The sequence below is a fragment of the Quercus robur genome, chromosome 2, assembly GCF_932294415.1.
Source record: "Quercus robur chromosome 2, dhQueRobu3.1, whole genome shotgun sequence".
Lineage (NCBI taxonomy): Eukaryota > Viridiplantae > Streptophyta > Magnoliopsida > Fagales > Fagaceae > Quercus > Quercus robur.
The window spans coordinates 96,025,560-96,082,209 of record NC_065535.1 but is presented as its reverse complement, the minus strand read 5'-3'; the positions used below and the strand labels follow the sequence as shown (position 1 = coordinate 96,082,209).

The 56,650-nt window shown below is 35.8% G+C and overlaps 3 protein-coding genes, 2 long non-coding RNA genes and 1 pseudogene across 5 annotated transcripts; 5 read left to right on the top strand and 1 right to left on the bottom strand.

Moving 5' to 3' along the window:
* The first annotated feature begins 3,210 nt into the window (after positions 1-3,210).
* Positions 3,211-8,574, top strand: LOC126716048 (cytochrome c). The gene is made up of 3 exons (XM_050416952.1): positions 3,211-3,565; positions 4,817-4,950; positions 8,202-8,574. Exons 1-3 carry the CDS (start codon positions 3,454-3,456, stop codon positions 8,292-8,294), a joined length of 339 nt encoding a protein of 112 aa, XP_050272909.1. The 5' UTR covers positions 3,211-3,453; the 3' UTR covers positions 8,295-8,574.
* Positions 8,575-14,183: 5,609 nt separating this feature from the next.
* LOC126707613 (uncharacterized) lies at positions 14,184-14,769 on the bottom strand. The gene is made up of 2 exons (XR_007648995.1): positions 14,669-14,769; positions 14,184-14,534 (listed from the first exon to the last, which is right to left on the bottom strand). It is a non-coding gene; the product is annotated as an uncharacterized LOC126707613 (long non-coding RNA).
* A 349-nt stretch (positions 14,770-15,118) lies between these two features.
* Positions 15,119-21,541, top strand: LOC126707612 (uncharacterized). The gene is made up of 2 exons (XR_007648994.1): positions 15,119-15,215; positions 21,191-21,541. It is a non-coding gene; the product is annotated as an uncharacterized LOC126707612 (long non-coding RNA).
* Positions 21,542-27,378: 5,837 nt separating this feature from the next.
* LOC126716046 (G-type lectin S-receptor-like serine/threonine-protein kinase At2g19130) lies at positions 27,379-29,189 on the top strand. The gene has a single exon (XM_050416951.1). The coding sequence runs from the start codon at positions 27,659-27,661 to the stop codon at positions 28,898-28,900; it is 1,242 nt and encodes a 413-aa protein (XP_050272908.1). The 5' UTR covers positions 27,379-27,658; the 3' UTR covers positions 28,901-29,189.
* A 7,459-nt stretch (positions 29,190-36,648) lies between these two features.
* LOC126716045 (G-type lectin S-receptor-like serine/threonine-protein kinase At2g19130) lies at positions 36,649-39,202 on the top strand (annotated as a pseudogene).
* Positions 36,651-37,610, top strand: LOC126706011 (S-locus-specific glycoprotein S14-like). Its single transcript, XM_050405272.1, has 3 exons — positions 36,651-36,896; positions 37,035-37,255; positions 37,409-37,610. Exons 1-3 carry the CDS (start codon positions 36,651-36,653, stop codon positions 37,608-37,610), a joined length of 669 nt encoding a protein of 222 aa, XP_050261229.1.
* Positions 39,203-56,650: the final 17,448 nt, after the last annotated feature.

Genomic DNA, 56,650 nt, shown 5'->3' with positions numbered 1-56,650 from the left:
TATTTTTACCAATAATTACCGGTTGGCAAGATGTGTATCGGAATATATGGATAATTAATTATTCCCTCTTTATGCGTTTTCATCTTTAATAATTTGTACTTGAAATGGTAATGTGCTTGGCAATGGCAAATTGAATGGACTAGTTGATATCAATATAAGTGCATTTGTATTTGAGAAATAAGTACCATGTACAATTTAATCTTCTAACGTTCTCCATTTTTTCAATTATCAAATTCAATTTTTTTTTCTTTCACAAAATATTAGAAAGTTAAATTCAAATATTTTAAGAGAAAACTCATATGGTTATTGTGGGGTCCGATAATCGACGGGCCAGGCCCGTTTGCTGATGAAGGGTCCAAAGGCCCAAGCCTAAAAATGTCATGGCCAGAGTTCAAGAGTAGTATGGCCCAATTAGCCCGGAGAAGCAGCCGAGGACAGTGCAGTCCTCGGCTGACCCAAGAAAAAGGGGGAGAAAGGTAAAGGGGCGTGCACGAAGGGGAAACCTAAAATATCTAAGAAAGGCTTCCTTTGCCACCATCCTCATGCATATCTCTGCGCCTAACAGAGCCTTATCCATTAACTTTACCAACAACTCTCAATGACTTAGGTCTGAGACTGATGGGACAAGTATCAGTCTTGAAAGGGTCGACCCTACACGTGGACGAAGGAAATTGAACGCATGCGAGTATAAAAGAAAAAATATGTAACCTAAGAAGGGGGCTCCTCCAGTCCCACTGGAAGGAGAAAGGGCTTCAGAGGCAAATATATTGGAACCATGCATAAATATCTTAAAAAAAACCACAGCCGGGTAAACATGACTTAGCCCTTCGATCCCACTCTCTACAAATGATATTGTATGGGCCCATTTACGTGCGAACCCAACTCAACTGCGGTTTAACGCAAATCGTGAGCCTACAGTTATTATCTCTATTTTTTTAAGTAGAAAACTTATACAATTATAACAACTATTGCATAGGTTTATCTATAAAAAAAAATTATTAAAAAAAAAAAACAATTGGATAGAATAACTCCCATCCATCTTCCATGATTCAATCCACAACACACACACAAAACCGACCCTTTTTTTTTCTCAAATTCAAAGTTAAAAAAAAAAAAAAAAAAAAAAAGAACAATTTTGTGGAGAAACAAAACTACATGTTTAAAACTCTAAGCAAATAAAAAAATGACTTCTTAAAAAGTAGCACACTATTAAAAAGAATTATTTGTTTATAAACCAATGGAATTATGACAAAAGCTAAGAACAATAGAAGACACATTCCGTCCAAAATAAAACTGACTTTTGAAAATTTGGCACTCATTAGCAAAATCGTAATTACAACAAGTAACTATCTGATGTAAGCAGCAAAACGTAGTATTCTTAATAGGATTGCTTCCACGCCCTTTTGGTATGCTTTAAGATTATTTCTGGAAAAAAGAAGAACATGCATATATGGTAACTGGTATGTAAACGCCATAATAAACTTCTCATGTCCCTTTTCGAAAATGGCAGTTTACGCGTATATGATTATGGAGGCACTTAGGGATTCTAAGTCTTTTATTAGGGTTCTAACAAAAATGTTTTGATTCAGGATAATTGCTGATAGACCTTGATGCACTAGCTATCATCATCTATTGACACCCTACACCCGCTAACAATCTCAAATTCAATTTCCATCCCAGTGGGACTAGTTCCTTTTGATTTGAGGCCTTCCAAAAGGATTGATGAAATACCTTGGGATTTGCATGCTTCACCTTTTTCAGTTTCCTTGATATGAAGGTTGCCAAGAGGTGGGTAATGACTCTGGGAAGCCATCCTATTAGTAATATTAATGAGACTAATGCATCTTCATAACTGCCCCCTCATAAACTCCCACCCTTGCAATTTTTATTTTATTTTATTTTTATTACCTTTCTTGGAATTAAGTTGAATTCTTTTCTTCTACTTACACTTGGAAAAATCTAGCTAACCAAAATATTTTTGTTGAGTTAAGGATTTTTTTTATGGTTAGATTTTTTGTTTTCAATGATATATATAACTAATGAGTACTTTTAGGGGCATAGTGATACCAATAACAATACACATAAACATAAACAAAATAACAACAACAATAAAAATCAACATAACATAAAAACTAATAATTGCTCTAAACTTCCAATTTTTGGCTGGTGTATCTTAGATTGTTGAATTAAAATCTTAATTTGAGTTAAGAAAAAGATTAAAACTAATCATGATAATGATGCTTAGTGATTTTGATTGTGTTTTTAGCAATACTCATAAGTCTCCATTGAAATGGTAATTGTTACTCATTGTCTCATTCTCCTAATTAAGTTGTCACCAAAATCACAAGTGAACACTTCTCTCCTTAGTCCTCACACAAATACACGAGTAGAGACAAGCTATAATGCTCCTACCTATATGTCCTAACTATTACATATTTTCTTTTAGATAATTCAGTTGTTATTATAAGTTGGGGATTTAAACCTTAGTTGTTCTTATAGAAGAGAAAGGCAAAAGCACTAAACTAAAAGACTTTTGGCATATTATACACACCTTTTATATGTTACCTTCTTTTTTTTTTTTTTTTTTTACTAAGTAAATATACTCTTGGTAAGTAAGAAAGTATATTCCTTTTTATTAAATTTGTTTATTACTATTTCTCCTATAGTTCGGTTTATAAGATTTGTGAAACAAATATATTACTTTCCCGTTTAGATAGAGAAATATATTAGTATTCCTACTACAATTTGAAATAATTATTCGTAAACTAATTAGTATTTTGAATTTTATATTAGTATTTAAGCCTTAGAAACGAATCTTATAAACAAATGAATTTGAGAGTATTTTGGACATGTAACTTGAAGATTCCAAATAGAAGAAGCTCTTTAAATAATAGTGTATGTATGTCTATATGTATATTTATAACTATTGAACTTTTGATTTTGTGATATTGAAAGTATGAGATGAAAAAGTGAATAATATTTCGAACTTTTGATTTTGTATATAACTAAAATGAAGTCCTTTTAACATAAAACCAGAATGTACTAACACTAGATTGACCACTTACTTCATATAATATTAAATTATTAATATATATATACATAATATAAAATAAATAAATATATATATGGGTGGAATGCGGTGCAGTTTTCTTATCATATAACTACATTACGCACCGCATAATGTGGCACTGTACGATTATTTCATTTTGCGGATGGTTTTGGTCGGTTTGGATGCGGTTTGATTAATACCTCTGCTCTGAGTGTGCTTGTGGACGAGTGGGGGACTGTGTAATTAAACGAGAAAACGAAGGGTAGATACGTCAAATGGGAATCCAAAACTCCATAGTAGTTGGAGCTCAGAGACCTGCTTAAATCAGCTTATTGAAAATTAGAAACTAAAAACCCTAGTAACCCTTTTGTATCAGAGAGCAATCAAAATCTGAGAACAAAAAAATGGCGAGCTTCGCAGAAGCACCACCGGGAAATCCCAAGGCCGGCGAGAAAATCTTCAAGACCAAGTGCGCTCAATGCCACACCGTCGACAAAGGCGCTGGTCACAAACAAGGTCCCTCTCTTTCTCTCTCTCTTAGCATTTCTGAGTGTTTGCTCTGTGAGATCTAAGTTTGAGTTTCTCTCTGATTTGACCTTATGATTCTGCAACTTTTTTTTATGGAATTTCTGTATGTGTGTGTGTGTGTGTGTGTAAATTTTATCTGAATTTAGTTTTTATGTTAACCTTTTTCGCTCAATCCTTTCTCTTTGGCATCGATTTTTATTGGGTATGTCATATATATATGAATGTGTGGAGAATTCTATGATATTCACACTTTTTCACTGTGCATTCAATAGTTAACATGTTAAAAGTTATATATATGGTTAACATAGAATAGATTAACGGTTAAAATTGGCTAGGAATGGTACATACAAAATAAAAGTATGCTATATATATGTATGTTTATGTTTTGTTGAGAGTTTCCGAAATCTGGTGAATGTGTATGTGTGTGTACAATATCTTGAGAACTTGATGTCATTTGTTATATTACTGTTAAAAATTATTCCTGAAGTGTTGGGTTTTGTGGGGTTACCTTTGTTTGTTTGCTGAGAAAGAAAGGATTTTTTTTTTTTTAAAGAACAAATTTTTGGGTCATTGACTAGTAGTGGTTTAGAAACCGTTGATTTCTTATAGTATATACATAATGGGATAGAATAGTTTTTTAGTGAAGTGACTAGGGGGCATAATTTGAACTGTCAAGAATAACAAATTTTATGGATTCATTCGTGGAAACACCAAATTGTGATGAAGTAATGGAAATCCATTATAAAATGTTCCAATTGTGATGCAAAGTTTTGGTTGATGATTTGGGTGGAATTTATGCCGTGGAAGTATATATTGTATTGCTGTCTATGCAAGGGAATTGTTGGATTTTCAGAATATCATTGGATTGGTAAGTTATGCACGCACCCACTAGATTTTCAGCCCATGACCTTATGCTCCAACCATTCTTGTGGGAGGAGGAAATGCCATTTGAGACAGATCTCATTGGTTTCTTTGTGTATTGCCCTATTCTAATTTTCTAAGGCTGTTATGTGTTTCAGCCAATGACCTCACGCTCCAAACTTTATTGTGGGAGGAGGAAATGGCATTCTAGTCAGAGCTCATTGGTTTCTTTGGCAATTGTCATTTGGTCTCATGAATACTTTGATATTTCATTGCAATGTGCCTATAATTTTGTACATGAAAGTGATATGTAGCTACAGTGCAAATTCTCTTGTTCTTCGTTTCAAGACAATAATCATTTGAGCAATACTTGTGCAGGACCTAATCTAAATGGTCTTTTTGGAAGGCAGTCTGGCACAACTCCTGGGTACTCCTATTCTACTGCAAATAAGAATATGGCTGTGAATTGGGGAGAGAATACGTTGTATGACTACTTGCTTAACCCAAAGAAGGTATGTATGATTCAAGTTTTCCATTGATTGCATTGCTTGAAAAATGTTTTTAATAAAAGAACATATGCTATATACTTGTCACACTTGATTCTGCTATTTGGTCATGGCTCAAAATGGTGTTGCATATAAAGTGCATGGTGTGTCTTGCTATTATGTCAGCAATTGCATTGCTGTATTTCATACAGTGTTTTAAGTATTTAGTAGAGTTTAACTGTTTCACAATATTCTTATCCCAATAAGTAATGGTTATACTTCATGAGTTCAAGTGGGTTTAACATGGGGGTGGTGCACATCCTCTGTTAATGTGAAACGTATATATTTCTGAATAAGATCTATTTTATGTGGTTTGACAGTTTAATATTATGAAATTTAGAGCAGTGTTTGGATAGTACTTTCATAATTATGTTTTCAGGAGGTAATGCATTATTGTAGTGTATTAACCCCTAACATTTTTGTTTCTACCTTTTGGTGATAAACTTCTACTGGAAATTGGGGTCTCCAGGGATTTTATTGCTCATGAATTGTTGCTGATTTGATTATGTTTGATATGTGAACTAAAATTGATGAAATGGCTTGCTATTATGTCTTATGAGGAGTGTTTTGTGGGAGGGAAATGCTATAACTTTTGGGAGAATTTGATTCTTAATGATGAGAGTAAGGTCTTTATTTCTGAGATCTCTATTATATGAGATAAGGGTTTTCAAGGTTTCTGTGCTTTATCTACTTCAATTTTTAGATCTTTGTATTTTGAATCTCAGCTTTATTTTTATGTTTCTTTTTCACAGTTTTTTTTGTGTATCTTTTCGGTGCTAGGGTCTTTTTTTATAAAGTAATAGAACTTTTTATCTCCAAAAACAAGAAAATTCATTACACTTGGGAGTGTACAAGATGGTCCTGTAAATTAGTATAATGAGAAATTCATACAATCTATGAAAAAAATAATGTATTTTGAAGAGAAAGAACTATAAATGCATGCATTTAATCATACATGATACAACTATCAAGAGAGAGAGAGTTAAGATCCCTTCCAAGTAGTCCCCACAAGTTACAATGGAACATGATGTAGGGAAATAATGATGGGTTATTGATTATTTATTGAGCACGTAAGTGATTTGAGTTGATTAGAGTAACATACAGGTGGATAAGCACCTCTGCAAGAACACATAGTCCCAAGAGAAGCTATCAAGCTTATTTCATTTACCAAAATCAACTAACTGTTTTACAAGTACAAGGCTCTATGTTAGAGATTAAGTCTTTTTACACACTCTCCTTGATTGGAGTGTGGTCTTTTGTCATTTTTCTTGTTATTCCCTTCCTGTTTTACTTGATCGTTGTAATCTTGGTTATTGATTTATGCCCCCATAGTACATTCCCAATGTACTCAGGTTGGCTGTTTTTCGTTTTTTAATAAAATTTTTGTTACTTATCAAAAAAAAAAAAAGAAGTACAAGGCTATTTATACAACTGATTGATACTAACAGCTAAGATCATTTAGAGATATGGCTAAATCTGATTGGTTAATCAGTAAATCCATTAACTGAGTACAGGTGGAATAACAGCCTTAAGCCTGCTGTTTGGACACAGGTCTAACGGAATCTGGAATCTCTAACCAAATGTCACAGCAGAAAACTCCAGCTCTCATATTCTCTCCAGTTGCTTCTACCTGACTTGGAAATGCATTAGGAACTTAGATATCCATCTAATCTCAATCCTAGCTGGCTGCTGGAAATGTTTGACTACACTAGGATAGAATACTGCACTGCTGACATGGCTGTCTCAGCTGCTACAGCTTGTAATGGCTGTTGGTTAGCTGCTGCTACCCTGTACCAAAGTTGCAATGAGAAATAGTTGTTTGATGTTCCTGCATCAGACTCCCCTTCTTAAGAAACACTTGGCCTCAAGTGTTCTTGGCTACCCTAGGATCATGATAGGCTGACAGATGCTGCACATTGAAGGTATTTGACATTGCCATGTGTGCAGATAAGTCTACTTCATAAGCATTGGGGCTGATCCTCTTCATGATTTTGCACCCAATCTTCCTAGGTCTGAGATTGGAGTACTGCCCTTCTGGCCTCCTTTCTTTAGAAATGAACACCCATACTAGGTCACCAACATCAAAGACAACCTGCTTCCTGTGCCAAAGAGGAGGAATACATTCAAGAACCTGTGTACGTTTGATTTGTGAAAGAAGTAGATGCTAATATAGAGGAGGAAGGAGGTGAAGTTAGAGTTTTAAGAGGGTGCTTAGGGTTCTTATCAATCAATAGCTTTCAAGATTGTGTTCTTTGTGATGGGAAGACCATGAATGTTTGTCATCTCTTACTTCTCAGTGGAAGACCATGTCAACATGATAGGCAAAAACCATCCATTGTAGAAGGTGTAGCGCACACATTATGTATAAGATGGTGCAGCCCTACTGTTTGCTATCAAAGAGGGAAAAGTAAACCCCAAGGCAACAGTCAAGATGAAGGTTGGTTCAGCTGTGTGGGACTTCACTGTGCAGAAGCAGCAGCCTTTGGTGTGCTGACAAAGAAGCAAACTCATTATACAAGGCAACTGTATCATCCTAGAAGGCTAGAACTTCATACAAATCTTGTAGCAACCTAGAGCACTTGAGGTCAAATACTTCTTAACAGGGAGAGCCCTGATGCAGGGCATTTCAAGTAGTTGCATTTGTAACCAGTTAGTTAGTTAGTTAGAGATTACTTAAGCGTTGTCCAATAGGATCTAGACACTTGTCAAGCATCTACAAGGCTGCCAATGCCAAACAACTAGTTTAAGTACCAGATTGTAATTACGTTGTGATCAGTTTTTGAATACATTTACACAGATTAGCCTAGTGCTATTTTCAAGAGATGGATTTCTCTTAAGAAGGTTTTGTCACACCTTATTCCTTGTTCTAAGCAACTCTCAATTCCCTTAATCAATTCTAAGCCTAAACAGCAGCCCCTTAAAATCCCCGCATCAGAACAGCAATCCAAATATTATGACTATTGTGTCAACCGAACTTGCCTTTCAAACAGCTTATAATCTATCTGTCATCACACACTGTACTCTGAATAAAGAGAACACTAGGATCACAACTTTTCAGCCACCAGACAATGCAGAAGTAGATGATTAACTGTGTTACTGTGTACTAGGGTTATACCCTTTTTATTCTCTTTTGAATGAATCTTTATTAGTTATTCAAAAAAAAGAATATATAAATGAAAAATGAGTACTTGACCACTTATGAAATTTTCTTTGTGCAGTACATTCCTGGAACGAAGATGGTTTTCCCTGGTTTGAAGAAGCCACAAGATCGTGCAGACCTCATTTCTTATCTGAAGGAATCGACTGCATGATCCTTTTAGTTAGGTTAGACTAATATTTTGTCAGAAGTTGAAGAGTTTGGTTGATGGAGCGAATTTGAAAAATTTTCATTGAAATAGTAGAAAACAGTATCTATTTTAAATAAAACCATCAGGGGTTTAGTGTATTTCTCTTGGAGAATAGGCTAAAACTCGAACAATTTTGTGCAAGACCCTTCTCGTATGGCATTTCACCAAATATGGATGCATTTTTTTTGGGGGGGCTCTGATATATATACTGCTGTTTGGCATTCTATGATAATCTTTGAAATCATTTCTTTTGGCTTCCTTAGTGTTTTTTTTTTTTTTTTTTTCCTTTTTTTTTTTAGCTTGAAAGGTTCTATTTGGATTGCAAGATGGATGAGGTGCAATTTTTCAACCCCAAAGAATAGGAACTATTAGCTGGGGACCGGGACCATGCTGTGAAGGTCGTTAGTTTGAATATCTCCTTTCCCCTGCCCTTAGGTTATAAATTCATTTATAATAATAATAGTAATAAAAAAAGAGGGAAATATGTGTTCTTAAACCTTTTTTTTTTTCGATGAACATGCTTACTTTGATCCTGCTTTAGCACATTTTTATATGAGTATTAAGTTTGGTGGGGCTTTCTCCACACTTGAATTTTGCTGGGCAATATGTGCCGCTTGCTATATACCAATATGATAGATAAGTTTACCCCAAAAAAAAAAAAAAAATGATAGATGATAAGCTTGTGTGCAGTTTTCTCTCTCTAATAACTAATAACTAAGCAATTCACTAGACCCTTATATAAATAAAAAAAGAAAAAAAGAAAAGAAAAAATGGTAAATTCTATTAACATATCTTGAGGTTTGAGTTAATGCTAACCAGGTTCAAAACTTTTCAAAACTAATCAATTTGGTTCCTAAAACCAATTTAGTCCTTAAAGAGTTTGTTATTTTTTCTCAACTATTTTAGAGACCAAATTGGCTTTAAGGACCAAATTGGTTAGTTTTGAAAAGTCTAAGATCTGGTTGGTATTAACCCAAACCTCAGGTGTGAATGAAATCTACCCAAAAAAGAAGAAGAAGAAATAATTAACTAGACAAGGGGTGCTACTAGGTACTCCAGGTGTATATAAGAAAATAAATAAACCACTCCAATGTATATAAGAAAATAAATAAATAAATAAACAATAATGAAGAGAATTTTCACTAATCACACAACAAAGAAAAGAACAAGAAGGAATTAATGAAAGTTCAAACAATCCAAGATCCCTAGAATTCATGAAAAGAACAACACGAATTTTTTTGCTACCAATCGAATATGAATCTCTTCTGCAAAATTTGACAAAATAGAATTGATGGACTTGCCCTGGTGCAAGTCCGCCATATATCCTTTTGTTTAAAAAGTCTCGAGAATATCTTTTATGGGCTTTTTGAGTTATAACCTCTAAGGCCCATCACTCTAGCTTTGTAGTGATCAAATTCACATGGCCTGTGATTGGTTAATTTAGGTCCAAATAAGTAGCTTGATTATTTTAATGGACTGACCAGTGAGTGCTAGTCTTCAGTCTTTATTTTAGTCACAAGTTCGAGAAAACTGGAGCCTGAGTAAGCCCAACCAATCAGAACAAAACTTTAAAAAGACATAGAAGAGAACTTGATCATTTCTTTTTGCTTCCATTAGTGTTTTTTTAATGCTTGAAAGGTACTATTTGGAATCATGGATTGCTGATTAATAAGGTGTGCTGTCTGCAACAATTGCAAGATGGATGAGATGCAATTTATCAATCCCAAGGAATAGAACTATTGGCTGGGAACCATGCCTCCTGAAGTGAAGGTCACTAGTTTGAAATTGAATATTTCCTTTCCCCTTCCCTTAGTGTTAAAACTTAAAACTCATTTATAAATAATAATTAAAAACAAAAGAATAGAATTGCAATATAGTCATGATTAACCTAGTTAAGACAACTTGATTTCACATTCTATGTATTCTCATCACATTTGTTGAATTTATTTTACGCAATTACACTTTGGTAAAGTCCTCTTTGAGGCATTCCTACTTCCTAGACACATAGCCCTTAAACACGAAGTCAGATAACATTCTTGAGACTAAAGTGAGATGTAAAACCATATGGGCTTGTACTTACCAAGACTCGAATCCTACAAAACCCTTGGCTTCAAGGAGAAACCCTAGGTTAGAGGAGGAAAACTTTAATATAAAAATTATACTTAACATATTAATCTGTTGTTATTACATATTCATTTGCATTAAAGCTTCTAAATTAAGTGAGAATTTACAAAATAATTCACAAAGGAAAGGGGGATAGAAGATAGATAATGATAAGAATGAACACATAGGCATAAAAGATTAGGAGTTGTTGTACCTTTATGAAATATTTTCATTTTTAATATTCTTGTTTTCAACAGCCTGGAAAGAAAGTGAACACAAAGAGATCCTAATTTTCACTATAGAATAGACATAAATATAAATATATAGGAGAATGTTAATTATTATTAGGGTAAATTCTAGAAACCTACCTGAGGTTTGAGGAAATACCGACTAGGTCCATGAGATTTCAAAATTGACCACTTTAGTCCCTAAAGACAAATTTGTCCCTAATCACCGTTAGCCTCTGTTAACTTCTCTCTTCTCTCTCTTCACGGTAGCCTCTGTTAGCTCATCTTTCTCTCTCTCTCTCTCTCTCTCTCTCTCTCTCTCTCTCTCTCTCTCTCTCTCTCCCTCTGAAAATGCAAACTGAGCAAAGACAAACCCAAATCCAAAACACCCAGCAAACCCTCACTTTTTTTTGTTGAGAGCGGAGGCCCTTCAATGTCCAATGCCTCCATTTCCTTACCCTCTCAAGCCTCACCACATATCAACCCCTCTCTCTCTCTCCCTCCCTAAATAAAAATTGATCCAGAAAAAAAAAAAAAAAAAAACCAGAGCAAGAGAAAGAGAGAAAAAAAATGAAGCAGAGTTCACCTGAGGCGGTCTCATCGTCATCCTCTGCACCCGTCCAATCATCGTCATCCTCTGCCATAACCACCACCTCAGCCAACCACAACCACCACCTCAGCAACAAAACCCAAATCCAAAAAAACCCAACAAACCCACCATAGCACCACCATATCTTAACCCACAATGACCATTGGCCACAAAACTCAGCCAAATCCACAGCAACAAACCCAAATCCTTCAACAAAACTTAAATCCAAAAAACTTGTAGTAAACCCACCACTCCATCGGAACCCACAACCACCCCCACTGCAAATCAAACTCAGCCCACAAATCCATTACTTGAGACCACAACAACAAACCAAAACCATAAACCACCGTAGACCCACGCTCTGTGTGACCATCGCCAACCATCGCCAACCATTGCCTTCAAGAACGTCGCTACGGCGTTAGGCTTGGTGGAGAGTGGTGTGGAGGACCTAACTTGGCTGAACAAATTTGGAAAATTTGTGAAGGGATGGCGGATAAGAGAGGAGAGGTTAAACGAGAGAAACAGAGAAACAAAGGGATGAGGGGGAGAAAGAAAAATAAGTAACAGAAGTTTAACTCCGTTAGGATAAAATTGTCCTTATGGACTATAGTGGACAATTTTGAAATCTCATGGACCTGGTTGGTATTTCCTTAAACCTCAAGGTAGGTTTCTGGAATTTACCCTTATTATTATTATTTTTTTAAATCCATGTTTCAGTTTAAGAATTATACTATTTCTCTCTCCAAAGACTATGTATTTCTAGTTTCTACTACCTTTTTATTTATTTATTTTCTTACATTATTAATAATAAAAAATGGCAAACATTTTTTATGAAAGTATTTTAGACCTACAAGTTTAAGCTGAGAATCATGCTCTAATTAAAATTTGGGACATGGCTCTTACCTACCAATCACCTCTTTCAAACGGAAAAAGCTAGTGGGCCATTGGGTACAACCTTCTTGTAAATAAAAAAATAAATTTAAGAAAGAAAGTTAATGAGTCCCTGTAATATTTGAATCACATTGGCTTGAATCTTGAAGCTATATTGCCACAGAGAGAGAGAGAGAGAGAGAGAGAGAGAGAGAGATATAATCCAATATTTGTTGTACCACAATGGAAAAAACAAAATCTTTGCAATCAATCGAATTCTCTCTCTCTCTCTCTCTCTCTCTCTCTCTCTCTCTCTCTCTCTCTCTCTCTCTCTCTCTCTCTCTTTGCAGAATTTGATAAAATAGAATTGATGGACTTGCTTTGGTGGAAAGTCCCAATCAATCAAGAATATCTTTTAGGGGCTTATTCAGTTCTAACCTCTAAATGTGAAATGAGCAAGTTCATGTGGTTCATGATGTTGGGTCACAATTCCTCATCATCCAACTCTTCCAATGTCTACTAAACTACTCTAGAAGCTATAAATTCCACCACTGCGAACCCACAACATAGTACTCCATTTTGTTTTTTTGTTTGGTAAATAATTTCTTCTCTGTTTATTAACAATGACCGAGTCATGGGTCTTTGTATAGCCATCAATGAGTGCATATGGCATGTCTTGATGATATGATCACTCATTGTTTGTTGGTTGTCCACATTGTGCGTCAAGCCTTGATGATATGAACAAAAGGGAGAGCTTGTCAATATCAATTGATAGAAAGGGTAAAAGTCAAAAGTGATAATTGCACTTGAGTCTTGAATTTCCTGATGATATGGACAGAAGAGTAGAACAAAATAAATGGCTATAAAATTAGAAAAGGGTAAAAGTAAAGGTATTCATGAAGCCCACTTTATTCTCTAGTAAGCCATATATTTCCTAGGCATATCATTATTATGTGCAGTTAAAGAATATTATATAATATAAAATAAAATAAAAAGGAACATTGGAAATTTGATATGCAGAAGAACCAATTTGACTGAGTAAACGAATTAAATTTAGAGTTACAGTTCACAACTAGTTTTACACCCAATTTTAGAATTTGTTGAGATTGCAAATGGTAAATATTTTATGCTTACTACTATCTTGTGCAACCTATCATTTTTCATCGATTACACACAATTGTACAAGTTAGCCAAAACTTTGACAGCATTAATCCATCATTCTCAATAATTCAACATCGGGATAGTGAACGCTCAGACTATGTAAAATGACATGCGTATAACCCATCATTCTTAATCATGATGTTGCAACTGATAAAATGAGTCTAATATTTTTGTGTTCGATGTCAATCCCTATTTAGCATCCACTTTAGCATTTAACACCTTAAAAACTTATTTTATCTATTTTAATACACAATTTCACAACACACTTTGCATCAATATTCTTATTTTTTTCCATTAGCCAAACACTATTCATTATTTTATTAATTTCTTTATCTCTTCCTCTCTCTTTCTCTTTGCCACGAAACTCAACAAAAGAGATAAAATAATATTTTTTTTAAGCCTTCTTGCTAGGACTGATATTGGATCGAGTCGGGTCGGGTTTACTGTGACCCGAAACCCGACCCGATAGAAATCGGGTTTAACTGCCTTAAACCCAACCCGACTCGACCCGAAAAATCGGGTTTGTAATCAGGTCAGTTTTCCGGGTCTCGGGTCGGGTCTTGGGTTGGACACTTTTTTTTTAATAAAATTTTTTTTTTAAAAATGGAGGACTGATGCAATTGGAACTGTTAAAATTATACCAGGCCTGACAGAACTCCAAGGTAATAATTATAAGCCCAATTTTCCATACCAAAATCAAATAAGCCCAAAGAATAATTTTACTATCTAAGCCCAAAGAACCAAAACCTGCATATCTACAATTGGGCAACGGAAATTTCAAGGAATATTGGTAGATACAATTCAAGCATAGAGAGTCTGCAGGTTTAGAAACTTGCAGCCAAAACTCTCAACACATACACATCCTTATTCAACCAATATCTCCTAATAACTAGTACAGAAACCTGCTATCAACATTGCTGCTCCCATCAAAATAACCATCTGGGCTCCCAATGTTTTGATCAAAACAAGGATATAATTAAAAGAGAAAAGATTGAAGATTCACCTATTCAAGTCTGTGGCAGTAGCAGAATTGCCAGACATATTAAGATGAACTCTTAGGGAAAAAACAAAAAAACAGAAAAGAATATCTTGAAGTAAACCAAATAACACAAAAAGGGCCAACCCACAAACACAAACAAAGAAGAAATTTTTAGACATCTCCAGATCATTGAACATCAGAATTACAAGCTAAAGTTATTACAAAAGAGCTTCCATTTCCAAACTCCAAGTGAAAGTTGCTCCAATATTTTCCACCTACAGCACCAAGGGAGAAAAATCAATAATAAACAAGTCATTTAACAGAAGTCAAATTTCTAAGATATACTCATATCCCATTCAACATAACTAAGATCAAAACAACCAACCAGATCAAGAAAAACAATACTCACTAACAAGATCAGTCAAGATTTGTAACAGTGCTTGATGGTGAAGGTGATGCTGTTGAAGGTGAAGCTAACTTCGCTTTCAAAAAAGCTTCAAAACATTTTAGAACAACAATATATATTAAATTCCAACTAATGCACTAACAAGATATATTAAATTTCAGTTAAAACACAAGTTAATAAATTTGAAGAACATTACATTTTCCATAATCTTCAAATAGCTCAACATCATCCATGGCTTGTCGAAGATAAATTTGCACTGAAGATTGAAGCACTTGCAAAATTAGCTTCAATCTTCAGTGCAAATTTCGCTTTGACAAGCCATGGATGATGTTGAGCTATTTGAAGATTATGGAAAATGTAATGTTCTTAAAATTTATTAACTTGTATTTTAACTGAAATTTAATATATTTTGTTAGTGCATTAATTGGAATTTAATATATATTGTTGTTCTAAAATGTTTTGAAACTTTTTTGGAAGCGAAGTTAGCTTCACTTTCAGCAGCATCACCTTCACCATCAAGCACTGTTACAAATCTTGACTGATCTTGTTAGTGAGTATTGTTTTTCTTGATCTGGTTGGTTGTTTTGATCTTAGTTATGTTGAATGGGATATGAGTATTGTAAGGTTGAATTTATTCAACCATCTAATTGGCTTTATTCCGTGCCAAATTTGCTTGTAATTCAGCATTTAGTAACCCTGTATTTAGGTGGGTTTGTTGTAAGGGTAGTGAGTGAGTTAGAGTGAAGTTTGCTCAAGAGTGTGCAAGAAAACAGAGACTCGCGGCTGGGACTCGCGGGTGGACTCGCGGCTGCAAGCCGCCAGAAGCTGCACACGTGCCAAGCATGCTGGAAGATGAACAGTCATGCTAGCTGGAGCACTACAGGACAAAACAGGACAACTGGCCATACGGTTAACTCGCGACTGGATCTCGCGACTTGGTCAAGCCGCGAGGTCAAGCCGCGAGCCACCCCTGTTTTGCCAAAACCTGACGTTTCACATTCCTCTCCCACTCCAGTATAAATACCCCTTTAACCCACGATTGAAAGGGAGCTTCTAGAGAGAATTTTAAGAGAGAAACCCTAAAGAAAAACTAGATTGCTTCATCCACAATCTATACCTTAGAGTCTCTTCAAATTCCCTTACTCTCTTCCTCTCCATTGTCAAATCCTTGAGAGGCATTATACCAAACCTGGTTCTCACCATTATCATCTCTGTGAGACAGTTGTTTGGAGTTCTGGGAAGCAGTTAGGAAGGAGCCAATCTTCATTGGTTGATGCTACGGTCTAGTAGCGGAATCCGGGAAGCTAGAAAAGAAAAAGGTTCGGCGCAACCTCGTTGGAGCAAGAAGCTTGAAGGGCTTAGGTGCACTGGGTAGATTAGGCTTGGAGGGTCTATTGCTGTCCTTGTATCCCAATTGTATTTTCTAGTGGATTGATTACCGCTTGGAGGGCGGCAGAGAGGTTTTTCGCCGAGGACTTCGGTTTCCTCTTCGATAACACATCGCGTGTTGTCTTTGTGTTTGCATCTTCCTTCCTCTCTATCTTTGCCTTTATTTTATCTGCCGTGATTTTATTTTGTTATGGCTTAGATAGTTGTTTAACCAATTTCATATTATAGCATGTGTTAAGTTTTCGCACACTTGTTGTTTGACATATTGCTTGATTTGGTTAAGTTGTATTTTGGGGGTCTAAACGTTCAAAAGTGTTTTTAGACACGTTTTTGAACTTTCAATTGGTATTAGAGCGGGTACACTTGTTGTGGTTTAAATACCTAAGTGTGATCCTTGACCCCTTGTGTTTATTTGCCATGGATTGTGCTTTGTATGACTCTTTGCATGATTTGGTTGGTGATGAATGTAACATGCCACGTGTTTGTGAAAATGCCTCTATGAGTGTTAATCCTCATAAGTGTGATGACATGTTATTTGAATCCATGGGTGTTGTTGACAAACTCTTGAAGAAAAATGCTAAGAAGTTTCAAAAGAATTTGAGCAAGTTATTTTGTGAAAAGGATGATTTGATTGCTAAGCTCAATGAATCCAACAAATTGGTTGAGAAATATGAAAAACTTGCTGAAATTTCTCTTGAAAAGCTGAAAGAGTTTGAATGTTTGAATATGGACTTGGATGCTAAACTTGTTTTGTCTAACAAACTTGTTGATGATCTTAAATGTGAAAATGAGTCTCTTAAGATGCATGCCAAGTGTTTGATTGCTGAACCCATTGATAAAATGGATGATAATATGTGTTGCAATCATGTTGTGGTACCCGATCTTGTGACTAATGTGTATTCTACCTCTAAGGACAAATCGGTGTACGTTCCTCCACACAAAAGAAATCAAAATGTGGAGAGAAAGACTGTTAAGTCAAAGCCTCTGTTTAAGTCTCAACCTAAGGCTTTGGATGGATCTAAGTTTGTTCCAACTTGCCACCATTGTGGTGTGATTGGTCATATAAGACCTCAATGTCATAAGTTGAAGATGGAACAAAATCATATTGCTAGATCCCTTCCCAAAAGGCCTAGTGGACCTAAACACATTGTGTGTCACCATTGTGGTGCATTTGGTCATCTAAGACCTCAATGCTCTAAGTTTCATGCTTTTAAAAGAATCAAAAGAAAAGAAAAACTTGAGCTTCTTGGAAGTTGTGCTAAAAAGGATAAACCGGATGTTAGTGATAATAGCATGTTGTTAAAGAAAGTGTTTAATGCTCTTAGCTCCTTGTCTATGTGCATCTCCGGTTCTCATTCTTCCAACCCTCGTCTCACTTCTCATGAGACACTCATTCCAAACAATTGTTCTGTTTGGATGAGGAAGGGTTCCTATGGTTGAGCTTTTGTTCCTTTGGTCCTTGATCTAATTCTTTCGATCTTTGTAGGACCCTTCTTGCATTAGATGCTTCATTGTCATGCATTTGTGCATCATGCATATCTTTATATGCATTGTTTTGTTTTTGTTTTGATCTTACTTTTATGTCTTTGGTTTGTGTGTGTAAAAATCCAAAACCACATAAAAAGTAGAAAATCAAAAAGTTTGATCGACGTTGTTGAGTTTTGTCTCAAGATTTGTTTTGCCTTGTACCTTTGTGCTAATGGCTTTGTGCATTTTCGAGCATTGCTTGTTTCTTTGCACTCATATCACTGTGGGAGAAATCTTGAAATCTATGTGATTGTTGTAAATAGATCTTCAAACTTGTCATGAATGATTAGTGAATGGTTATGTTGATCTTGAAACTTGCATAGACTTGTGTCTATATATCTTCCCACTCTTTATTTTTGTTTTTGCTTAGAAGAGCTCACCAAATGTAAATCTCCAAATGAAAAGAGATATTGAGCTGCAAAAGTCTGTCGCACATTCTAGTATTCGACTAGGAAAAAGGGTAAGCGACCTTATATTAAAGAGAATGTTTATTCAAAAAGCCAAAGGCTTGTTCATTAAAGTGAAATATCAAATATCACTCTCACAATGAGAGGTGATTGTCTCAAGAGATCAAAATGATCAAATGTTATGGAGTCAAATGTAAAGCTCCAAAATATGTTATCAAGTTTTGTGGGAGGTCATATATACATATTTCTATAATTGAGATGGATCACTTGATCTAGTGCTAATTGTGTATGCCTTGGTTGAATTGATCATTGAAACTTCACATTAGACTAAGGACTATCTCTTTGTTGATATCCACACACAACACACAAGTTTATGTTCAATAAATGCCATATTCATTTGTGTGATTGTACTTGATGAAATGTGTTTTCACATGCTCAATCTTTGTTAATTCAAGCGCAAAAAGATTTTTGAGTGTTTTAGGTGTTTTTGGAAAGTTTTTTTGTTAAAAAAATATGAAATTTTTCAAGAATCCCAGTTTTGCCCTGTTTTGGCGACTCAGTCGCGGGTAAGTCAAGTCGCGAGACTCAGTCGCGTCTTCGCGGGTCATTTTTGGCAACTTGTTCGCGAGTGGAAGGTCCAGTCGCGAGGGTTACTCAGAGATTTTGGCGGCTCAGCTCGCGACTCTCTCGCGGGTAGACCCTCCAGTCGCGAAAAACACTTAGAAAATTTTTCAAAATTTTATCTTTGAGTGTTTTGGCGGCTTGCCCTGGCGACTTAACTCAGTCGCGAAAATCGCGTATTTTGCATATTGAGGGTTATTTTCAAAGTTGTTTTCCAAAATTTTTTCATTTTTCCCTCCTGCATCATTCTCTTTGTTCTTACCTTCATCTCTTACCCTCGTTTCTCCTTGACCCTTTGTCTATTCCTGACAAAAAGGGGGAGAGTATACTCTAAAGAGTATGTCGGAGTGTTTTGTCATTTCTATATGACTTTTGTGCACATCCTTAGGGGGAGAAATTCTATTTCTCATGCACATTTGTAGGGGGAGAGATATTCCATAGGGGAGATGCATATACCAAGGGGGAGAAGACATTGTGTTAACTAGAAAACCTTGTTCTGTTTGTTTTCTTGTTGGCTTTATGGTACTTTGTGTTATGCTTTGGTGTTCTCATTGCATCATGTTTGTGCTTTGGACAAGCATATATCCCTATGTTATTATGCTTCATTGAATGCATGTTCAGATGATCATTTGCTACTTGTTATACTTGTCATTTATTACTTGCTTTACCTTGAGGGTCTAATGTGTTTTGTGCAAGTGTTTCAGGGTACAAGTATATATATGTTCCAAGTGCATCACAGCTTCTCATCACTTTGAAGGGGAGAAATTTTAAACACTTTTAGTTTATATTGTTTAAGTTTTTATTCAATATAATGTGTTTGTACCCATGTGCTTTTGTAAGCTTTTAGGGTAAATGTTTTATGCATAGTTTGTAGGCTTTATGGTATGTACCTTGCTTAAGTGCAGCCTTTATGCTATGTTGAAATCAGTACTTTAATCTAAATGTTCTGCATTTTGGTTTATGTACTGTCACTCTTGTGCCCTTGTAGGATTGTTCCTAGATGCATATGCCTTGTGTGCTATGCATTGGTTGAGTGTTGAGCATACAAGTGTCTTGCCTTGTGCTTGTTAACTTGTATGTCCTTGTGTTCATTCCAAGTGTGAATGAGCACTGTGATCACTACCTTATGGTGTTCACTTGGTTGATCAAGCCATGGTTTGTTTATTAACTCCATCTTTGCTTGATCACATATTGCCTGTTTCATATGCATTTATAATTTTCTGCTTACAATGATCATGGTGTATTGTTGTGTTTCAGGAGTATTGTGTTCATATGATTCAAGTGCTTCACAGCTTCTAGAGTTAGGTGTGAGTGAGTTTTGTTCAACCGTTCCCAACTCACATGTTAAGTCTAGAGTCTGTTTTAGGGTTTTGTCACGGAATAGCCAAAGGGGGAGATTGTAAGGTTGAATTTATTCAACCATCTAATTGGCTTAATTTCGTGCCAAATTTGCTTGTAATTCAGCATTTAGTAACCCTGTATTTAGGTGGGTTTGTTGTAAGGGTAGTGAGTGAGTTAGAGTGAAGTTTTCTCAAGAGTGTGCAAGAAAACAGAGACTCGCGGCTGGGACTCGCGGGTGGACTCGCGGCTGCAAGCCGCCAGAAGCTGCACACGTGCCAAGCATGCTGGAAGATGAACAGTCATACTAGCTGGAGCACTACAGGACAAAACAGGACAACTGGCCATACGGTTAACTCGCGACGGGATCTCGCGACTTGGTCAAGCCGCGAGGTCAAGCCGCGAGCCACCCCTGTTTTGCCAAAACCTGACGTTTCACATTCCTCTCCCACTCTAGTATAAATACCCCTTTAACCCACGATTGAAAGGGAGCTTCCAGAGAGAATTTTAAGAGAGAAACCCTAAAGAAAAACTAGATTGCTTCATCCACAATCTATACCTTAGAGTCTCTTCAAATTCCCTTACTCTCTTCCTCTCCATTGTCAAATCCTTGAGAGGCATTATACCAAACCTGGTTCTCACCATTATCATCTCTGTGAGACAGTTGTTTGGAGTTCTGGGAAGTAGTTAGGAAGGAGCCAATCTTCATTGGTTGATGCTACGGTCTAGTAGCGGAATCCGGGAAGTTAGAAAAGAAAAAGGTTCGGCGCAACCTCGTTGGAGCAAGAAGCTTGAAGGGCTTAGGTGCATTGGGTAGATTAGGCTTGGAGGGTCTATTGTTGTCCTTGTATCCCAACTGTATTTTCTAGTGGATTGATTACCGCTTGGAGGGCGGCGGAGAGGTTTTTCGCCGAGGACTTCGGTTTCCTCTTCGATAACACATCGCGTGTTGTCTTTGTGTTTGCATCTTCCTTCCTCTCTATCTTTGCCTTTATTTTATCTGCTGTGATTTTATTTTGTTATGGCTTAGATAGTTGTTTAACCAATTTCATATTATAGCATGTGTTAAGTTTCCGCACACTTGTTGTTTGACATATTGCTTGATTTGGTTAAGTTGTATTTTGGGGGTCTAAACGTTCAAAAGTGTTTTTAGACACGTTTTTGAACTTTCAAGTATATCTTAGAAATTTGACTTCTGTTAAATGACTTGTTTATTATTGATTTTTCTCCCTTGGTGCTGTAGGTGGAAAATATTGGAGCAACTTTCACTTGGAGTTTGGAAATGGAAGCTCTTTTGTAATTACTTTAGCTTGTAATTCTGATGTTCAATGATCTGGAGATGTCTAAAAATTTCTTCTTTGTTTGTGTTTGTGGGTTGGCCCTTTTTGTGTTATTTGGTTTACTTCAAGATATCCTTTTCTGTTTTTTTGTTTTTTCCCTAAAAGTTCATCTTAATATGTCTGGCAATTCTGCTACTGCCACAGACTTGAATAGGTGAATCTTCAATCTTTTCTCTTTTAATTATATCCTTGTTTTGATCAAAACATTGGGAGCCCAGATGGTTATTTTGATGGGAGCAGCAATGTTGATAGCAGGTTTCTGTACTAGTTATTAGGAAATATTGGCTGAATAAGGATGTGTATGTGTTGAGAGTTTTGGCTGCAAGTTTCTAAACCTGCAGACTTTCTATGCTTGAATTGTATCAACTAATATTCCTTGAAATTTCCGTTGCCCAATTGTAGATATGCAAGTTTTGGTTCTTTGGGCTTATTTGATTTTGGTATGAAAAATTGGGCTTATAATTATTACCTTGGAGATCTGTCAGGCCTGGTATAATTTGAACAATTCCAATTGCATCAGTCCTCCATTTAAAAAAAAAATTTAAAAAAAAAAAAAAAAAGTGTCCAACCCGAGACCCAACCCAAGACCCCAAAAACTGACCCGGTTACAGACCCGATTTTTCGGGTCGGGTTGGGTTTAAGGCAGTTAAATCCGATTTCTATTGGGTTGGGTTTCAGGTCACAGTAAACCCGACCCGATCCGACCCAATATCAGTCCTAGTTTCAAAGGGCCCCATGTGTGATTAAAACGCCCTCTCTTTACAGTTTACAGTCCAATCAAATGCAACTTTCAATCAATAGAAGTCCAACAAAAGAAAAAAAAGTGGAATGAAGATTTTTCTTTTTTCCAAAGTAAAAGAGCCGTGTAGATTGAAGCCAATCACAAGACTACAAAGTCACAGGGATTGTGCCTTGTAGCTTAAATTGTCATGGGTTCTATAGATATAGGAAATTATCATTTCTTCTAGATTTTTTTTTTCTCATTTTTCCATTTTTGGGAGGTAGCAAATTATAGGAAATTTAACGGAAATCATCTCAAACCAAAAGCTAAATCCAAAGGACCCTTGGAAGATTAGTGTGCATCACTTCTGATTTTGTACTTGATTTATGTGAAAAGATAACAAAGTAGTTAGGCCAAAAAGTTTTATTAAAAAAAAAAAAAAATCTACAAGATGGAATGTTCTTAATGGGATTTGGATTTTGGAGTTTTTTTTTTTTTTTTTTTTTTTTTTTTTTTTTTTTGAAATTGGCCTAAAGCACGTGAAAACTCAAGGGATTTTTAAAGTATATGAAAATTTTTGTGAAATGAGTATTTTGTGTCATCAACATGTCTCCCCTACAGTAAAAAAGGCAAGATACCAAGTCAATTTGCGTGTTGTCAGGGGGAAAGAAAATTTAACCCAACGAAAAAAGAAATTGACTGCAAAGACTCCTACTCCTATCGGAATGAAGGATGATTGAATAAAGATGAAGCCAAAGACTTGGTAAATTATTGTGTTTGTCCAAAAAGTAAGAGTATGAAAGCTCTCATTGTTTGGTTATTCCCACTTTAATTTTCTGGAAAACTGAAGACCGAAGACAAGTGGAAACCATGGAAATTTCATGAAAGAAGACCTCTCAATCTGTGCATGAATGATAATTATTAAATTTGCATGAATTTCATTTTGATACTGCTATCACATGAATGAATTGATGAGGTTTATTGTGCATGTATTCAGGTACAGGCAATGAAAAAAGTGATGAGAAACCTTTGTCAATTCTCTCTCCTTTAATTATTCTTTCTTAAAAAGGAATGTTTCATTTTTTTCATGCTTTCTAAAATAGGAAGGAGCTTTGCATGAATGACTGGGATGAGCTTTATCGATTATTGGCTATGAGTTGGATTTCATTACAGGTTAATGGAAAAGATGAGGATCAAAAGAAAGTCAATTATTCATAATATGAAAATGATTTGACAAGAGATTTTATTTGAGATATGTGTAGCCCTAGCCCCCACAATGCATTACATCAAATAGAAAAATCAAGTGATATACTTTTGCGTGTGTAAACATTATTCATAAGATCTACGGTCACCAAAAAACAAATTATAGGAAATCATCTCAAACCAAAAGCTAAATCCAAAGGGCCCTTGGAAGATTAGTGTGCATCACTGCTGATTTTGTGTACTTGATTTATATGAAAAGATAACAAAGTAGTTAGGCCAAAAAGTTTTATTAAAAAAAAAAAAAAATCTACAAGATGGAATGTTCTTTATGGGAGATTTGGATTTTGGAGTTTTTTTTTTTTTTTTGAGAAACCGGTCTAAAGTATGTGATTTCTAAAGTATGTGAAATGAGGATTGCGTATCGTTAACATGTCTCCCCTAGTAAAAAAGGCAAGGTACCAAGTCAATTTGCGTATTGTCAGGGGCAAAAGAAAATTTAACCCAACAAAAAAAGGAATTAACTGCAAAGACTTCGGCTCCTACTCCTATCAAAATGAAGGATGATTGACAAGACTTATAATACTAACACTTATAAAAGGACCTAATATTTGTAAGAAATACTAATAAGACTCATAAACCGAAAACTCGCTCGCTAATTGACTGATGGCTTATGACTGAAATGTCAAATTTATTTATTAAGTATGGAAGGTGTTGACATACAATTATTTGTGAACATATTGCAAATAAAACTAAGAGACGTACATATTCGCCGATGAAATGTCAAATGTCTCCATCTGCTAATTTCTCACAGGAGGCCAATCTAGGGTACCTTTGTGCTGTCACAGCATGTTGATGATTTCCTAAACAACAAGCTAGACTCTAGCTTAAAAAGAACCGGTTAGAAATTTCCATGGCTAAAGCATTTTTTTTCCTTCTAAAAAATTGTGTCGGTGGGAGTAGTAATGAATAAATTGCAGAGTACTGTGTGATTGAGATTTGAGAAGTAACTTTTCTGCAGATAAGTTGATGAACTTGGTTGTTGAATTTGCAGATGGAAAAGACGTAACAAAAGGATGAACCAAAAAAAAAAAAAAAAAAGAAAAAAAAAAAGAAAAAAGGAGAAGAAGAAGACGAACGTAAAGAGAAGGAAGAAAAAGACAAAAGGAGAGAAGATGACAAAACCCAAAAAAGAAAGAAAGTTGCAACTTGCAATGGAGTATTTCAGTAGAGCTTCTAGAAATTCAAATGAAATTATTACCAAGTGTAGGCAATGATGTTAGGAAATTCGTAAAGAAAAAATTCTGGAGTGAGAGAGGCAATGCTTGATTTTAATTTTTCAGTGATTGTTAATTTCATATCAAAGACTTCAAAACTCTTTTTTTTTTTTTTTTTAATTTATTTATATTTGAAAATACATATAAAAAGAAATTTAATTGCCATTAGTAAATTGACGCTTTTATATATATATATATATATATATATATTTTTTTTTTTTCATTTTCAAATTCCTTCATGGATGTAGTAAATAGGCTATCGAAGGATTAACATTTCTGTAGCTACTATCAACATTTGGAATAAATATTACTATTAGCTTTCATTACAAACAACAAAGCTTAGCATAGCCAAGTGGTTGATACTTAACTTTGCTAATCCAATTTGAGAGGTTATGTTCCTGACAAAAACAATCACAATCAATTTTTTACCAAATTTTCTCACCTCTCGCCACTAATTCTCTCTCCTTGTGGCCCAAAAATTTTCTAAATTTCGGCAACATAGTTGCTGAAATTCCAAGTTCCTCCATTTACTGTTCCTCTCATATTTCGGCAACTAAATTGTCACAATTGCAATTTTTTTCTCTCCTAATTTCAGCAATGATATTGCCACAATTCTTTTTTTTTTTTTTTCTCTGTCACATCATATCTCTCTCCTTTCTCTTACCTTTTTTTCTCAGAATTTTGGAAATGGCATTAACGAAATTTATATCACTTCTCATTTTCTAAATAAATTTGAACAGAACCCATATCACAAATAAACATCATTTTATACTATATTCAGCCAAAAGACTCCCTACTTTTAAGCAATTTATGTTTTCATTTTGGATTTTTGTAAAGGTACCGCTTTCATCAAAGAAAAAAAGAAAAAGAAAAGAAAGAGAGAGACCAAAGTCAAGTTTTCATATTAGCATGGGCAATCCAAGATACTCAGTCACAAACCACAATCGTAATATTTTGAAGCTTTCTTCCCATTTGAATGGGGTAAGACTTGGCAAAATTTTAGTAGTAAATAAAAAAGTAATACCAATAGCAAGTTCAGATAAGAACCAATATAAATTTCACAATTCAGTTATTATAAAAAATGTTGTCAAATATTTTTTTTCTAAATAGTATTTCTCATAAAGATACAGCAAAAAAGATCATAACAGATAAAATAATGTGTGGGGTGACACTCCCTTATTGGTGTGATGGCTCATTGCATGAATTCCTATTGGCTGGATGAAATTTCATTTAGGTAAAGTTACCTAACCCAATTATTAAACTTAAGAGGGTTTATCAAAAAATTATTATTAAACTTAAGAGGTAAACCACATTGTTTATGTACAAAAATTTGAGATCGTTACTTCCACAATATTTTCACAAACAAAATCCTAACCTAGGTGATTAGTTTTATTGCATGTAATATGATCCCAATACTTAAATTACTTTTTTGTCTACCAGTAACCGTCAATAACAATCTACTACTTAAGATTTATAAGTGTTAATATAATATTTATCCATAAATTTTAACAACATGATGAGCTTAGATAAAGATGGAAAAACACCCACAAGGGGAGGACACCTATTTGATAAAAGTGCATGCAAAGATGAGGACACCCATAAAAGAAGCACGTGCAAAACGCGTGTAATGAGCCTAGTGTATTTATAAAGATATGACACTATGGCAGTAAGTTTAGGCTGCCATAAACAACCCCACCTCCTTTGTCACGTGATGTATGTGAGTGTGGGATTTATTTAATATTATTTTTTCCTCTTTTTTTTTTTTTTATATCATCCTTATATTTTTTTTTTTGGCACTATTTCTTTTTTTTTTTAATTAACTTTTTTAATTTTGGAGGGCATTTTTTTTTTTCCATGAACTTGTCCAAAGTTTATATTCTTTGATAAATCTTGCTTGGACTTTTTTTTTTTTTTAAGTAACCATTTTTTTGTTGTTGAAAATTTAATATTTCAACGGTCCTCCTTTTGTAACTAATTCCTATATATAGGATCTTTTGAAAAAAAAAAAAAAAAAAAGAGGAGGTACTTCTAGAGACCAACTTTTGTAACCGGTACTTAATCAAATCTTTCTACCAAAAAAGAAAAAAAGATCTGCAATAGCAATATGGCGCAAAGAAGAAGCCAAAAGCAGGAAATCTGTGCCACCACAAGCAAGGTGTCATGGTCTCATTTTGCTATACTCCTCCTCATCATGTCAGTACTCAAAGCCCATCTCGCCACTGCATCTGATACAATTTACCTAGGCCAATTTCTTGCATGGAACCAGACCCTTACTTCCAACAGTGGAATTTTTGAAATGGGTTTCTTCAAACCGGGTAAGGCTCTTCACTATAAACTAGGCATATGGTATAAAATGATAGCAGAGTTTACAGTGGTTTGGGAAAAAAATATAATATACTCAGACTCGGACCCAGCCTCTATGGCACTAGAACTTTATAAAGATGGACTACGGGTAACACAAAAAGGAGTTGGAGGTGATTATCTTGTGTCTTATTCTAATTCTACCATGCATTTTGGTAGGGGTGCTTCTTGACAACGGAAATTTTATCCTAAGAAATAAATTAGATGATATTGTACTGTGGCAGACTTTTGAGGAAGCAACTGATACGTGGCTGCCAGGGGCCAAGCTGTGGTTTGGTTTCAATACGATTAGTACAGAAACTAATATGTTACTGTCACCTAGTCGGTGGTTCTCTGCAGATTTAGAATTAGAACAAAATGGAACGGGTCACTTGGTACTATGTTATTGGAGTCCCAATGAAATGATAACTGATAGTTATAAATATGGAGGGAATCTGTCTTGGAAGGAATTGACCAAGCAATACATATATACATCACATGTTTCCAATATGAATGAAAGCTATTTTATATATTATGTTGTTTCTCCTTACACATTCGCAAGATTTGTTTTGAATAGCATCGGGGAGCTAATTCTCTATGTATGGGATGAGGATTTACACCGATGGAATTTGGTTTGGAAGGCACCTCAGCAACGTTGTGAGATTGCGGGTTTCTGCGGGGAGTATGGCATCTGCAATCAACAGAATGGATCTCTTTGTAATTGCCCGAAAGGTTTTAGACCAAGATATTCAAGAAATTGGGACTTATATGACTATGAAGGAGGGTGTGAGAGAATAACTCCTCTACAATGCTCAGATGACAAGTTCCTCACAATGCACAACGTGCTCTTTCCAGAAATATCACATCTTCCAGCAGTAAAAAATGTTGAAGAATGCAAATTAAACTGTTTAAGTAGCTGTCATTGTGTTGCTTACTCTTATAATAATGGGTGTTCAATTTTCAAAGGAACACCTATATATCTACAACCTTCTTCTGGTAATGAGTTAGGTGGAGATTTTCATATTCGCATTTCAGCATCTGAGCTAGTGGGAAGTAAAACCAATATGTTGAAAAAAGCAGCTTGGATTGTTGGAATTCTCGATGTACTCATTCTTCTCATTTCCATTGGATTGGCAATTATTCGGAGCAGACAATCCACTGTTGTACTGGAAGAAGTACATATTTCTTTGATTTTGTTCAAGTATCGAGATTTACAAAGAGCAACAAGAAAGTTCTCCCAAAAACTTGGGGAGGGTGGTTTTGGTTCTGTTTTCAAAGGGACATTACCAAATTCAACAACTATCGCAGTGAAGAAAATAAGAAGTCTAGATCAAGGTGAGAAGCAATTCCGTGCAGAAGTTAGCACACTTGGAGCAATCCAGCATGTTAATCTTCTTCGCCTTCGTGGTTTTTGTGTAGAAGCTTCAAAAAGATTTCTTGTCTATGATTACATGCCAAAAGGTTCTCTAGAATCCCATTTGTTCCAAAACACTTCAAAGATTTTGGATTGGAAGACAAGATATCAAATTGCGATTGGGATTGCTAAAGGGTTGGCTTACCTTCATGGTAACTGCAGAGATTGTATCATGCATTTTGACATCAAACCTGAGAACATATTGTTGGATGCTGAATATAATCCAAAAGTGGCTGATTTTGGTCTTGCAAAAATAATTGGACGGGACTTCAGTCGTGTGTTGACCACCATAAGGGGAACTAGGGGCTATCTAGCACCAGAATGGATTTCAGGTGAAGCTGTTACTCCAAAAGTTGATGTTTTCAGTTATGGGAAGCTTCTTTTCGAGATAGTATCTGGTAGGAGAAATATGGACATGCTAGATGGTGATGATGAAGAGATACGTATCTACTTTCCATCTCGTGTTGCAATTGCGATAAACAAAGGGGAAGACCTTCTGACACTACTAGATCACAAATTAGAGGGAAATGCCATCATGGAAGAGCTAACTAGAGCCTGTAAAGTTGCTTGTTGGTGCATTCAAGATGATCCAAGGGATAGACCAACTATGGGCCAAGCAGTTCAAATTCTTGAAGGAGTGATGCAAGTGGACTTGCCTTAAATTCCTCTATATTTCCAACGCCTTTCAGAAAATCCAATGGTAGCGATTGTTTCTCAAGAGATTGAGACTTCTTCAAGTTCATATTGATGGGCACAAGGTACTGTCTTAACTTTGTCTTTACAATCAGTGCACTCTTTGTAGTCAAAATAATGCTAGTCGTTCCTTTAATCTACTGCAAACTATGATAAAAGGTCACTGTTGTTAGAAGCTAAGGAGCCAAGTGCATAAAAACAAATGTGATTTCGACCATCATGGTGCCAAAAGCAATAAAGTGTGCTTCTTTGTTTCTCTTTTGGAGGCTATTTTTCGTTGGAGACAGTTTTTTGTCTTCTGTTTTGTACCTGGTATCCAAAAAAAATATTTTTTAAAAAAATGTGGCCAAGTGCATGTAGGTGCCTCTGCCTGTGACAATTTGTTTGTTGTGTATTTGTTGAAAGACCATGAGAAAACGTGTGAATGATATTTTAGTATAATTGTTTCAAAAGGAGCTTAAAAGTTTTTTTTTAAATAGAATATAAAAATAGTCACTAGCTCATTGTCGATTTTTTAGACCATTTTTAACATACCATTCTTTCTTCTATTTTCCATGAAATCTGCAAATGATTTTGCCTCATCTTTGCAATCAATCTTTCACCAAACTCTTTGGTCAAAAATAAAGAATTTATCATAAAACAGTAAAAGCTTTAAGAGCTCCCAAAACCATGCTCAATTTATTCTTTTCGATAGTACATTAGCTCCAGAATGTTAATATTAATATTCAAAACATTACAATAGAATTGAAATGATGTTCATATTACCCAAAAAAAAATACAAAATAAAGAGGATTTTTTTTTTTTTTTTAGAAGAAAAATAAAGAGGAATCTAATTGTAAGAGATACACACACAAATACTCTTGCTGCTTGTTCAACACCAAATAGGGGACTAAATTAAGTTATTAATCCATTCTTATCTATATATATCTAAAATCTGAAGCGTAGCATTTAATGTTGCTACACTCCAGTTGAGCTACATCAGCGTTCACATCATTATCTTTTTTATTTTCAATTTTCCTATAATTTTTTTAACATTACTCATTCACTCATTTATTTTAATATTTACACTTTCTCAAACCTTTCTCTCTTTCTTACCTTTTCATCTCTCCACTACCCTCTACCTTAATTTCACTCTTACTCTTTCATTTTATCTTCCTTTATTTTGTCTCTTCTTATTCTTACTCTCTTATTATAAATTTTTTATTTTCTCTTCCATTTTATGCATAATTTCCTCTTTAAAAAAAAGTTCTCTCTCTCTCTCTCTCAATTTTTTGGTAGATTTTTTTTTGTTAATTTTTGAGCCTTTATGATTATTTAGTGTAATTTTTGGTCCAATTTACAAATGGTTTGATAATTTATGCACGATACAAGCTTCAAATGATAATTTCTATCTTTTTTGTTTGTTGCAACATGGTATCTCCAATGCAAAACTCATGAATATTAAAATTTCAGGTTCATGGGGGCTCAAGCGGTATTGGTACATTTGCAATTTGGATAACTAAATACTATGGAGCAAGTGTTTGTTATGGCAGGTCCAATATCACTTTTCTTCTAATGCATAAGTTTGGTTTCCAAGTATTCATATAGTTTTAGATTGTGATTGGCAAGGAATGATGAAAAATTAGTTGTTTGCAAGGATCTTGGGGCTAATGTGTGCATCAATTACCAGACAAAGGACTTTGTTAAAAGGGTGAAGGAATAAACAAGTGGAAAATGTATTTTCTTTAATATTAAAACCTTCGTTTTCCTTATTGTTTGTAGAGATTGATGTTTTTCATTATTAGGTGATAAACAAAAGAACAACTAACTAAATGTTTAATGGAAAGAGTTGATATTATTCTGGATCATATTGGACCATCCTACTTAAAATTTTATAGAAATTGATGTTTTTCATTATTCTTTTGTGCAATGATTTGTTATGTGATATAAAAGAATAGCTAACTAAATGTTCAATGGTAGGAGTTTATGTTATTCTGGACCATATTGGAGCATCCAGCTTAATGCAAAACCTTGAGAGCTTAAATTTTGATGGGAGGTTTTTTATTATTGGAACAATGAGTGGCTTTGTTGCAATATTTCTATCATGATCATGACAAAAATATATTGCAATATGGGAAGGAAAACATGACATCTAAAATGTAGCTCTTTGTGTTGGAATGTACAATCAATGTAAACCGAGCTGTATTATATAGATATTAGGTAAACTTACTGACCAACAATGCTTTTTTCTTTTTCTTTTCTTTCTTTTTTTCCTTCCTTTTGCAAATTAATATTTTCCTAATTATCACTCCATCACATAAAATAAAAAATAAAAAATAAAAAACTCCATCAAACCTAATTCATGAGCATCAATAATTCATCTCTCTCTCTCTCTCTCTCTCTCTCTCTCTTAACATTACCATTTTTCAACTTCCCATTTATGACTCCATCAAGCCAAATCTATTGCCATTTTCATTCAACCACCATCTCTCTCTGGCTCTCAATTAAAATTTCTTAACTTTTCAACTTTCCATTTATTATTTCGTTAAACTCAATATGATAAATTCAAACTCCCTTCAACTCTATGACTCTCCTTCTCCCTAATCAGGCAACTATGAAAACCGTTCAATTGCCACCCTATTAGAATTCAAAAAAAAAAAAAAAAACTAATTATGTATATATACTTCTGTGAATTTAGGATGTCTCTCTAAAGTGAGTTTTTTTTTTTTTTTTTTTTTTTTTTTTTTTTTTTTTTTTTTTTTTTTTTTTTTTTTTTTTTTTTTTTCAGGTTTTCCCTATTAATTTTGTTGGTGATGTGCCATTGAAGATCTCAAATGTCAACAACATTGGTTCCCATAAACCAACCAAAAAAACCTCAAAGCCATGGTGAAGAATAGAGTAAAAGAATTGCAATGAATTTTGACTACTATAGTTTATGTGGTCATTAATTAACCAATGTTTAGAAAGTGGTGTCTCAGATAGAAATGTATATTCATTTTTCCAATAAATTGTAGATGGATGAGTTTTTTTCCACTAATGGATACCTCTTATGTGCATTTATGTGATGTATTCACTATTATGGATAAAGTATTCTCTTTGTATATGAGTAGCATAAATCAGTTTTGTTGTATGTGCATATTAGTTGTAACATGAATGTAGATGCATAACTTAATACAAGATATGCTATTCTTTTTTTTTTGTGGTTTTGTATTGTAACAAATTTAGATATTATTATGGGATGCCTCTGCTGGAAGGCTTTGCAAAATTGCAAAATTCGATTCAATGGAAAGAAAATCAAATCAAAGGACATGCAAAAAACTAGATAAGGTAGCAATAGACAACCAACTAATTAAGCTAACTGGAACCGACTTACAACATTCTTAAATTAACCTATCAACTTACACAAGAGTCATGAAAATAATAATAATGATAAATTGATAGACTAATTTAAAATGTATTAAAATTATTGTGAATTTTTGTTATGTACCCGGTGAACATTACTGATTGTTGACCCCTGATCATGGTAGGCACGTTATTTTGGTTTGCTTTATTGAATTTGAATTTATGGTGATTCCCGACCCTGATTATGGTGGGCCCATTATTGTGGTCACATATGATACAAGTATGAGGAGAGCAGTTTTGGGCTGAAGAAATCTCTACAATGGTCCTCCGCAAATGGCCCATATTGTAGTTTGAAGATCAAAGAATGTTGTTATACAACGTGAGTTGTTTTGAACTGAGAAGGAGAAGGTTCGTCTGAAGAAAGACTAGCATAGGCATGAGATTTGTTTGGTGTAAATAAACCTGAAATGCTTGAAAGAGGCGATGGAATGGATGTCACCCAAAAAAAAAATCTCTAAACAAAAAAAGAATCAATTTTACCCCCAAAATTTTTTCTAAAAAATGAGTCATTTATAAGAAAAAATAAGGAACATAAATCAGTTTTCCTTAAAAATGTTTTCTTAAAAATAGTCACTTACAAGAAAAAGTTTTGTACAAGCTTTAATCAATTTGTATATGGGAAAGGTGGAATTCTTCCAGTGAGAGAAAGACCAATTTTTCCACTATATATACCATTCCCCATCCTATTATAACCGAAGCTGCCCAAGCAGCCTATATCCCCAGAAATTTATTTATTGAACACCAAGAAAAGATTCAGTAAGGCTGGAAATACCAACTATTCGTCCCATGAACATATCTTCACCAACAGCAAAAAGATGATCCATCATTATTGGATCTGCAATCAGCAGCAATCAGGAAAAATGTTGAATGTACCTCTTTGTGATTGCCCAAAAGGATTTAGACCAACAAATCCAAGAAATTGGGACTTATATGACTCCAGTGAAGGGTGTGAGACACGAATTCCTTTAAATTGCTCAGATGACAAGTTTCTCACAATACCCAACATGCGCTTTCCGGAAGCATCATATCATCCTGCAGTAAAACATGTTGGAGAATGCAAATTAAACTGCGTGAGCCTTTGTTATTGCGTTGCTTACTCTTATAATAACGAGTGTTTAATTTACGAAACAGCACATATAATTGTACGGCAACTTTCTTCTAATAAAGAGTTAGGTGGAGATTTTCATATACGCATATCTGCATCTGAGCTAGTGGGAAGTAAAACCAAGATATCGAAAAAGGCTGCCTGGGTTGTTGGAGTTCTCGCTGTGCTCATTCTTCTCATTGGCATTGTATTGACAATTATGAAAAATTAGCCGCGAACCTGCACATTGTGTGTAATAATTATTTTTATGGTGGTTTTATTAATTTTTTTTTTACAATTTAAACTAATTTAATAATGAGTAATGTATTTCATAATTATATTTTTATTTATTATAGGAATAATCATAAATATAATATAGGAACAATCCAAAACACAAAAAAAAAAAAAAAACGAAAACTAAAAAAAATTAATAAAACTTAACAATGATTAATTGAGCCAATATTAGGATAAAATTTTGTTTTTGATAATCTATTAAGGTTATTTTCTTTGTAGAAATTATAATTTCGGCCGTCCAAAACATATTATCAAATAAACAATTATTAGCAAAATCTAAGAATTAAATTTCTATAGATGCATTGTTATAAAATAATAAAAATAAAAATAAAATTGCAAAAGTTAAAATTTGTCACCTATCCGATTATTTTTGTTTGGCTAACATTTGCTTTTCTTTAAATAAATGGCATTATAGAGTACTTTTAATACAACTATTAAGAGTACTTTGTCCATCACAAAGTATTAGAAAATAAACAAAAATTAGTAAAGTCTCATAATAAATATCAAATTATCAAAATCATGCTATGTAATAGAATAATATTATATTTTTATATGCTATATTTAATTCTTTAGAACACAATAGGATAACATTTAACAATCAAAGAGAATAAAAAATAAAAAACAACAACAACAACAACAATTTAAAAAACAAAACTAAATCACAATTTAAAAAACAAAACTAAATCATATTAACCCAAAATAGAGTTTTAAAGAATATAAAAAATTATCAACCTAAAGTAGAGTTGCAAGAAAAATAAAAAAATCCACCAAAAAATTTAGAGAGAGAGAGGGAACCTTTTTTTTTGTGAGGGAAAACTATGCATAAAATAGAAGAGATAGTAACAAATTTATAGTAAGAGGGTGTGAATAAGAAGAGACAAAAATAAAGGAAGATGAATGGAAAAAGGAAGAATGATATTAATGTAGAGGGTAGTGAGGAGATGAAAAGTTAAGGGAGGAAGAAAGATTGAAGAAGTAGTGGGGAGATAAAATGGTAAGGAAGAGAGATGTAAAAAATAATTATAAGAAAATTGAAAAAAAAAAAAAAAAAAAAAAAAAAAAAAAAAAAAAAAAAAAAAAAAAAAAAAAAAGGCTTCAACGTTTTTTTTTTTTTTTTTTTTTTTTTTTTTTTTTTTTTTTTTTTTTTTAATCTGAAAAGGCTCACACAAAACCCTAAAACTGAACTAAAAAGGTTTTGGGTTGGGCTTGATAGTGGAACTAAATAAATAAGAGGTGGGCTGGATTAATTATACAGATTTGTTATAGGGTGATAATAGAAGTAAATAAATAAGTAGTGGGCTGCATTTATAGGGTTAAAAATTGTAAAAACCATTTTAAAATTATAGGATAAATTATATTTTAAAAAAGAAAAAAATATATATAGGAAAAATTATACAACTATCAAAATGCTGAACGTTAGAACTCATGCCCATTCCCCATTGCTCCGTTATATGCAACAGCCCTTCCCTTCCACCATTTGCAGTTACATGTCATCGGTTGACTAGAAAAAGTCCAGAATTGAAAAAAATAACTTAAACTAAAATTAAAGCACAGCTTTTGCGGGTCTCCTTTCCCTACAAAATTTAATGTTTTTTTCCCACATATAGAGAACAGGACCAAAGACTTGGAGGTGTCAACAGTTTGGTTTGGTCAAGTGCCTAAGAGCATCCACATCAGTCCGTGGATAATCTTCCAAAATACAAAAAATTGCTCTTTTTACACATTCTGACACAGAAATGCTCCACATCAATGCTACTAAAATTGTATAAAAATGTGTATATCTCTACACGAGCTACAGTAACCGTGTAAATATACACGATTACTGTTGCTCGTCCATTTATTATTTTATTAATTTCCCATTCGCTCCCTTTTTTCTCTCTCTTCTTCGTGCTCAACAAACTCAGTAACTTCCCCACTCCTCATCTTCTTCTTTTTCCTCAAATGCACACAAACACACCCATACACAAACACATCTACATAGAAAAATCAACACAGAGATACACTTGCTAAAAAAAAAAAAATTAGAGATACACAAACACACCCACACACAAACAAACCCAAACGGAAAAACAAAAAAGAGACAGATCGGTGCTTATCGGAACGATCAGAGCTCGTGGGTATGGGTCTTGCCTGATTGGAGCTAGGGAGATCGGTGCTTGTGGATCGGAGTTAGGGAGAACTGAGCTGTGGATCGGTGCTGTGGATCGATGCTTGTGATCGGAGCTGTGAATTGGTGCTGTGAATCGGTGCTAGTGACCGAGATGATGTGGATTGGTGCTTGTGACCGAGAGGGAGAGTGATGGGTATAGAGAGATAGACCGAGAGGGAAAGAGTGGGTATGGAGAGATAGAAGAGTGAGGGCAAGAAATCAGAAAATATGGTAGAGAGAGAGAGAGAGAGAGAGAGCGCGCATATAAAAATGGGTAAAATGGGTTAGTTGAGAGAAATAATAAAATAATTGAGAAAATTGATTATTTAAATAAAAGAGATGGTAGAATAGATGAACTGATGTGAGTGTTTTGTAAAAGTGATGGTGTAAAATAAAAAAAGTAGGTTTTTGGTGTAAAATAAACAGAATCTTTTAGATGAGCTGATGTGAATGCTCTAATATAATCGAAGCCTACGTATGTGCTGATGTAGCAAGATTAATTTAAGGGTAACTAAAATCTATGATAAACATTGTCCATTCAATTAATAAGACTTTTATTATCTTTCTTCTCCCCAAAAAAAAAAAAAAAAAAAAAAAAAAAAAAAAAAAAAAAAAAGAGGAAGGAAGATAAAACTCTCACTTGACACTCGATATGATTTTGCCCTATCAAAAAAAAAAAAACAAAAAAAACTACAGCTCTCACATACCAAGATCTACAATTGCAAACTGGGGCTAAGCAGAAGCCAAAAGCAGGAAATCTACACTCCAACCAAGAAGTCATGGTCTCATTTTGCTGTACTCCTCCTCATCATGTCAATTAAAGCCCATCAAGCCACTGCATCTGATAGCATGTACCCAGGTCAGTCTCTGGCATGGAACCAGACCCTTATTTCCAGAAGTGGAATTTTTGAAATGGGTTTCCTCAAACCTGGTAAGTCTCGCTTCTTTCGCCTAGGCATATGGTATAAAATTATATCAGAGTTTACGGTGGTTTGGGAAGCTAATCATGTATTCTCGAACCCAACACTACAACTTTCTGAGGATGGTGACTTGTTGGTAACAGAAAAAGGAGGTGAAGATTTTTTTCTTCATAGTGGCTTGGTTTATTCTAATTATACCATTGGGAGAGGGGTGCTACTTGACTATGGAAATTTTATTTTAAAAAGTAAATTTTATAATACTGTATTGTTGCAGACTTTTGAGCCCGAGTTTACAACCGGTACATGGCTGCCAGGGGCCAAGGTGCCTGCTGTCAATACAACTACCAATGAAAGTGATGATAGTTTTCATTATCGTATTCCGTTTCTAGCTAAAGGGCAGTTCTCTGCTGAATTAGAAGTAGAAAAAGATGGAATGGGTTACTTGATATTATATAATACTATTCTTCCTGATGGCCATCAGTATAAGTATGGCAGGTAGAGTCTACAAAAGAATTGACTAACCAATACGTAAACGTGTCCTATGTTTCCAATAATTATGAAAGATATTTTATATATTCTGTCGTTCCTCCTTATAAATTCACAAGATTTGTTTTGAATGTCATCGGAGAGCTCAATCTCTATGTATAGGACAATGATTTACGCCAATGGAATTCAGTTCGGAAGACACCTTCGCAAAGTTGTGAGATTTTGGGCATCTGCGGGGACAATGGTATCTGTAATGAGCGGAATTTACCTCTTTGTGATTGCCCCAAAGGATTTAGACCAAAAGATCCAAGAAAGTGGGACTTATTTGAGTACACAGGAGGGTGTCAGAGAAGCAAGCCTTTAGAATGCTCAGATAACAAGCTCCTCACGATGCCCAATATGCGCTTTGTAGAAGCAGCAGAATATCCAGTCACCAAAAATGTTGATGAATGCAAATTAAATTGCTTAAGCGATCGTCATTGTTTCGCTTACTCTTATAATAATGGGTGTTTAATTTACCACGGAACGCTTAGAAATCTATAACAACTCTCTCCTGATGATAAATTAGGTGGAGATTTTCATGTTCGCATTTCAACATCTGAGCCAATGGGAAGTAAATCAAGATATCAAAAAGGGTTGCTTGGATTGTTGGAGTTCTCGTTGTGCTCATCCTTCTCATTGGCATTGTATTGTCAATTATTTGGAGGCATTCCACTGGTGCACTCAAGGAAGTGGAATTTTCTTTAATTATGTTTAAGTATCGAGATTTGAGAAGAGCAACAAAGAACTTCTCCCAAAAACTTGGGGAGGGCGGTTTTGGTTCTGTTTTTAAAGGGGCATTGCCAAATTCAAGAGCTATTGCAGTGAAGAAAATAAGAAGTCTAGAGCAAGGTGATAAACAATTTCATGCAGAAATTAGTACTATTGGAGCAATCCAGCATGTCAACCTTCTTCGCCTACGTGGTTTTTGTGTAGAAGTTTCAAAAAGATTTCTTGTCTATGATTTCATGCCGAAAGGTTCTCTAGAATCTCATTTGTTCCAAAAGGTTTCCAGGATATTGGATTGGAAGACAAGATATCATATTGCCATTGGGATTGCTAAAGGGTTGGCCTACCTTCATGAGAATTGTAGAGATTGCATCATACATTTTGACATCAAACCTGAGAACATATTGTTGGATGAAGAATAAAATCCAAAGTGGCTGATTTTGGGCTTGCAAAGATAATTGGTCGTGACTTCAGTCGAGTTTTGACAACCATGAGGGGAACTAGGGCCTATCTAGCACCAAAATGGATTTCAGGTGAAGCTGTTACTCCAAAAGTTGATGTTTTCAGTTATGGGAAGCTTCTTTTTGAGATACTATCCAGTAGGAGAAATATAAACATGCTAGATGATGAGATATGTAACTACTTTCCAGCTCGTGTTGCAATTGCAATAAACAAAGGAGAAGACCTTCTGACACTAGTAGATGACAAATTAGAGGGCATTGCCAACATGTTAGAGCTAACTAGAGCTTGTAAAGTTGCTTGTTGCTGCATTCAAGACAATCCAAGGGATAGACCAACTATGGGCCAGGTAATTAAAATTCTTGAAGGAGTTATGCAAGTGGACACGCCTCAGGTACCTCTTTATTTCCAACGCCTGTTAGAAAATCCAACGGATGCCATTGTTGACCATGCGACTCAGACTTCTTCGAGTTCATATTAATGTAAAACAAACTATGTCTCAACTTTGTCTTTATCATTTGTGAACTCTTTTGCAGTGAAAAAATGCTTTCCCACATTTATGTAACGCAAATTAAGATAAAAAGACTCCATTTGTTAGTAGCTAAGGAGTCAAGTGCATGTAGGTGTGCCTACCAATATGCACTTCTGTGTGACAACTTGTTTGATGTGTATTTGTTACTTTCTTTTCCTTGCCATGTTTCTTGTTAAGCCTCAAATGGAATCATAAAATGCCAATCTGCTGCTGACTGGTTTTGTGGCTGAATAGCCTTAATTTCTTTAGATCATAACTCCAATAATTCTGTTAGAAATACTGGAAGATTGTATTGTATTTCATAAAAATAAAAGAATATACATCACTGCCTTTATATAGGAGGCATATGTGTGCTATACAAGTAACCTAATTTGAGCCTAAAGCCCATAACATAATATACATTAACAGCCCCCCTCAAACTCAAGGTGGATGTGAGATCAACTTGAGGTTGTCAGCCAAATCACGAGTGCGTCCCTTAGGAAGTGACTTGGTGAAGATATCTGCAAGTTGATCTTTGGAGGAGACGGAGAAAAGCTTAAGCGCACCATGGACAAGATGATAACGGATAAAATGACAATCAATCTCGATGTGTTTAGTCCGTTCATGAAAGACATCATTATGAGCAATATGAATGGCACTCTGGTTGTCACAATAAAGGGGAGTAGCAGAGGAGGTAGACACACCCAAATCCTTAAGGAGCCATCGTAACCAAAGGAGCTCAGATGTGGTATCAGCAAGAGCACGATACTCTGCTTCAGTACTGGAGCGGGCCACAAAAGTTTGTTTCTTACTTCGCCAAGAAATCAAAGAAGAACCAAGGAGAAAACAGTAACCTGTAGTAGACCTGCGATCAGTAGGATCTCCTGCCCAATCAGCATCAGAGAATGCACGGAGTACAAGAGGAGACTGAGCTGAGTAGAAAAGGCCATGAAAGAGGGTGCCTTTCAAGTATCGAAGAATGCGCAGAACAGCAGCATAGTGAGTTGATCGTGGAGCAGACAGATACTGGCTCACCTGATGAACAGCATAGGAGATGTCTGGACGAGTAACTGTGAGATAAACTAGGCTGCCAACCAATCGTCTGTAAAGAGAGGGATTAGACAATGGTTTCCCCCCTGAGGGAGTCAGATGCGCATTAAGCTCAACTGGAGTGTCAACAGTCTTGCTATCAGTGAGTCCAGCTCGAGACAAGAGTTCAGAAGCATATTTAGCTTGAGTAAGATAAAGTCCATCAGTAGAATGAGTGATTTCAAGACCCAAGAAGTAGCTGAAATGTCCAAGATCTTTCATCTCAAATTACTGACTAAGAAAATTCTTGAGTTCTTGAATGCCACTGAGGTCATCACCAGTTATGATCATATCATCCACATACAGGAGAAGTAAAATAGTGCCTTTGTCAGTGCGACGAAGAAATAAGGCAGAATCATAATGACTGGCCATGTAACCCAAATGAGAGATGGTAGAGCTGAATTTGGCAAACCAAGCTCGTGGAGCTTGTTTAAGGCCATAAAGTGCATGTCGAAGGTAACAAACCTTATTTGAGTCAACAGAGAGACCAGGAGGAGGTTGCATATAAACTTCTTCAAGTAAATCCCCATTAAGGAATGCATTTTTGACATCCATCTGAAAAAGATCCCATTTACGGGCAGCAGCAACAGCTAAGAGGGCACGGACAGATAAGATACGAGCAACCGGAGCAAAGGTCTCTTCATAATCAATCCCATACTCCTGTGTAAAACCTTTTGCAACAAGACGAGCTTTGTAGCGCTCAATGGACCCATCAGAGCGAGTCTTAATCTTGTAGATCCACTTACAACCAACCACAGATTTCCCAGGAGGGAGTGTCACCAAATCCCAAGTATGGTTTTTAGATAATGCATCAAGTTCCTCTTTCATTGCAATCTGCCATAAAGGGTCAGTGGAAGCCTCACGATAGGTGTGAGGCTCATGTAATGTAGCAAGAGCAGTGTAACAATGATAGTCAAGTAAATGTGTAGGAATAGATCTTACTCGAGTTGAGTGACGAGGTGGAATGTCTTGTGCAAGATCTTCAGGCGGAGCAGGAGCAGGGGACCCAAGCTCAGGGTTGGGGTTGGGTAGCTCGTCTTCAACCTGTTCATCTTCCACCTGTTCATTAAAGGGTGAACTAGGAAAGGGATCAGTGATATCTGGTGGTTGGACAGAGAAGTCTACAAGAGAATCAGGAGCAACTACAGGAGGAATATGTGCCTCATCTGGAAAAAGATCTAAAACAGAGGAGGAAGATAGGGAGGCACGAAATTGAGAGAGCTCGACAAAGAGGCGATGTTCCCAAAAGACAACATTGCGGGAAACACGAAGACGATGAAAGACAGGGTCATAACATCGATACCCCTTTTGAGTTTCGCCATAGCCAAGAAAACAACAAAACCTTGACCGAGGCTCAAGTTTGTTATGCTCATGTGGCTGAAGAAGAACGAAACAAGCAGAACCAAAGGAGCGAAGGCGGTGATAGTCTGGAGATGACCCAAAAAGGCGCTCATATGGAGTTTGATTTTGGATAACCGGACTCGGAATGCGATTAATAGTATGAACAGCATGAAAAGCAGCTTCGCCCCAAAAAGGAGCAGGAACTTTGGCAGAGAGAAGAAAAGCACGAACAGTGTCAAGAATATGACGAAGTTTCCATTCGGCTCTACCATTTTGCTGAGAGGTACCTGGACAAGTTAGTTGATGAACAGTGCCATAGGAATGCAAAACAGCTTGGAAAGCATATTGAGTATATTCAAGAGCATTATCAGATCGAAAAATTTTGATGCGTTTGGAAAATTGAGTTTCAACCATTTTTGCAAAATTAGAATATACTTGCAATAATTCAGAACGATGTTTCATATTAAAAATCCAGCTATAGCGAGAGTAATCATCAACAAAGACAACAAAATATCGAGACCCACCAATACTAGAGACAGAAGAAGGGCCCCAAACATCAGAATGAATAAGGTCAAAGATATCAGTGGATATTGATTCACTAGTATTGAAGGGTAAAGCTGGTTGTTTTCCTAATTGGCACGAAACACAATCAAAATTTTTTGTAGACACTGAACCTAACAAACCTCTAGAAGCTAATTGTTGTACCCGAGAGGAGGATGCATGACCAAGTCGAGCATGCCAAAGTGCAAGGGAAGGAATTGAAGAAGCTGTAGCAGCTGCAGCAACAGAAACAGGAGCAACAAGTGGAAGACGAAGGTTGTCCACGGGAAACATACGCCCAACTCTGGGACCAGTCCCAAGCTCCTGTCCCGTCCTCGGATCCTGCACAATACACCCAGAATAATCAAAGATAATGCGATAACCCAACTCAGCTAATTGTCCAACAGAAAATAAATTATAAGAAAGGTCAGGAATATTAAAGACTCCAGGAACCGAGAGATTGGAGGTCACAACGGAACCTATATTATGACCAGACATTGTGGAACCATTTGCTGTGCAAATATTAAGAGGGTGCGGTGTAGGTTTAAGGTCAGAAAATAAGGACGAGTGAGGTGTCATGTGATTGCAACAAGCAGAATCCATAAGCCAAGAGGTAGGAGACATACCAGATAAAACTGAGAGAGAAGAGGAATAAGATGCATTACCAACCGTACGAATGACATTGGCGATGATATTTATAAGGTCATCTCTAGAAATGGTGAAAGTGGATCCAGAAGACTGAGACTTTGCAGAGACGGGAGCCATAGGTGGGACACTCTTAGTGTTAGCAACAGTAGCAGCAGAAATGGAAACAGCTGATTTGTTACGTTGGTAGCAAGTCTCAATATTATGGCCAAAACGTTTGTTGGATTGTCGGCGACGATTGTTGCAAGAGGTAGAAGACTTGTCCTTATTCTGCATTTTGAAGCAAAATATGCAAAAATGGAGCGCAAAAATGAAATCTACGCGAAAAACTGGGTAAGGAGGACCCGGACTGCAAAAAGTCAACTCTGGTCAAAAGTCAACGGTCAACGGTCAACCGGTCAGTCAAAGTCAACGGTCAACCGGTCAGTCAAAGTTAACGGTCAACCTGAAGTCAACGGTCAAATCCAGATTCAGAAGGTGACATCAGCGGATGACGCAAGCAGTGACGTCAGCAAGCTGTTAGGGCTGACGTCAGCGATAACGTCAGCGAGGCTGTTGAGGCGCGTGGAGGCGCGTGAAAAGAAGTTGTGGCGCGTGGTGGCGCGTGTGGCGCGTGATCGGCGGAACAGCAACTTTGAACGGCGCGTGGAGGCGCGTGCAGTCTCCGATGGCGACGAGGCTTCCACGAGTGTGTAGATCGGCGCTGGACAATCTCAGTGGTGCCTTCAAAATCGTAATCGGAGCAATAATTGCAGCGGGGCAGTGGTCTGTGCAGTGTGAAACTCTTTAACGACGGCGGCTGCAGGTCCGGAACCCAAGGACGACGGCTGGATGACGTCGGAAGTTCAACGGCGAGAGGCTGCGGCGGCAGTGTGATGGCGGAAGCGTTGTTAAAAAGAAAGCCACACTAATGAAGACAAGACTGCTAAGAAAAGGTCAGAGCAGTGGCTCTGATACCATGTTAGAAATACTGGAAGATTGTATTGTATTTCATAAAAATAAAAGAATATACATCACTGCCTTTATATAGGAGGCATATGTGTGCTATACAAGTAACCTAATTTGGGCCTAAAGCCCATAACATAATATACATTAACAAATTCAATTGTCTTAATATCATTGAACCGTACAACCCTTAGTTGCTGTTAGGCTTTGCGGCTATTTCAATAGCTATCTGTCGTATGTAGCTATATGTTGTATGTCCTGATACAGTCATATGAGAATTGTATGTTAGTATTGCTAGCAGGGTAGTTTAGTAATTGAGTAGTTGCTGCTGAGCTTTATTCAGTTAGTTAGTTCAGTTGAATTCAGTTAGTTAGTTTGTTGGTTAGCTTAGGCGGGAAATGGGATTCAGTTGTATATAAGCTACCAACATGATCAATGAGGAATTATCCAGAAAATTAGCTGAACCTGTCTCAACTTCTCTTATCTTCTTCTTCTCTAAGCTCAGGAGGTTGGTTCCCTCGAAGTATTGTCTATCTTTCTCTTAATCCCTATATCTCTGTTCTTATTCTCTGTTCTTAAACAGTTTCTTTATCATGCACAGCCTCATTTTTTGAAGAAGTTAGGCCCCCCTACATCTGGTGCCAACTGCCTAGATAGGAGCCACAAAATTCAATCCCTTATGGTTGGATTTGGGTATTCATATCCAGCTCAACCAAAGTGGAAGTTGGGTTGGATTTATTTTAATTGTTCGAAACCTCTCTATCATATTATCCTCCAATTTAAATATGATGCCGAGCTTTTCAGCAAACACTTGAGCAAATGCCACTTTATTGAAGGAAAATATATACATGATTTTTGGTGGCTTTTGTTGCTTGCCACTTGTTGCTTGATTATAGTATCTAATGCTGAGGTTTGTTCTCATGACTTGAGGAGCACTGGTTCAGAAAAGCATTAATACAGTGTTCGACAAAGGTTTTTTTTTTTTTTTTTTTTTTTTTTTGAGAAGAAGCTTGACAGAGTTGACACATCATTACAACACAGAAATTCAAATAAATGTTTCACAGCAAGACTGTATTCATTGTCAACATATTCATTAATCTTCTTGTTACTTCCTCTCTGTTGCCTACAGTTTTCTAATTTAGCCCATGATAACAAGTAGAATTTGAATTCCCTCCATTTATTTTTTAAATGGAGAACCGTTTCCTAATCCTGATGCCTCTAAAATTCCTTGCAATTGATTGGGAATAAAAATTTCTTTGCCCATATAATGACCCATGTGGAATTCACCATATTAGGCCGTCGCTGTCTGTTGCCCACGCATGATAAGAAGCAAGACTGGTACCAGAACAATATAGAAATACTTCACCAAAGCTATAACTGTCTTTTATTTCTATATGAAATTTACAATTTAATTTACCAAAGCTATCTCCAAGCTATTTACGGCCTAAAAGATTGAATGAAAATTCAAATAATAACAAACAAACAAAAAAATAACTGTAAGCAAAAAATGGGAAAAAAATGCTAACACTCATCAAATTCCAAACAATAATAAAAACAAGCAAATACTAAAACCATGCAAATTAAAGCATCAATTTCAAATTCAAGGCATTGCATGTATGAAAAATTCTAAAATATTTAAGAAAAATTATACAACTATCAAACCGCTGAATGTAGAACTTATATCTATTGCTCCATCCTATCAAAAAGCCCTTCCCTTGCACCATTTTACAGTTAAGTGGCTAAGTTTGTCTTTGTGGTCTAAACAATTATACGACTTGGTCTTTTTGAATGATCTTCTCTTGTCAAATGGGAATTTACTTTATCTATGATTTTGTGTTTATAAAAGTTGGATCCTCAAACTAGAGAATGTATGCAACGATGACACATTCCTTTCTCAAAGCATACAACAATGATACATATCATTTCTTCTAGATTAATTTTTTTGAAATGAACTAAATTTATCTTTTGGTAATTACTTTTAAACACTTTAATTCATATTTGTTGTGGTTATTTATGTCAATTTTTATGTCTAATTTTTTGTAATAATATTGTAAAATGAATGCTGCTCTTCCTCTTAAAAAAATGGACTTCTGCTCTACCCTTTGATTTGAATTGTTGTCATTTAAGATTATTTAAAGTATTGTTATGGCTTTTTTTATAATAAAAAAAAAGAATCCGTTAAGGGTTTTTTTTATAGGCATTTTCCTCAATGGGATTTGAGGTTTTCTTGTTTCTTTCCTGCCAGCAGGTTGGGTTTCAACAAGGGGAAAAAGAAAGATACGGATTGTTAACTTGCCATTTGCATTATTAAGAAACTGGACATGTGGGAGAATTTTAAAAGAGATACCTATGAACAGTACCTAAAATACTGTATCTAAACATTGCCCTTTTAGTTAAATATGTCTGCCAAGAACTTTCAATGCCTACTTCAAAAGCCATGAAACAAGATTGGTGCATTGCCCCAATTTATGTTTTGTCTATCAAATATACTCATAGTCTAAATGATTGCAATGGTCCTATGTGTTTTCGACTAGATAAAAAATTGTTATTAAAATCAAGAGTTTAGCAGCAAAAATTTCAAAGTAAGACGAATAACTTATTCTGATTTGATTGTTTACTGGTCTAAATATTATATGCTATTCTATATACATCTATTGTTCTTTCAAATAAAATAACAATTAGGGCGCGTTACTTACAGTTTCCGAGGCTGATAACAATAATCATACTATTTCGAAGGATAAAATTCTTCAATAGTGAGACCATTATCAATGATCCATTCAAAAGCATAAAAGGGTGGACTTCCCATATCCACCATTTCCTTCAATGCTTAATGCATTATGTCACACTGAATCAAACAACTCAGGTGGCGACATAAGCATTTCAAAACCCTGAATCGTTTCCACCACAATTATTGCCATGGCCCAACAACAAGCTGCAGACAATAAAATTTATTTTAGATTTTACATAGAATAAGATAGGGGGAAAAAAAGTATTTCATTGAAAGAAAATGTAACAATTTAATAATAAAATAATTGAACTAAAAAATACTTACTGATAAAAATATACATAATGTTGGGGGAGGGCTTAAAAATATCAAAATATACATAATTATAAGGTAAGAAAGATATTCTCAAAAAAAAAAAGGTAAGAAAGACTGATAAAAAAAAAAAAAAAAAAAAAATTCCTTCTTAGGTTTTTGTTTTTCCCTTTCCCATCAAGATGAGAAGCATGTATTGATGAGATTTCTGTTAGTATCAAGAAAGTTCTTTATCACCTAGGACAAATGAATATTGGTGAGACAGAAATTTTATTATTCTTTCATGGTACTAAAATCATTTGAAAATGATTTTGCATTAAATTTTCTAGCAAACACATGTTGATGAATGTTTCTTGTGGTTTAAAGATCTAAACTTTGTATTAAACACATTTTTTTAGTGTTAAACTTAGCTCAATAAAACAATGCATTCTGATTCAATTTAAGAAGAAAGATACTAGCAGGTTCAATTTCTTTAGATCATAACTCCAATAGTTCAATTGCCTAAATATTATTGAACCATACGACCCTTAGTTTTCATTATCTTGCACTGCCCCAATTTTTGAAGAAACTAGGCCCTCCTACATTTGGTGCGCTAGATAGTACAATAAAAACAAGAAAATCCCAAAACTATGCAACTTAAAGCCTTAATTTCAAATTCAAGGCACTGCATTATGAAAAAAAATCTAAAATATTAAAGAAAAAAATTGTACGACCATCAAACTGCTGAATGTTAGAACTCGTGCCCATTGCTCCATCCTATAAAACATCCCTTCCCTTCCACCATTTTACAAACTTTGTTCAATCAATTTACTACTTGGTCTTTTTTTCTTTTTCTTTTCCTAAATGATCTTATTATTTTCTTCTTGCCGATTGGGAATTTATGTTGTCTGTTGTTTTGTTTTTGTGCTAAGATGTGTTTAATTCCATGACACATAATTGGGCTGTTTTGGTCCTTTTCTTGTTTACAAACTATGTAATTATTCATTTTGTTCTGGTCTATAATATTATTCAGCCAAGAAAATAAAATAAGATAAAGAAAGAGGAGATTTTTTTCTGTTTTTTTTTCAAAGAAAATATAGAAAAGATTATTCAAATGACGTAAAATTGGTTCAATGGGAGTGACACGTGCCTCTCTAATGACCATACAAATTGTATATGTTAAAAAAAGCAATAATGACCATACAAATATTTTTGGGAGTATATGTATTACGTGTAATAATATTTAACTACGAAATTGTAAACATGTATAGAAACTTCATGTCTTCGGAGTAAAAGGTATTTTTGGATCATGAAAAATAGTGTTCTTTCCTCTTATATTTATGATCAGGTTTACTTATTAAATTTATAGTAAAATTTATAATAAATAATGATGCCGAAAAATCAACAGTAAGCCACACAATTCTCACGTGCTCGAAACAACGCCTGCACAATACAAAGAGAGAAGACCTCATAGAGGGCAACGGTGTGATACCGGTTAAATGCCCTTTGAAGATCAAGTTAGAACTTCTCACAACTCTAGAGTGTCATAGCTGAGATGAATTATGCATATCTTAGTCAGTGAGGGTATTGGGACTTTTATAATAATAAAATATTGACATCTTTTTCCTTGGTTTAGAAGTCTTTTCCTTATAGGAGTCCTTATAAATGTATTTTTCGGAATCCTTTCCTAGAGTCTTTTTGACCAAACTGGGCATGGGCACAAGAAATTTCCTTATACGTATGTGTGGAAACCAAGTTAGGGTTACGTCAAAACCGTCAGTCTCGCTCATCCCTTCATCATTGGCTCCGTCCTAAGTTAATTCCGTCAGCTTTGTAGACTTATGTTTGTCACGTGTTGATAGATGCAAGACTGACGAGTTGGTTTGGAACGTCGCCCTACGCCTTGTCATGAGTAAGTTCCAATATTACAAAATTATGTTTATCAATAAATGTGAAAAAATAGGGCACAATTTACCCACTCCCAAATATCTAACAATTTTCCCTTTCTTCTAATTACATAGGTCAAAAAGCAACAACTTTGACAATGTTCTTGGACCATTAAAACGACTTTGATTTTCTGGACTTTAAAAAGTCCAGAACTAAAAAAAGCGACTTAAATAAAATTAAAGAGAAGAAGAAAACAGAAAGATCTCACTTGATATTCGTTATAGTATAATCTGCAATAACAATATGGCGCAAAGAAGAAGCCAAAATCAGGAAATCTGTACCACAATCAAGTTTTCATGGTGGTCTCATTTTGCTATACTCTTCCTCATCATGTCAGTACTCAAAGCCCATCTCGCCGCTGCATCTGATATAATTTACCCAGGTCAATCTCTGGCACGGAATCAGACCCTTACTTCCAAAGGTGGAATTTTTCAAATGGGTTTCTTCAGCCCTGGTAAGTCTCATCACTATTACTTAGGTATATGGTATAAAATGATAGCAGAGTTTACAGTGGTTTGGGAAGAAGATTCAACATACTTAGGCTTGGAGCCAGGCTCTATGGCACTAGAACTTTCCAAGGATGGACTACTGGTAATAAAAAAAGGATTTAGAAGTGATTATCTTGGGCCTTATGACTCTTATTCTAATTCTACCATAGGGGTGCTTTCTTGACAACGGAAATTTTATCCTAAGAAATAAATTAGACGATATTGTACTGTGGCAGACTTTTGAGGAAGCACTTAATACGTGGCTGCCAGGGGCCAAGCTGTTGCTTGGTTTCAATACACTTACCAATGAAACATAAACTAATTTTCTACGGTCATCTAATGCTGGTTCTCTGCTGAATTAGAAGTAGAAAAAAATGGAACGGGTCACTTGGTACTATATAATTCGGAATATCGTCCTAATTATAATACTAAATATGGTGGGAATCTGTCTAGGAAAGAATTGGCCAACCAATACATAAATGTATCATATGTTTCCAATAAGAATGGAAGCTATTTTATATACTATGTTGTTTCCCCTTATAAATTCGCAAGAATTGTTTTGAATAACATCAGGGATCTCACTCTATTAGAAACAGAGTAAAAGAGAGATTGAAAACTGAATTTACTCTTTAATTGAAAGAATGAAAGCAATTACAAAATAATTATCACGTATGCTTTATATACACGAAAACAGGGGCTAACAGAGGCTAACAAATTTTCCCTCCAAAAATAACTAACTAACTAATTATCAATACATCCAATTACAATTTGACATCTGTCACTTCTATTTGCTTCTTCTTGTTTCTCTGACATGTGGACTCCCCTTTAGTTTTTCCTTCTTTCTTCTTGACTCTACTTGTTCCACCATGTTGACCTTCTTCAATTTTAATACTCCCCCTCAAGTCCTGAACTGAAAGATCATGGACTTGAAGATGAGTTTCAATCCGTAACTCCTTTGGCAACTGCTTTGGCATGAAAATATCTTGCAAACCCAACTTCTGTGTCAATCTTGTGAAAGAATTGAAGCCTAAAGCTTTGGTAAACACATCAACTACCTGAGCATTTGAATTCACATGAAAAGTTTTAATCATTCCCTCCAGAATTTTGTCTCGAACCAAATGACAGTCTACCTCAGTATGTTTAGTCCTCTCATGGAAGACTGGATTAGCAGCTATATACAAGGCTGCTTGATTATCACAGAAGAGCATAGTTGGTTTGGGGTGCTCAATTTTTAAATCCTTAAGTAATTGAAGTACCCAGATCATTTCACATGCTACACTAGCCATTGCCCTATTCTCAGCCTCTGCCAATGATCTTGAAACTACCCCTTGTTTCTTTGATCTCCATGCTATCAAACACTCTCCTAAATACACTACATATCCTGTCAGTGACCTCCTTGTATTAGGGCATCCAGCCCAATTAGCATCGCAGAAGGACTTAATATGTAAATCATAGGTGCTTGAGAAGAAAAGTCCCTTACCCGGGGATCCTTTAATATACTGAAGGATTCTGTGAGCAGCAAGTAAGTGAGGCTCTCTAGGTTTTGAGACAAACTAACTCAACCTATGCACAGCATAAGTAATGTCAGGCCGTGTCAAAGTTAAGTATAGTAGTCTCCCAATTAACCTCCTGTACATTCCAGGGTCTGCTAACAACTTCCCTTCAAATTTAGAAAGCCTTAGATTCTGCTCCATAGGAAATTTAACTGGCTTTGATCCAAGAAAAACAGTATCCTTCAAAATTTCAAGTGCATACTCTCTTTGTGTCAAGCTGATGCCTGCATCAGTCCTTGCCACCTCAAGACCTAAAAAATACCTCAAAGAACCAAGGTCTTTTAAGCCAATTCTATCATCTAGTAACTTCTTCAAGCTGTTGACACAATTAGGATTGTTTCTAGTAAGTAAAATGTCATCAACATACACCAAAAGCACTGTAAAAGAAGTCCCTTAATTGTGAGTAAACAGTGAGTAATCAGATTTGGATTGAACAAATCCCATTTGAAGAATGGTTTTGGAAAATTTGTCAAACCATTGTCTTGAAGCCTGTTTAAGACCATAAAGACTTTTGTTTAATTTGCATACAACATTGGCCCCCTTGCTATGAAAACCAGGTGGCAGACACATGTACACATCTTCATTCAAATCACCATGCAAGAATGCATTGTTAACATCCATTTGGTGAAGAAACCACCCTTTCACAGCAGCCAAAGTGAGTACAATCCTGACTAACACAGACTTGGCCACTAGTGAAAAAGTCGCAGAATAGTCCAAGCCAAACTTTTGTGTGAAACCCTTAGCAACCAGTCTAGCCTTATATCTTTCAATAGAGCCATCAGGGAGATATTTAACCCTATAAACCCATTTACAACCTATAGGGCTCTTACCAGGAGGTAAAGGCACCAAACTCCAAGTGTCAGTGACCTCTAAAGCCTCTATTTCCTTATCCATGGCAGCCCTCCATTCAGGATATTGCACTACCTGATGGAAAGAGGCAGGTTCTAAAGGAGTGGAATTAACTGCCATAACAAAAGACTTAAAGGTAGGCCCAAGGTGAGAATAGTCCAAATAGGCTGAAACATCATACGGCAGACCAGAGTGGGGCTTAGTACTGACAGACTTGCAAGCATACTAAGATAGGTAAGGAGGTGGTTTATGTGATCTAGTGGACCTTCTGCGAGTAGGATTGGAAGTTGAAGGTGAGGTAAGTGGTGAAACAGTAGGGGAGGAACTAGGATTAGAAGTCAATGAAGGAATGCCAATAAGGTCAGGTTCTGCAGAATCAGCTGCTGCACTAGATGATGCAACAGGTAGGGTGCTAGGTGCATCAAGTGCTGCATCAAATGTTGCAACAGGTAGGGTGCTAGGATCCACATCAGTGGTAGAAGGAATGTCAATTGAAATAGAGGAAGGAAGATGAATAGTATCAACAGATTGAGATGATTCTGAAATACAATGAGGAAAAATGAAATCATCTAAATAAGAAAGGGAAGGTTGTGAGGAAAGAGCATTAGGGAAAATATGCTCATAGAAAATAATGTTTCTGGATATGTGAACAGAATTGGAAGTGAGATCAAGTACCTTATAGCCCTTAATGCCTTGGGGATAGCCTAAAAACACACACTTCCTAGCTCTAGGTGCAAATTTGTCTCTATTATGAGGTAAAGTTGAAATGAAACATAAGCAACCAAAACATTTGAGATGATTATAAGATGGTGATGATTTAAAAAGAAGCTCATAAGGACTTTTGTTACCTAAAGACTTGGAAGGAAGTCTATTAATAAGGTAAACAATAGTTAGAATGCAATCTCCCCAAAAACATAAAGGAAGTTGTGATTGGAACCTTAAAGCTCTTGCAACATTGAGAATGTGTTAGTGTTTTCTCTCAACAACAGCATTTTGTTTAGGGGTTTCAACACAAGTCAACTGATGCAAAATTCCATTTGATTGAAAGAAATCCTTAAGATAGAATTCAGTTCCATTATCACTCCTTATAGTTTTGACTTTGCAATTAAACTGAGTAGACACCATAGAAACAAATTGTGGAAGATACACTTGTGTTTTAGACTTATGTTTGAGCAAATATACCCAAGTGGATCTAGTAAAATCATCCACAATTGTTAAGAAAAATCTAAAACCATCAACAGTCTTTGTAGCAAATGGACCCCAAAGATCACAATGAAGTAAATCAAAAGGATGAGTTGAAACATGAGTGCTAGCTGTTAAAGGAAGTTTATTCTATTTTGAAAAATGACAAATATCACAACAAGAAGTAGTTTTATTGATATTAACATCATGTACAAGTTGCTTCAACAATTGAAGTTTAGAATGAGAAGGGTGTCCTAATCTACTATGCCATAAATCTGATGAAGAACCAGAAGTAACAGCAGCAGCAAGTACAAATGCAAAAGATCTACAACCTGAATCTTGCAGTAGAAATAGGTCATTGTGTGCTTTACCCAGACCAATCGTGCTCCATTGAGCAAGGTCCTAAATAAAACAACAATCATCAAGGAAAATGAGGCAACAGCAAAGTGATTTTGTGAGTTTGCTAATAGAAATCAAGTTGAATGTAAAAGAGGGCACACACAAGACATCAGTTGAAATTAAAGTGAAAGAAATATGCATTGTGCCTATGTGTGTAACTAAGACTTGTTCCCCATTAGGCAAATAGAAAAAAGTATGGACTATTGAGGTAATTGAAGTCAATTGAGCAACAGAATGAACCATGTGGTCTGTTGCTCCTATATCAATGATCCAAGTATTGGATTTATATGCTTGTCTATCAACTACTTGAGCAGCAAAGATAGAATGGGAAAGATTAGGTGGAATCCAGAAGGAATTACCTAAAAATTTTAATGAAGTAGAAGGAGAGGATGATGTGGAAGGTAAAGTATGTGGAATGGAAGGGTAAGAAGTCATAACAGAAGCAGCTTGGTGACCAGTCTGAGCATCATTGTCTGATCCAGTAGCCATATGACACTTCAGAAAATTCAGAAATTGCTTACATTGAGCCTATGCCAATGATAACTGTGTACTAACTTTCACAAAAGAACCTCCACCAAAGTGACCAACATGGTTCTGTGAAGCCAAATCTGATTGAACACCAGCACCTTGCAAAGCTACTCCAGGCAAAAAACCAGAATGCACACCACTAGACAGTAAACCAAAATGCACATTTGGATCAAATCCACAACTTCCTGTGGTTTGCATTGAAGCAACTTGATTTGCCATGGCCTTGTTACCTCCTTTTGGCTTGTAACCAGGAGGGTAACCATGGAGCTTATAGCATTTATCAGGTATGTGTCCAATGAAGCAACAATAAGTGCAGAGGCTGTGATGCAGTGTTGTGATGTAGTACTGTGATGCAGATGCTATGTTACAGTACTGTGATGTAGAGGCTATGATGCAGCAGTAGTCTACGACTAGTCTGGATAGTGTAAAGGCTATGATAGTGTGTTAATAGTATACATGCCTAAGTGTCCATATGAGAGTGGTACATTAGAGTTGGTTAGGACTGTGCAAGTCAGTTAGAGTTAGTTAGAGACTGATGGGTCATTGACAGTTGTTTTGGAATTGTATAAAAGACCAATGAGTTGTATAGTGGGTAATCAAGCAAGTGTATTTTTCAATGCAACCCCCAGAATCAAGACTCCATTCCACCTTCCATATTTCATGTTTAAAGCAGAGGTTGGGTCAACATGTGGTGCCTCTTCCTTCCTTACCCCCGTGGATTCTAAGGGCATTATTAGACCAAAACCTATTGTTGTTTTGCAAGAGAGGTCTCATCAGTTGAGGCATAGGGCTATTACACAAGTCCTAATTCAGTTGCAGGGGAAGGTACTGTGAATTTGTACCAACTACAGCAACAATTTCCTCCCCTTGTGCATAAGGTGTTTTAATTGGAGGGGGTATTGTTAGGCATAGTTTGTATGTTGTATAATATAATGGGTTCTATGGCAGTAGTCTGTGAAGCAAAGGCTGTGATGCAGAGGTTGCGATGAAGAGGCTGTGCTGTAGTGCTCTAATGCAGACGCTGTGATGCAGTGCTCTGATGCAGAGGCTATGATACAGTGCTGTGATGTAGAGGCTACGATGCAGTAGTAGTCTATGACTAGTCTGGATAATGTAAAGGTTGTGATAGTGTGTTAGTAGTATACGTGCCTAAGTGTCAAAACGAGAGTGGTACATTAGAGTTGGTTAGGACTGTGCAAGTCAGTTAGAGTTAGTTAGATACTAATGGGTCATTGACAGTTGTTTTGGTGTTGTATAAGAGACCAACGAGTTGTATAGTAGGTAATCAAGCAAGGGTATTTTTCAATGCAACCCCCTGAATCATTACTCCATTCCACCTTCCATGTTTCATGTTTAAAGTAGATGTTGGGTCAACATGTGGTGCCTCTTCCTTCCTTACCCCCTTATGGACTCTAAGGGTATTATCTGTCCAGAACCTGTTGCTGTTTTGCAAGAGAGGTCTCATCAGTTAAGGCATAGGACCATTACTCAAGTCTTAATTCAGTGGCAAGGGGAAGGAACTGAGAATGCTACTTGGGAGAATTTGTACCAGCTGCAACAACAATTTCCTCACCTTGTGGGCAAGGTGTTTTAATTAGGGGGGGGGGGGTATTGTTAGGTGTAGTTGTATGTTGTATAATATGATTGGTTGTATGAAAGTAGTCTGTGATGTAGAGGCTTTGATGCAGAGGTTGTGATGCAGTGCTGTGATGAACTGGCTATGATGCAGTGCTGTGATGTAGAGGCTATGATGCAGAGGCTATGATGCAGTAGTCTATGACTAGTCTGGATAGTGTAAAGGCTGTGATAGTGTGTAAGTAGTATACGTACCTAAGTGTCCATGTGAGAGTTGTACATTAAAGTTAGTTAGGACTGTGCGAGTCAGTTAGAGTTTGTTAGAGACTGATGGGTTATTGATAATTGTTTTGGTGTTGTATAAGAGACCAATTAGTTGTATAGTGGGTAATCAAGCAAGTGTATTTTTCAATGCAACCCATTAAATCAAGACTTCATTCCACCTTCCATGTTTCATGTTTAAAACAAGGATTAGGTCAACATGCAATGCCTCTTTCTTCCTTCCCCCTGTGGATTCTGAGGGCATTATCAGACCAGAACCTGTTATTGTTTAGCTAGAGAGGTCTCATCATTTGAGCCATAGGACTGTTACTCAAGTCTTAATTCAGTGGCAAGGGATGGTACTGAGAATGCTACTCTGGAGAATTTGTACCAGTTGCAGCAATAATTTCCTCACCTTGTGGTCTAGATGTTTTAATTGGGGGGGGGGGGGTATTGTTATGCAGAGTTTATACGTTGTATAATATGATGGATTGTATGGCAGTAATCTGTGTTGCAGAGGCTGTAATGCAGAGGCTGTGATGCAATGTTGTGATGTAGTTCTGTGATGCAGAGGCTGTGTTGCAGTGCTATGATGCAGAGGTTGTGATGCAGTGTTGTGATGTAGAGGTTATGATGCAGTGCTGTGATGTAGAGGCGATGATGCAGTAGTAGTCTATGACTAGTCTGCACAGTGCAGAGGATGTGATAGTGTGTTAGTAGTATACGTGCCTAAGTGTCCATATGAAAGTGGTACATCAGAATTGGTTAGGACTATGCAAGTCAGTTAGAGATTGATGGGTCATTGACTGTTGTTTTGGTGTTGTATAAGAGACCAATGAGTTATATAATAGGTACTCAAGCATATGTATTTTTCAATGATACCCCCTGAAACAAGACTCCATTCCACCTTCTATGATTCATGTTTAAAGTAGAGGTTGGATCAACATGTGGTGCCTCTTCCTTCCTTCCTTGCCCTCTATGGATTCTGAGAGCATTATCAGACCAGAACCTGTTGCCGTTTTGCAAGTGAGGTCTCATAAGATGAGGCATAGGACTGTTACTCTAGTCTCAATTCTGTGGCAAGGGGAAGGTACGGAGAATGCTACTTAAAAGAATTTGTACCAGCTGCAGGAACAATTTCCTCACCTTATGGGCAAGGGGTTTTTATTTAGGGGGGAGTATTGTTAGGTAGAGTTTGTGTGTTGTATAATATGATGGGTTGTATGGCCGTAATCTGTGATGCAGAGGCTATGATGCAGTGCTATGATGCAGAGGCTATGGTGCAATGCTGAGATGCAGAAGCTGTGA

Coding starts and splice junctions, on each gene's coding strand:
- LOC126716048 (XM_050416952.1), top strand. CDS start 3,454: ATGGCGAGCTTCGCAGAAGCACCACCGGGAAATCCCAAGGCCGGCGAG. Junction 3,566..4,816: donor AGGCGCTGGTCACAAACAAG/GTCCCTCTCTTT, acceptor ATACTTGTGCAG/GACCTAATCTAAATGGTCTT. Junction 4,951..8,201: donor ACTTGCTTAACCCAAAGAAG/GTATGTATGATT, acceptor TTCTTTGTGCAG/TACATTCCTGGAACGAAGAT.
- LOC126706011 (XM_050405272.1), top strand. CDS start 36,651: ATGTCAATTAAAGCCCATCAAGCCACTGCATCTGATAGCATGTACCCA. Junction 36,897..37,034: donor CTGAGGATGGTGACTTGTTG/GTAACAGAAAAA, acceptor GTATTGTTGCAG/ACTTTTGAGCCCGAGTTTAC. Junction 37,256..37,408: donor CATCAGTATAAGTATGGCAG/GTAGAGTCTACA, acceptor CTCTATGTATAG/GACAATGATTTACGCCAATG.
- LOC126716046 (XM_050416951.1), top strand. CDS start 27,659: ATGCACAACGTGCTCTTTCCAGAAATATCACATCTTCCAGCAGTAAAA.